Here is a 72,089-nt window from a genome sequence, read left to right on the forward strand (position 1 = left end):
AGGATTGTTACAATATTTCCCGTAGCTACAACAATCAAAAATATCCAATCTTGTTTTACCCATAACTTCTTTGTTTTAAATCCGTTTTGAGTGAATCAAATTGCTATGGTTTCATATTGAACTCTATTTTATGAATCTAAATAGAAAAAGTATAGGTTTATAGTCGGAAATATAAATTACAAGTCATTTTTGTAAGAGGTAGTCATTTCAGTCGAAAGAACGAAGTCTTGATGACCATTTTGAAAAACATACTTCCACTTTGAGTTTAACCATGATTTTTGGATATAGTTTCATGTTCATAAGAAAAATCATTTTCCCAGAAGAACAACTTTTAAATCAAATTTTATCATAGTTTTTAATTATCAAACCCAAAACAGCCCGCGGTGTTACTACGACGGCGTATGTCCGGTTTTACGGTGTTTTCCGTGTTTCCAGGTTTTAAATCATTAAGTTAGCATATCATATAGATATAGAGCATGTGTTTAGTTGATTTTAAAAGTCAAGTTAGAAGGATTAACTTTATTTGCGAACAAGTTTAGAATTAACTAAACTATGTTCTAGTGATTACAAGTCTAAATCTTCGAATAAGATAGTTTTATATGTATGAATCGAATGATGTTATGAACATCATTACTACCTCAAGTTTAGTTGGTAAACCTACTGGAAGTGACAAGAAATGATCTAGCTTCAAAGGATCTTGGATGGCTTGAAAGTTCTTGAAGTAGGATCATGACACAAAAACAAGTTCAAGTAAGATTTTTACTCGAATTAAGATAGTTTATAGTTATAGAAATTGAATCAAAGTTTGAATATGATTATTAACTTGAATAAGAAAGATAACCTACTATAAATAACAAAGGTTTCTTGATCTTAGATTATTACTTGGAATGGATTAGAAAGCTTGGATGTAAACTAGTAAACTTGAAAGGATTTTCGAAGTGTTCTTGAAGTGATCTTCTTAAGATGATTATAGCTTGATTCTTGAAGTAATTTTTGATGAAGATGATGATTAGCTACTAGAAAAATTCGTTCATAAGTGTGTGTGTGTGTGTGTGTGTGTGTGTGTGTGTGTGTTGAGAGAGAATTAGAAAGAGAATTGGAAGTGAAATGGAGTGAATGATGAGTGGTAAGTGGTGAGTGGTGAGTGGGGTTAAAAGGAGTTCTAGTTAGTTGACTAGTTCATGGTAGAAGTTATAATTGATTAGTCATACATGAAATAATCAATAGTGGAATCCCATGCTAGTTCATATTGGTATATACCCATAGTAAGTACGTCTAGAAGCTGTGTATAATACGGGTATGAATACGACTAGAATTCTTGATGAAAAAAGAATGGGAATGTAACTGTACCCATTTTCGTTAAGTATGAGTGTTTTGATATATGTCTTGAAGTCTTCCAAAAGTATATTAATACATCTAAATACACTACATGTATATACATTTTAACTGAGTCGTTAAGTCATCGTTAGTCGTCACATGTAAGTGTTGTTTTGAAACCTTTAAGTTAACGATCTCATTTAATGTTGTTAACCCATTGTTTATTATATCTAATGAGATGTTAAATTATTATCTTATCATGGTATTATGATATATTAATATATCTTAATATGATATATATACATTTAGATGTCGTTACAACGATAATCGTTACATATATGTCTCGTTTCGAAATCCTTAAGTTAGTAGTCTTGTTTTTACATATGTAGTTCATTGTTAACATACTTAATGATATATATAATTATAATTTTATCATGTTAAATATAGTGTAACAATATCTTAATATATGTATTTAGTAAGACGTTGTAATAACGATAATCGTTATATATATCGTTTCGAGTTTCTTAACTTAGTAGTCTCATTTTTATGTATATAACTCATTGTTAATATACTTATGGAGATACTTACTTATCATAATCTCATGTTAACTATATGTATATCCATATATATATCGTCATGTCGTTTTTACCAGTTTTAACGTTCGTGAATCGCCGGTCAACTTGGGTGGTCACTTGTCTACATGAAACTCATTTCAAATAATCAAGTCTTAACAAGTTTGATTGCTTAACATGTTGGAAACACTTAATCATGTAAAAATCAATTTCATTTAATATATATAAACATGGAAAAGTTCGGGTCACTACAAGGTGTTCCAGTTGTGGTGTCACTTGCATGAAGATACAAGGGATCACCAAAATCAAGTTTGTTAATCAATGTTTTAGATGCAGATGAATCAGCACTATCACCCATATTCCCAAAAAACAATAAATCACAAAAGACAAGAAGCAGATATAGAGAAACAAATAACAAGAAACAAATAACCAACAAAAAATAACACAGAAGAAGAAACAAATAGCAACAAATAACACAATCACAGCATCAATCGCTGGCTAGACACCTGTAAAGGAAAAGAATCACTTACAAAACTCCAGCAAGCAATTGGCTACTAGCCAAGCACCCTGCAGATCAGTGAATAAACAAATAACAGAACAATAATAGGTCAGAATCAACCAAGTACTTGATCAGGTATTCATGAGTTTCAAAGAACTCAGATCAAGAGTTGGGCACTGGGATTCAAAAAACAAGGGTTAACTATACTAAAAAACAATGAATAAATTCGAGACTCCCCTAGAAGGATAGAAATCTTTCAATCAACGAAGAAGTGCAGCGGAAAAGAAGAAGAAGAACAATGATTGTATTCAAGAACTTCAGATGAGCCCCAAATATAACACACCGTAACCCTAATTTTAAAATTAGGGTTTTCTTCTTCAATGAAACACACAAACAATAATACCAGTCCTCAATCGAACCCGAAAGAAAAGAAAAATCACAATCAACAGAACCACAGATCTTGCAGAAGATGAAACCCTAATATTGGATTTCAACAGAAGAACACCAGAAAACAACGAATCCGTAGCTCTGATACCATGAAATCAGATCTCAAACCACTTTATTATAAAAGATCTATACACTAAACAAATAGATCTAACAAATTACAACCAGAATCTCACAAATCTTTTACAGAAATAATGATCGAACAATCTCTGGAACTAAAAACACAGAAACTAACTTCTATAAACAATATGTTTATGAAGATTACATAACAAAGAATCAATCTCACTAAAACACCAAGTAGATGATCGAATGAAAGAAGATGAACAAAACCCTAGATGAGAGAAAAGGTGTGAGATCGTGATGAGATGATAGCTGAATGAATCTGATGATCTGGAATTGGATGTTTTATAACAAAATATCCAATAATTACATCTAGCCCCCTTAACTTCTTTCTTTTATACTTTGAGCTTTAAAACTTGTAGGAGCAGAAACACAAGAAGTGTTTTTTAAACTTTAGCCACAAAATAATCTTCACAGGAACAAACACTAGTTCAGCATCATTCAACCAGCAACTTTGCAACCATGATCTACATCTTTAACTTCCAATCTTTGACAAGCAATATTAAGGATTCAGCAATACCTGCACATGCTCATCATAGAGAATAAGAACAAAATATAACAATAAATAAAATATTAGAAATCAGATTGTAAAGTATTATATATTTTAACAGTTATGCAACTGCGAAAGATGAACGCGTGAGTGGTTTAGTCAAGATGAACGCGTGAGTGGTTTAGTCCTCCCTATCCCAAACTACTGTTCAAAAAAAATCTGGAAACTATAGGTGTATATATATGGCAGATATCGGATATATATATATATATATATATATATATATATATATGTGTGTGTGTGTGTGTGTGTGTGTGTGTGTGTGTGTGTGTGTGTGTGTGTGCGCGCGCGCGCGCGCTTGAGATAGATAAATATGCAGCATATCGAAAGATGAGAAGGTCTAACATGAAACAGAAGAGGGAATTAAGTAGTCAAAGATGGTCCACCTAATGAACTGAACCAAACAACTTAACGATTGAGTTATGTTTCAAACAGCGTGATCAGTTTTCATTAGGCAACTCATCCTTGGCTACATAATAACACCACTCTTCTCTTCATGTATGAATCTCTCGTCGTATATACTTGATATATAAGTTCATTTGATTCGCTGTTATACGTTTGTAGTATATTAGAAAACTATCTATTTATAGACAATGTTCATATCAGATTGATATCTAATATATTCCTCCTTCATTAGAATATATTCACGCTTGCTTGGTAGACTAGCAACGAAACTTGCAAAATTCCCGAAAGCACGTACATCCGTATCTTATTAACATAAAGAAAAAGAATATAAATAGAGAATATATTGATAAATATTTAATCGAACTAATCTCGTGTAGGTGTACGTTGACGTCGGCCTTATCCTAATGAATCTAACAAATTAGAACGAGTTGTAACAATATATCTTAAAACTTATACTGCCTATAAGTTGCATGTATTGTACATGTACAAAGATCTAAAGAAGATATGATTTGGTTCAACACCAACTTGACATATATTGATGTTTTTCATAATTCATTTGAGTCATTGAATTCTGTTTGAGATTCCATTTTACTTCAGTAATCATCAAGCATGGTCCAAAAGTGGAAGTAAAAGAGGATAGGAATAGAATATATTCTTCAGATAATCAACCAGATAGAGATGAAATATTGGGGTTGTATAGTGGATCATTACAAATTATTCAAATAAATTGTTACTTCTTGCATGCCTATAAATACATGTTTTCAAAATTCGGAACAAATCACAATGAATAATAATAAGTCCATTAAGTCGCCAAAAAGGGAAGAGAGGTTCTTACATGAAGAGAAAGAGTGTTTTGTTTAGTAGCCAAGGATGACTTGCCAGCTCCATTTCGACTGGTTTTTTATCGGTCTTGATTTTGGATCGTTTGGTTGGTTTCTGGCAATCAACTGGGCTATCTTGACAAACTCTTCTCTTTCATGTTAGGTCTTTTCTTCCTTAAAACATGTCACACAATATAGCTAGACTCCATCTTAGCTTCAGTTTGTTCTTTCATAAGTTGCATTCCAATATCGCTCGTCTTTTTTTACTTGGTAGCAAATTTGTGTATTCCTTCTGACTCCAATGTAATGGAAGATTGCTTTGCATTGGTGTACTCCCGCATTTGGCGCCACTTTTCTTTTCACATGGATATAGGCATGCAAGCATTAAATCAAACGCCTTAAGACCATATTTAATAATGAAAGCGTGATGATGTGGTGTTTTTGTGGGCTATAATGCTAATGTGGCAAATGTGATGGAGTTTGTAATGATATGGCGTCAGGACCGTCTCATAGTTTTTGAAGGCCTTGTTCGAAGCATAAAAATGAGCCCTCATAATTTGACTCGAGACGGAGCTTTTCAGCAAGAGGGGTTTAACTACTTTTACATATACTAAATTATAAATCATAATTATTATTAATTAATTATACTATAATATAACAAATATTTTTAGATTAATGTAAGACATAATCTTTTATAATATAATAATATTAGTCTTAAATATTATTGTTAACTATTATATTATTCTTAAATTATATGACGGTAAATGTGAAGAATCGAGTCCGAGGCACTCGACAATTCAACGATTGGTATATTATTGAATCAAATAAAATACATATAATCATTATTGATATTCAATAAATAATAAATATAAATATAATAAATATAAATAAATATGATAATAAAAATAAAACTTTAAATGAAAAGTAATACAGTACCTTTTAGTCTTGTAATGAATTAATAAGAGTGGTGGACGTCATTTTCGAGGCAAGACGGGTCAGATATCAGAGGAGTCAGCCGGACAGGAGATGGTTTTCTTTTGAATTTTTTATAACTTAAATAAATAATAGAAAAATGGATCATAGGTGCACGGTGTACTGGACTTATTTTTTAGGCCCCAAATGGATATGGGCCCTTTGCAGTGGCACAGGCTGCACAGCCCAATATCCGGGCCTGTATGGCGTGATGGTTGTGTGATAGAGAGTAGGTCTCACCCTTTATATTTTCTTTTTCATTTTTTCTTAAGTTATCTTATTATTTTGCTTAGTTAATTATATAAATTAATGTTGTATAATTTTAGTACACATATAATTATTTATAAAATCATATGTTTATGGTTAAAGTAGTGACTAAAAAATAGTTTAAGTTAGTTTAATACTTTAGGAAGAATAGTATAAACTAGTGAAATCACCCGTGAAACAATACTACATTTCGGCTCATTTAGACGTGTGGAAAAACTCATTTAGACGTGTTATTTAACACTTCTAGATGGCACAACTCTAATTGATAATGCTAATTAGTGCGGTTCCTTGAACTGGTCTAATAAATTCAATTAGACGTGTTTCTTTTTGTCAATTAGACGTGTTCAGTAGTAACTAGACGGGTCTGAATTAGACGTGTTCCGTTATTTCAATTAGACGTGGTCCGTTAGGTCATTTGAACGTGTTCTGTTACTTCAATTAGACGTGGTCTAAACCCATTTGAACGTGTTCTGTTAGTAAAATTAAGTAAAATTAGACGTGTTCCGTGTATCAATTAGACGTGTTCTCTGTAAATGCTTAGCATGGTTAAAATCTTAAATATTTCAAATAATACCCCCGCAAAATACCAAATATACCAAATTAATTTACTACAAAACCAAAAAGTATATATATATATATATATATATGTATATATATATATATATATATATATATATATATATATGTATGTATATATGTATATATATCTTCAAAGTATTTACAAAAAAATCATAAATGTAATTTACAATGGAAGAAACTCTAAACTAAAGGAGGTAGCTAGCTCATTCTTTGAGCACCCATCTAACATGTAATCCCTCTGCCAAAGCACATATGTATGAAACTTCTGCCTTCTTATTTGGCCTTGTCCCCATTAGTCCCCTCCTGCCGCCTTCCACCAACAACATTTTAATGCAAACTAACAACAACATATACAGATAAAATATCGATAAGCTTGAAAAAGGTAACTAAGATTACAAATCCAAACTTGAACATAAGAATCGAATATTAACATGAAACATCAATGTGGTTTATATTGAGCAACAAAGTAACCAGATTTTGTTTCGACAACAAAGCTACCAAAATTTTTAACCAAGACGAAATCGTAGTTACTCGTGTTAGTAATCGTTGCCTCCAAATCATCCCACGTTTCACCTCTTATTGCATCAATTGTATCTTTATAGCTAATCAACCTTCTTCGTTTTCTGAAATTGGAAACTAACTACGAATTAACAAAATACAAAATCATTGAGTGATCAAATAATGTTTTAATCATATTATCATCGCCTATAATACCTTATTATCGAGCCATTATTGTTCGTTGAACTCACCGGGTTTAGTACCATTGGGTACAATAGCTGCTACTTTGGAAATCACCTGATCAAAAGAATACAACTGACTATACTGATCAAATCCGCTCATTTTTAAGTGTTGGATAGATAAACCCGTATATGGTATGAAATCATAAATTGTGGGAAGAGCTATATGTAAATAACACTAAATGTTATGTAGCACATACAATAAAAACCTGATTCTATTTTACATTTACATACAATATAATACAGCAACTTAACCCTTAGTCCCTTACTATATTATTAACACGAAAACAAACTATCTCAGTCTTATAAGAGTTCGCAAAATTTAATATTAGCATTACTTTACTGTGTGTAAATTACATTTCTTCTCGTGAATTAGTCTGAAAATGTGAAATTTTACACAGCTTATTGGCTTAACAGATGCAATAAGACATATCCTTAAATTAAATTCAGTGTAATAATTTGGACTATAATTAATTTAACATAAACAAAAACACAATTCCATGATGAGCAGAGCAATCAACAGAAAAACCTTTTCATCTGTATTAGTGATATCATCCCAATATGATGACAATGAATATAATCCAGCGATCAGTCCACTTCATGTTGCCACCAAAACCCTTTTGTTCCTTATTTAAAGCATAAACTTATTAACGAATACAAATTTAAACAAACAACTGTGGTTAATAAGATATACCTTAAGCTATCGATGAAATAGTAGAAGCAGTTGATGGATGGAACAACCCAAACCAAATCCGTTGACCCAAACCCATTTTGAAACATCAAACAAACATTATCTACATGAGTGACGCCAAGATCAATCACTCAGAGTGGAGATCCATATGCTGTTGTTCCTGCTGGAATTTGTTGAATACCACCACCAAAAAAGTACTCGATGCCATATACCACCACACCATATCGTTAATTAACCATATAGAATTACCTAAATGAAGATATCAATCATTTAACAACGTACTTCGGTACCAAAGAAACATTTTTTGTAGAATATAAACGGTTCTTATATACTCCGTTCGAAAGCTTTTGTGACAACATTATCTACACATTCAAACTCAGTTTTAATACCGTATAAATAACTAACCAACAACGAATTTGTTACCCAAGGAATCATCAAAGAAAAATAGTCGTGGAGCCCAAACCTTTAAACGGCAAATAAACCACACACAATGAGTTTTTTGAACACCATAATTTTAATAATGATAAAAGATTAATAAAATAATGAAACAATTGAGTACACAAATGAAAAAATTAGACATCAATCGCCATCGCCATATACATTGTAATGTAAGAAGGAAAAAAAGTACCCGTGAAGAAGACGAAATTATGCGGACAGAAAGAAATCGCGATTCCACCTTTATGAAGCTAATCATAAAGTACGGTGTTTGTTTAAACAAAACAATATAATGATATATTTTAGGTATTAAGTGACTTTAAATGCTAACGTCTTTTGGTTTAATGACCGGTGGAATCACAGATTCCGACTAAAAAAATTTTCCTTTTTTTTACAAAAAATATCTCACAAACATATTGATATACCTAACTTGGTTAGAATAAATGAACTACATTTATTCTCTCACATACATCTTTCAATTTTCATCACAATTACTATTTTTCCTGTCATAAAAGCCCACATTACAACCTTTAATTGAGACATTTATTTCGCATAGATATGTAACCTAATTAATCTCATAAAGAGAACTCACTTAATAATAATAATATAATAATTCTAATAATAATAATAAAGTTTGTTTAAAAATTGTGTATTTATATTTTTGATAATAACTATTAGTAATAACAAATGCCTTTTGAAATTTTTTTAAAAATTAAAAATACAATTATTATACGAAGATTGTACAATATGCTTCAGTTTGTACATGTGTTAACGGGGTGTTTTGTAAAAGTTTGTACAAATTTGTTTTAAAGGTTATACATATGGTCATGGGGGTATTTTATCATAAAGTTCTACATAATGCTTCAAATATCGTACATATGATCATGAGGATGTTTTACCATAAAGTTGTACATAATGCTTCATATCTTATACAAGTAACATATTAATATTTTTATTAAATACAATTAATTATTTTAATGGTATCATCATGGGAGCTTAGAATTTTTCTCTTTATTTTTAAATTTTTTTAAGCTTGACTAATTATTATTTATGACATTATCATTTTAGAGATTTATTAGATACTACAGATAAAGTATTCTTTTTATAAACTTATATATAATTCATGTCTAAAGCTGAAAATAACCAATTCATGTTATCTTCATCATCATCGGCCAACAACGCATAAGAAAAAAAAATGGCAGGCAGTTAAAAATCATTGTAAGCTTCAAATTAAAAAACAATTTAGAAAAAAAAAAACAATAAGCGATGCATATATCTTCTCCAAGCTATCATCCGGTGATGTGTCAAACACTAATTCGCTGATCCATCTCTCACGCTTATCATCACTCCCATGAAGCAAACATCACGCCTACCATATTTTTCTTGGTTGGCGATGCATTATGGCGTGATTAAGGCGTGATGGTAGAGTTTTCGAGGCAATAAAGTTGCGTCACATATGGTCTAATGGTTTGGGCGGCGTGATCTTGGCGTAGACTAGTGGGACTCGCCAATGCTTAATTTATAAATTGTGGCAGTAACTCGTGCATTAATGTACCCTGCCGTGACATGCTAACAACGAGAGATTTGACAGATTTAGGATGTTTGGTTGTGACGTGACACTGTCATTATTTATGGTTGGTGTATTTCGAGTGTCAAATTTTGATGAAAGAGTTTAGATGATAACCTGAGCAGAACATAGTGTTATCTAAAAAGGGTATGCGTTCCACCTGGATTTGATGGAAAAAAAAATTATTACACTAAAATAAAAATTTTAGCAAAAAATAAGGTTTTTTTTTGTGTTTACCCCTGATAACAATGAAAAATTTATTAAATTTTTACACCCGCTTCATCTGTATCCGGGTTTTTGTGGAGGTAACCAAATATAATTGAGATTTAATGAAAATAAAATAAAATAGAAACATAGAGCTGATGTGTAAAAGTTTGATTGGATGTTAAAATTTCTCTTTGCCATCGTCAAAATCCACCACCTCAACGTCAATTTTTTTAACTCTCCGTAAGGGTCGTTTATATAAAAAGTTTTTTGCCACAAATGTAATATTGGGCTGCATTGTGAGCTTTTGGTTGGGTTGGATGTTGGAGATTTTGGGCTAGAATAATTGGATGTTAAGTTTTACAGTTAGTATATTGGTGGGCTTTTTACCTCATCATGGGATGACGCGGTGAGTGTATTTAAATATTTTTCTCGTTTTTTTCTTAGAAAGGCTATTTTCTTTAATGATACCCAAAAAATGTACAATTTTTTTTGCAAGTGTCTAACCTGTTGCAAATGATTATAAAAGATAAGATGAAGATAACGATCCAGCTATGCAAAACAAAGCACCTTAAATCCTTAATGTATTATAAACGCTGGGATATACATTAATAGGGTTAATTATTATTAATTAACCCTTACATACTAACACACATGTCTAATGATTGTAGTTTTAGTTGATTAGGATTGTAGTTTTCAGTTTACATTCACACTACAATCAGTCCCTCAAATTCGCCTCACCATACACAACAGCCCCTCAGGTTTACACTTTCTCAGGGGTAAAAAGTGTAAACATATAATTTTTCTAAAATAAAACAAACTAATTCACCCCAAATTTATAACGGGCCCTATCTTCTCGCTCGGTGCGAGTTAAATTTTTTCGAGACCACCGTTCAACTCGAAAAAGTCTCACGAACCCAACGTGACTAACTATATGCGAAACGGACACTTTTTAAAAAACGCTTAACACAACGACAGCCCGTATCTTTCTGTTCGCCGCAAGTTAAATTTTTCCGATAGCACCGTTACACTCGAAAAAATTTTATGAACAAAACGAAACTAACTACGTTCGAAACGGACACTTTTAAAAAATGCTTAAGATAACGACATCTAAACGGCGTTTAAGACATGCGCCGTTTTCCTATTTGTAAATACACAACGCTACGTTAAATGTGAATACATAGGCCGAAAGCCCCCGCCGCATCGCGCGGGCCGGATCCGGACTAGTTTTGTAACGACCCGAATTTTTCGACTTGCTTTTGTGCTTTGTATTTTAGCGAAACTGCGTATTTGTGCGTACTGTATTACTTTATTACTCCAGAATCTTGGCACACATGTTTTATATTCATATATACTTTAAAACATGCCTTGGTGTATGTGGATTGCTTAACTTGTCCATTGGATGCTTTATAACCGTTAGTGTTACTTGCCGTTACGAATAAATCGCGGACTGCGCGCGCGTTTGACTTTTGTCGGAACCGGAACTTTTTGACTGCGAAATATTAATTATTATTTTATAATAATAATTACCTGGGCTTTTGGATGCTTAATTTTATTTATTTAATTTCTAAAGCCCAATAGTTAGCCTTGTTCGACTTTTTACCTTGTTGGGCTCAAGCCCACCCTACTCTAGCTAGTGACTCAATTAATTAGCCCAAGTATTATTACTAGTGGCCCATAATAATAAATAAATAATAAATAAATTAATTAGTGAGTCATACTAGCATAACGGATAAGGTTTATCTAATTGTCACATGGGATTCTAGCATAAGGACACACTTTAGACAACCACTAACCAAAAAGCAAAGTGGTGTCCCCCTCCCCCCCCCCCCCCCCCCCCTTCAAAAATTTCGGCCATATCGCCTTCCATGTCACCAATCCAAGTCAAATTATGCCTATAAATACTAGCCTAATCCCATTCATTTAACACTTACTCTCATTTGAATTTCACACACACTTATTCTTTCTTTCTTTCTAGCTTGTAAGTTTTCTTTTTCTTCCTCTTTTCTTCATCATTTTCGTGTATATCATCATCATTCTTATGGAGATTAAGTTCCTTGTAGCTTTGATCTTACTTATATCTTGTTGATTCAAGCATGAATCTTTCAAGAACATGGAAGATTCAAGCTTTCTAGCTTGAATCTTCATATCTTTTGTAGATCTACTTCTTTTATACTTTAATCTTTCTATTTTATGATAAAGATTCAAACTTTTGTTTGTAATCTTCATGCATCTTCAAGATCCAAGCTTTATGCTTCAAGATCTTCAAGAACAATTAAGATGCAAGCTTTCTAGCTTGAATCTTCATATCTTTTTGTTAGATCTAAGTTCTTTTTACTTTGATCATGTTGTGTTGTGAAAAAGATTCAAACTTTTGTTTGTAATCTTCATGTATCTTCAAGATCTAAGCTTTATGCTTCAAGATCTTCAAGAACACTTAAAGGTTCAAGCTTTCTAGCTTTGCAACCTTATAACTTGTGTGAAATGGATCCAAGCTCTCTAGTTTAGGGTTCCATCACCACATTTGACTTGGATTGTGCTTATACTTGTTGAATTGATGTAAAGTTTGTAGCTTTAGTTCTTATTATGAATTGAAATTGTGTTAAGACTAAGGATATGATGTAACATTGGTTCATCATCCATCTAAGACTCATGAATGAGTTGTGTTCTTACTTGGTCTTAACATATTGTGTATTGATGGTGAATCTTTGTCAAAAGTGATGCTAAACCATCAACGAGTTGTACACTTGAAGCTACAAGCATCAAGGATGAGAACCGTGATGAGCATAACCCCACCGGAGCACTTACCTACTGTTTTTCGTATCTGATCAGATCACATGGGCTACTATAAAGTTTATTTTCAGTTATTTCGGTTCGATTAGATGATTTTCCGTTTAGGCCTTGTCTTAATCCAAGTTACGGTTTAGGATTTATGGCCCTCCGATAGTCACTACACCCTATTAACGTTGTGCTTAAATTTTTGACCTACTCGCACTTAAACCGTCGCCACGGTCAAACGAAGACGAGTTAGGTTCTGAAAATTGGTCAGCTGTTAGGGGACTCATATACGGAGCCATGTCCACTGACTATGCATCTTTTCGATTTACGTAGAGGTCGTAGCAGCTGAACGAAGTCAGCCTATTGTTTCGATCTCTATTCTTGTCGAACTTACTTAGCTTTTATGATGATGAATGATGATGATGAAGACACTTAAACTTATTTTATGCACTATTAGAATTTATAAAGACAACCTACTGACCTAGTAACCTTTGATTTAGGTTGACGACCTTTCGGACCGACTTACTACTTGCGTACTTTCATTACCGACTTTACCGCTTTTATCACTGTGAGTTATAGCATCCCTTTTTACCACTTCTACTATTTTTGGGACTGAGAATACATGCGCTTTTTACGTTTTACATGTTAGGCACGAGTACTTAAACTTTATATGTGTGTGGGTTATATAACGGCATAAACATTCCCTTTAGCACGGTAACGTTTAGTCATTGGTCTTTGAACCAGTGAACGCGAATCTTAGATATGGATCCATAGGGTTTGACATCCCCACTCGGGCTAGTCGCGCTAGCATTTAATGGGTGTTTAATACTTCGTGAACATACGCACTCGCCAAGTGTACTTTCAGGGGGTTATAAACGTTAAGTATAGTTACCGGGTGCCCACGGTTATACATATACTTTTCATACTGTTTTGATACGCTGTTGCAGCACTGAAATCTCGTGGCCTATCTTACGTTACTATTACAACTTAAACTATAGCTCACCAGCATTCGTGTTGACTTTTTTAAGCGTGTATTTCTCAGGTGCCTAGAGGTTTATTGCTTCCGCTGTTAGACTTGATGTCATGCTATTATTGAATTGCTGTTAAGGACCTGCTGTATTAGTTATCCGCTGCATTACTAGAGATGTCTCATTCATGGAACTTTTCTGTTGCATTCGTAGTTTATGTTATTTGAATAATGGCTTTGTAACGACCTTTGTGTCACATTATCTTTTGTAAACGCTATCTTTTATGAATGCAAACTGATTTTCAAATAGCATGTAGTATTTAACCGTGTACAGATCCTGTTGTTGACGAATCGTACACGATGGTTTTGTACGGGGCGTCACAGTTGGTATCAGAGCATTGGTTGTAGGGAATTAGGTTGCATTAGTGAGTCTAGACCGACCCGAGTAGGATTCACTAATAGGACTAATCTACAACTTGCTAGTTTACTTGTTTCTGCGAGACTTACTGCATGCTACTGCTTACTTTTACTGCTATGTGATCTTACTGCATACTATTGCTTATCTTCACTGCCATGCGAACTTTTTGTATGCTTACTTCCGCTATTGCATGATTACTATCTGCTTTCACATGTTATTTCTGTTTAGCACTATTGTTATTGCCATGCTAGGTTGCTATAGTGCCTAATACATGCTTGCTTATGACTTACTGATATGGAAAAGTTATTTTCCTTGTTCAGATGTCGGATATTCCACATGTCATCATTTTGGGCAGCGACTCAGACTCCTCAGACACTTCACCTGCCACTGTTGCCGACCCTCCGATTCCGTCGACGACACCCTCTAGTGACCTTGGCGCTTCATCCTCCGGAACCAGCAGCCATACACCTGTACCAGTGGTTACCACAGTCGGAGCCCAGGACCCTCCAGAGATTTCAGCTCCAGTTGCCCCGGTACCTCAGGAGCCACAGCCCCGCCCCGGTGGTGTTGTGATTCCCAGGGAATACGGGGACGTTCCGTTCCGTAATAAGCATAACCATTGGTGCCGACGCCTTCCTGATGGACGTGTCATACCAATCCCACCTTTCAGATACCGGATCATGACTACCGGTCGCCGATCGCCGCCACCTCCAGTTGATTCATCATCCGACGACTCATCCACAGACGACACTAGTGACGATGACTCCGACGAGGAGAACCCTGATGATGCACCTGTGCAGCCACCCTCCACCCCGCCGAAGAAGCGGTATCGTTTCGATGGCACCGTTATTTCGGGGATCAACGGAGGTCGAGCGTTCACTAACGCACATGGTCAGCGTCGTAGGGTTACCGCCCGTAAGCGGGTCGTGCCTTACCCGGCTGATCCGTTCGTGCGTAAGCCTTACCGCCGTGCAGCATCTACCTCTGGAGCCGGACCATCAGCACCACCTGCACCAGCGGCTCTGCCAGCCCCTCCCTCTGTCGAGGAACTGGCAAGGGAGGTGGAGATCCTCCGTGCTCGGGTGACTGAGCTCGAGGAGCAGATGTCCCATGTGCTGGACATCCTTTACCCACCATCACCATAGAGCTTTGTAGTAGGTTTCATTTTGTAATCTCGTTTGTAGTTCCATGTTTTCCTTATGTAATGTGCGAACTTATGCGAATGTATGCAACTCTTTATTAATCAATGGAACTTTGCGTTGTTTAATCCTTGCATAGTGTTCTATTTATGTTACTGTATGTTGGTTTTGCGGTATTTATACCTGGTTGCGTTACTATATTGGCATGCGTTGTGTTGTTTCCCTGTTTACTATATACTATATTATTGTATGTTGTATACTGGATTTTGACTTAAGTCAAAACTTTTGTTTCGAAGGGCAATGGCAAACACACGAACAACACCCACAGCAGCTCAAATCGAAGAGATGATTAATGAACGAGTCACCGCAGCCTTGGCGGAAATGAACCCTCAAGCTGAACCACCGCCGATTATCCAACCCGTTCGAAACGGGTGCACCTACAAGGAATTTCAGAGCTGTAAACCACATAACTTCAGCGGAACTGAGGGGCCTGTTGGTCTCACAAGATGGTTTGAAAAGCTTGAATCAGTATTCCGAGTCAGCAACTGTTCTGAGTCTAACAAAACCAAATTTGCTTCCTGCACGCTATCTGATGGCGCCCTCACGTGGTGGAACACCATGGCTCAGGCACAAGGTATTGATGAGGCGTATGCTACGCCATGGGAGGAGTTCAAAGCGGCTATGATTGATGAGTATTGTCCGAGAACCGAGATACGAAAGATGGAAATGGAGTTTATGCAATTGAAAGCTGTTGGCAATGATCTCGATGGTTACAATCGGAGGTTTCTTGAGTTAGCTCTTATGTGTCCTACCATGGTCACCCCGGAATTCAAGCGTATGGAGAGATACTTTTGGGGACTCCCTAAGTCCATCAAGGGTAATGTCACCTCGTCCAAGCCACCGAATGTTCCTGAAGCAATGCGCATGGCGCATACACTCATGAATCAGATTCTCATCGAGGAACCGGAGAAGTCCAAGTCTGAAGCAGGTAGTAGTGACAAGCGCAAGTGGGATAATAACAAGGGAAGAACCTACGATCAAACCCCTTCCAAGAGGCACAACAACGGTGGAAACCCCAACCCCGACACAAGTTCAAACCCGAACTATAAGGGCACTCTACCGCAGTACAAGAGGTGTTACAAACACCACACTGGGTACTGTAATGCGGTCTGTGAAAAGTGCAATAGGATCGGACATGTTGGTAAGAACTGCAAGATTCCCGTCCCAGCTGCAAGGACAAACCCAAATGGGCCAAGGAAATGCTATGAGTGTGGACAGCAGGGCCACTTTAGGAATGATTTCCCCAATAAGAAGAAGGACGGCGGACCACCGCGAGGTAGAGCTTTTAATGTTAATGCAAGGGATACACGTGAGGACCCCGACTTGGTTACAGGTATATTCACAATCAACAATCTTTTAGCTTCTGTCCTATTTGATACTGGTGCCGATAGAAGCTATGTATGTAGACACTTTTGTGATAAGATAAATTGGTCATTAGTTCATTTAAAAGAAAGTATGCTAGTTGAGGTAGCCAATGGGAAACTTGAGAAAGTTGACCAAATTGGCCGAGGAGCTATTATTAACATAGCTGGCGTGGATTTCGAAATTGACTTGATACCCATCAAATTGGGAAGCTTTGACGTGATTGTCGGCATGGACTGGTTGACTAAAGTAAGGGCCGATGTTATCTGTGGAGATAAAGCTCTTCGTATACCACAAGGAGATGGTGAGCCACTGGTTATATACGGAGAGAGATGTAGTTCGAAACTGAACCTCATTAGTTGTATGAAAGCGTAGAAGATCATGAAGAAAGGACGTCTTGCTGTTTTAGCACACGTGAAGGTTTTAGAAACAGAAGAGAAGAGTGTGAATGATGTGCGAATCGTGAATGAATTCCCCGACGTCTTTCCGGAAGAACTGCCTGGATTACCGCCACCGAGAGCCGTGGAGTTCCAGATCGATCTAGTGCCGGGAGCTGCACCCGTAGCTCGTGCGCCTTATCATCTGGCACCTTCAGAACTTCAAGAATTGCAGAGTCAACTACAGGAATTGATCGACCGAGGGTTTATCCAACCGAGCTCGTCGCCTTGGGCCGCACCTGTTTTATTCGTGAAGAAGAAGGACAGATCTTTCCGCATGTGTATCGACTAACGCGAACTCAATAAATTGACGATCAAGAATCGATATCCTCTTCCCCGAATTGACGATCTTTTTGATCAGCTACAAGGATCAAGCGTTTATTCTAAGATCGATTTGGAATCAGGTTATCACTAATTGAGGGTGAAGGAGAGTGATGTGATGAAGACTGCGTTTAGAATCCACTATGGTCATTATGAGTTTCTCGTGATGCCATTCGGTTTAACCAATGCACCCGCTGTATTCATGGACCTCATGAATCGTGTCTGCAAGCCTTATCTGGATAAATTCGTTATCGTCTTCATAGATGATATCTTCATCTACTCCAAGAGCGAAGAAGAACATGAGCAACATCTTCGGTTAGTCCTCGAACTCTTGAGACAAGAGCAGCTTTATGCCAAATTCTCCAAGTGTGAATTTTGGCTGAAGGAAGTCCAATTTCTGGGTCATATTGTGAGTGATCAAGGTATCAAAGTTGATCCCTCCAAGATCAAGGCTATCAGCATGTGGGAAACCCCCACTACTCTGACTCACATCCGCCAATTTCTAGGTCTTGCCGGTTACTACATAAGGTTTATTGAAGGTTTTTCGTTGATTTCGCGTCCTTTGACCGCACTGACTCACAAAGGAAAGAAGTTCGTTTGGGAAACCGAACAAGAAGCAGCATTTCAAACCCTGAAGCAGAAGTTAACCACCGCACCCATCTTATCTCTTCCCGAAGGCAGTGACGACTTTGTTGTGTACTGCGATGCTTCGAAGAATGGTTTTGGTTGTGTATTGATGCAAAGAACGAAGGTCATTGCTTATGCATCTAGTCAGCTGAAGATTCATGAGCGAAACTACACTACTCAATCTCGAACTTAGAGCTGTTGTCTTCGCATTGAAGCTGTGGAGACACTATCTCTATGGAACAAAGAGTACCATATTCACCGATCACAAAAGCCTCTAGCACATCTTTGATCAGAAGCAGCTGAACATGAGACAGCGACGATGGATTGAGACGTTGAACGACTATAATTGTGAACTTCGTTACCATCCTGGTAAGGCCAATGTTGTAGCCGACGCTCTGAGTCGAAAGGAGAGAACGGTACCTCTTCGTGTTCGGGCTCTGAACATCACCATCCATTCGAACCTCCATAGCCAGATCCGAGTAGCCTAAGAAGAGGATATAATGGAGAAGAACTTACGTTATGAATACTTGAACATTCTCGTCTCTAAATTCGAGGTTAGGGAATCTGGACACCGATGCTATGCCGGAAGAATTTGGGTACCTCGTTATGGAGATCTATGGAACCTTATACTTGATGAAGCCCACAAGTCGAGATATTCGATTCATCCAGGAGCCGGAAAAATGTACCACGATCTTAAGGAACAGTATTGGTGGCCAAATCTTAAGAAGGATGTTGCAACTTATGTTGGAAGGTGTTTGACTTGTTCGAAGGTTAAGGCTGAACATCAGAGGCCATTTGGATTACTTCAGCAACCAGAAATCCCACAATGGAAATGGGAAGCAATTACAATGGATTTCGTCACGAAGCTACCAAAAACGGTGGGCGGATACCATACAATCTGGGTTATCGTTGACCGTCTTACCAAATCTGCTCATTTTCTAGCAATGAAAGAAACAGATACAATGGAGAGACTTGCTCAACTGTACATCAAAGAGGTTGTATCTCGTCATGGTGTGCCTCTATCAATTATCTCAGATCGCGATCCCCGTTTTGCTTCCAGATTCTGGCGTTCTTTGCAAGAAGCCTTGGGAACTCGTCTCGACATGAGCACTGCGTATCACCCCCAGACCGACGGTCAGAGCGAACGAACAATTCAGACTTTAGAGGACATGTTACGTGCCTGTGTTATTGACTTCGGAAAGTCTTGGGAAGGGCATCTGCCGCTAGTCGAATTCTCTTACAACAACAGTTATCATTCGAGTATTAAAGCCGCGCCTTTTGAAGCGTTGTATGGTCGCAAGTGCCGTTCTTCTATTTGTTGGGCCGAGTTAGGCGAAGTTCAAATCACCGGACCCGAGATAGTCCACGAAACGACGGAGAAGATTTCTCAGATTCAGGCAAGACTTAAGACGACCCGTGATCGCCAAAAGAGTTATGCCGATCTTAAACGTAAAGACTTCGAATTCAACGTGGATGACCGAGTAATGTTGAAGGTCGCACCTTGGAAAGGTGTAATTCGTTTTGGAAAGCGCGGAAAGTTAAACCCGCGATACATTGGTCCTTTTGAGATTTTGGAATGTGTTGGACCCGTTGCTTATCGGCTGGATCTTCCAACTCAATTGAGTGCTGTTCATCCTACCTTCCATGTATCGAATTTGAAGAAGTGCCTTGCTCCACCGGAACTTATCATACCATTGGAAGAACTTACGATTGATGACAAACTCCCCTTCGTGGAAGAACCTGTCGAAATCATGGACCGTGAGGTCAAAACCTTGAAACGCAATAAGATTTCAATTGTCCGAGTTCGATGGAATGCCAAGCGTGGACCTGAGTTTACCTGGGAACGAGAGGATCAAATGATGCAGAAGTACCCTCACCTTTTCCCGACTCCAACACCTGCCTCAGCTTAAATTTCGGGACGAAATTTCCAATAACAGGTGGGTAATGTAACGACCCGAATTTTTTGACTTGCTTTTGTGCTTTGTATTTTAGCGAAACTGCGTATTTGTGCGTACTGTGTTACTTTATTACTCCAGAATCTTGGCATACATGTTTTATATTCATATATACTTTAAAACATGCCTTGGTGTATGTGGATTGCTTAACTTGTCCATTGGATGCTTTATAACCGTTAGTGTTACTTGCCGTTACGAATAAACCGCGGACTGCGCGCGCGTTTGACTTTTGTCGGAACCGGAACTTTTGAACTGCGAAATATTAATTATTATTTTATAATAAAAATTACCTGGACTTTTGGATGCTTAATTTTATTTATTTAATTGCTAAAGCCCAATAGTTAGCCTTGTTGGACTTTTTACCTTGTTGGGCTCAAGCCCACCCTACTCTAGCTAGTGACTCAATTAATTAGCCCAAGTATTATTACTAGTGGCCCATAATAATAAATAAATAATAAATTAATTAATTAGTGAGTCATACTAGCATAATGGATAAGGTTTATCTAATTGTCACATGGAATTCTAGCATAAGGACACACTTTAGACAACCACTAACCAAAAAGCAAAGTGGTGTCCCCCTCCCCCTCCCTCAAAAATTTCGGCCATATGGCCTTCCATGTCACCAATCCAAGTCAAATTATGCCTATAAATACTAGCCTAATCCCATTCATTTAACACTTACTCTCATTTAAATTTCACACACACTTATTCTTTCTTTCTTTCTAGCTTGTAAGTTTTCTTTTTCTTCCTCTTTTCTTCATCATTTTCGTGTATATCATCATCATTCTTATGGAGATCAAGTTCCTTGTAGCTTTGATCTTACTTATATCTTGTTGATTCAAGCATGAATCTTTCAAGAACATGGAAGATTCAAGCTTTCTAGCTTGAATCTTCATATCTTTTGTAGATCTACTTCTTTTATACTTTAATCTTTCTATTTTATGATAAAGATTCAAACTTTTTTTTGTAATCTTCATGCATCTTCAAGATCCAAGCTTTATGCTTCAAGATCTTCAAGAACAATTAAGATGCAAGCTTTTTAGCTTGAATCTTCATATCTTTTTGTTAGATCTAAGTTCTTTTTGCTTTATCATGTTGTGTTGTGAAAAAGATTCAAACTTTTGTTTGTAATCTTCATGTATCTTCAAGATCCAAGCTTTATGCTTCAAGATCTTCAAGAACACTTAAAGGTTCAAGCTTTCTAGCTTTGCAACCTTGTAACTTGTGTGAAATGGATCCAAGCTCTCTAGCTTAGGGTTCCATCACCACATTTGACTTGGATTGTGCTTATACTTGTTGAATTGATGTAAAGTTTGTAGCTTTAGTTGTTATTGTGAATTGAAATTGTGTTAAGACTAAGGATATGATGTAACATTGGTTCATCATCCATCTAAGAATCATGAATGAGTTGTGTTCTTACTTGGTCTTAACATATTATGTATTGATGGTGAATCTTGGTCAAAAGTGATGCTAAACCATCAACGAGTTGTACACTTGAAGCTACAAGCATCAAGGATGAGAACCGTGATGAGCATCAAGCACCAAGAACCCCACAAGAGCACTTACCTACTGTTTTTCGTATCTGATCGGACCACCTGGGCTACTGGAAAGTTGATTTTCTGTTAGTTCGGTTCGAGTAGATGATTTTCCGTTTAGGCCTCGTCTTAATCCGAGTTACGGTTTAGGATTTATGGCCCTCCGATAGTCACTACACCCTATTAACGTTGTGCTGAAATTTCTGACCTACTCGCACTTAAACCATCGCCACGGTCAAACGAAGACGAGTTAGGTTCTGAAAATTGGTCAGCTGTTAGGGGACTCATATACGGAGCCATGACCACTGATTATGCGTCTTTTCGATTTACGTAGAGGTCGTAGCATCTGAACGAAGTCAGCCTATTGTTTCGATCTCTATTCTTGTCGAACTTACTTAGCTTTTATGATGATGAATGATGATGATGATGACACTTAAAGTTATTTTATGCACTATTAGAATTTATAAAGACAACCTACTGACCTAGTAACCTTTGATTTAGGTTGACGACCTTTCGGACCGACTTACTACTTGCGTACTTTCATTACCGACTTTACCGCTTTTATCACTGTGAGTTATAGCATCCCTTTTTACCACTTCTACTATTTTTGGGACTGAGAATACATGCACTTTTTACGTTTTACATGTTAGGCACGAGTACTTAAACTTTATATGTGTGTGGGTTATATAACGGCATAAACATTCCCTTTAGCACGGTAACGTTTAGTCATTGGTCTTTGAACCAGTGAACGCGAATCTTAGATATGGATCCATAGGGTTTGACATCCCCACTCGGGCTAGTCGCGCTAGCATTTAAAGGGTGTTTAATACTTCGTGAACATACGCACGCGCCAAGTGTACTTTCAGGGGGTTATAAACGTTAAGTCTAGTTACCGGGTGCCCACGGTTATACATATACTTTTCATACTGTTTTGATACGCTGTTGCAGCACTGAAATCTCGTGGCCTATCTTACGTTACTATTACAACTTAAACTATAGCTCACCAACATTCGTGTTGACTTTTTTAAGCGTGTATTTCTCAGGTGCCTAGAGGTTTATTGCTTCCGCTGTTAGACTTGATGTCATGCTGTTATTGAATTGCTGTTAAGGACCTGCTGTATTAGTTATCCGCTGCATTACTAGAGATGTCTCATTCATGGAACTTTTCTGTTGCATTCGTAGTTTATGTTATTTGAATAATGGCTTTGTAACGACCTTTGTGTCACGTTATCTTTTGTAAACGCTATCTTTTATGAATGCAAACTGGTTTTCAAACAACATGTAATATTCAACTGTGTAAAGATCCTGTTGTTGACGAATCGTACACGATGGTTTTGTACGGGGCGTCACAAGTTTAGTAATTAAGTATAACATCATTAACATAATCAGTTGGATATGATGACATGTACTAAAATATGTGGAAAATTTGTGATGTGTAAGGCCCAAATGAAATTGCACCAAACAAGATATTAATGGGGCACACATAATTTCTTAGCTGGGTTCTTAACAGGACACGACACCATTTTCATTTTACTATCTACAACTCATCATTTTATATAAACTCTTATGACACGTAATATAAGTACCACAGAATTTATCCATTTCAAAAAAACGTTGCAACAAATCATAGATATAATATAATGTATGTATATTTAACGGTTTAGAACTTTAGATAATTACTAGATTATATATATCAGTATTATTAGTTTATTTAACACAAAATTATATTGCGAAAAAATGTATATTGTTTATAACATATATTCCTATATAGGATCATAATCAAGAGGGAAACACTTTTTTGGGGGAAGTGGGGGGAATTAAATTTTTTTCATTTTTTCCGAATTTTTTTTTTCCAGACATCAAGTTTAGGTGAAAATATGAACATTTAAAAAAGGCACTTTTTGATTAATGTTATTATTTTATCTGTAAAACGCTCGAAGAAAAAAATGAAAACATTCAATGATTGAATGTTTTGATTCTGAGTTTATTTGCATCATATATATATATATATATATATATATATATATATATATATATATATATATATATATATATATATATATATATATATATATTGAATGTTTTGATTCTGAGTTTATTTACATCGTTTTGTTTTCATCTTGTATGAAGTGTTTTTTTTTAAATTTAGTCCGATTTAGAATTTAGGGTTTAGGGTTAAGTGTTTTGGGTTTAGTCCCTAAACCCAAAACTCTAAATCGTTCGTGTTAAAATATTCAATCTAAACCCTAATTTCTAAACCCTAAACCCTAATTTCTAAACTGAAAACCCTAATTTGTAAACCCTAATAGCTAAACCCTAATTTTTAACCCCCTAATTTCTAAACCCTAATTTCTAACCGCTTAAAAAAAAACTCAGAATCAAAACATTGAATGTTTTCATTTTTTTTCTTCGAGTGTTTTACCGCTAAAATAATAACTTTCATCACAAAGTGTCTTTTTTAAATGTTCATATTTTCATGTGATCGTGATGCCAGGAAAAAAAATTCGAAAAAAACGGAAAAAAATTACTTCCCCCACTTTATTATAGTTATTACGGAGTATAAATTAAAAATCAAGTACTCGGTAATATTTTAAAGTCATACTGTTCGGATATGATGTACGCCAAATGTTTAGCAAGATTTTACTTATAGCTATAAGGAAAGAATAAAAGGTTTGTTGAAAAGTATAATGATTTAATATTAATTTGTTGCCTTTCGGGAAAAAAAATACTCGGTATTAAATTTGTTTTGACAATTTAACCTTTTTTTTCCTGGTAGGTCTTTTATTTTTTTTTATTTTTTTAACAGCGATTGGGGTCACTCAAGGGGACTAAACCACCAGTTGTGATCATCTTCCGTTTCGACTATGCCGATGCAATGATAATAACACCGCCCCATCCTGGTAGGTCCTTGAAGTCACTGGATGAGATATGAAATTGAAAGATTTTAGGAGTTATGTTTAGATATGTTTATGGAAACTACAGTTATATTTTGGAATTAATTAAAATATCTTTATTTTGCAAGTAAAATACGATACGTTTGATGTCACAACCAAACTGGCTGCATTATTGTTCTTGTCTTACGTCTTAAGATTCATGTTTCGAAAAACAACAAACACGGTTGCTAATTGACCTATGGTCATCAGAAAAAACGTGTTATTTTTGGGATTCAATAAAGTACGTATTTTTACATTCATGATACTACTAGGGGTGTTAATCATTTTGGCTAAAACCATTTAAACCGAAATCCAAATCGAAACCAAGCTGAAAAAATTCAAACCGAATTTGTAAAATGGTTTTCGGATCGAGCGAAACTGAGAACCAAATATAATTCGGTTTTCAGTCCGGTTTTTGGTTTTGAAATTTATAAATTTGGTTAACCGAAAACCGAATATAAAACCGAATTCGATTTAGACATAATTTAAAGACAAAATTGCTTATTTCATCACAGTGTTTTCCCATTTTATTCATTTTCATCCATGTGTTTTATTTCCTGCAATTTTCATCCTTGAAAGCATTTTTAGGTCCCAATTTCATCCCTCACCCTAACGGACAATTAACTTTCGTTAGGGTGAGAGATGAAATTGGGACCTGATAATGATTTTAAGGATGAAAATTGCAGGAAATAAAACACAGGAATGAAAATGAATAAAATGGGAAAACACAGGGACGAAATGAGCAATTTTTGTGTTATTTAAATAAATGTATTAAGTTATTAATATTATCGTATACATGTGTTAGATATGTGATTCGAGTAGATAATTTACCTTTTCAAGTCAACCTATGTTTACTTGTATTTGAATTTGTATATACATTATTAATTCATATTTTTTTATAATTTCTTTCTCTCCACATTCTTATACATGTAGCAAATTCAAATCGACTTTCTCTTAGTTATTGATTTTGTTTATTTTCTTGATGTAATATCTATCGTTTTACGATATTTTATAAGCTTATTGTATTTTGTAAATTTGTATATATACTTTCGATTATATATATTAGTTTAGTATGATATATTACAAAGTTAATACGATAATATTTGTTCATCTAGTAGGAAAAAAGTAAAAATTGATTTTCAAAGTTAAATTCGGTTTTAACCGAAACCAAACCGAATTCAAATTCAGTTTGGTTTTGGTTTCGGTTTTGATATTCGAATTCGGTTTCGGTTTGGTTTTCGATTTTTATTATAAAAGTTTCAAAACCGATAAAACCGAAATCCAAACCGATGAACACCCCTACATGATACATATAACTAGTTTTCAATATAATAGAAACTAGTACCAGACCGAGCCGCGCGTTGCGGCGGGGTTTTTCGGCTTGAGTATTCATATCTAACGTAGTGTTAGGTGTTTACTGACGAAAAATGGGTCATGTTGTAAGTCCCGTTTTGTATGTTGTGTTTAGAGTTTTTTAAAAAGTGTCTGTTTTCAACGCAGCTAGTTTCATTTTGTTCGTAAAATTATTTTGAGTTTAATGGTGGTCTCGGTGAAGAATAACGCCCGGCGAACAGAAAAATACAGTCGGTTAAAAATCGTGGTGGATTTTGTGGGATATTTATGAATTTGATATTAAAGTTACACTTTATACCCCTAGAATTTACGATTTTAATGTAACGACCCAAACTCGTTTAACCAAAAACACGCCATAAAAAAAAATCTGGTACAGTGTATCTGGACGGCGTTCAGTTATCTGGACGGCGTCCAGTATTGAAGGCCAGGACGGCGTCCAAGAACCTTGGACGGCGTCCAAATGAACTGTAAGTTTCTGACCCCGTGGTCCAACTTACTCGAGCGGAAAACCCGCTTCCCGACATTTTTAAACGAAACGACTTTCACAACAATTCATATTAAGTAAAACTAAGATATTTTCACAATAAAAATAAGTTTTACAACACCGGGCCCACAATGACCTATCTTACGAATTTCGTTCAAAAATACAAGTTTCGACCATTCAAGTTTAATTTTCAAACGACACTAGAGCATGGTGTTTGGGGTTAAACTACCCAAATTCTTGGCCGAACTTCCAAAAGCTAAACCCCCGAGAGCCACAACTAATCCAAGCGAATACCTTTGCCCTTATCCGTGCCGGAGCCTAAAAATGTAAACAACGAGAGGGTAAGCTAACGCTTAGTGAGTGCAACAATTATACATATACATATATAATATACCTACTTGTAATCACATACACAATACCTCATACACGCTAGCAATTTAAATAGCATACCATCGTAAGGTATAACGCTAAATCTTCAAGACCACAAGCTAGCTCGAACAATAGCATATACAATACGAACACTACAATATGCTACCCTACAACACATCACCAATTGTACAAGGGGAATGGTACTCGAATTTCCCATCGGTGTTCGTAACATCCGTTAGTGTACAACGAGGTATAACACTAACCCCCGAGTGGTATCGTACACGTGAACTTTAAACCCACCCGTCACGTGAAATGTGGTATCGTACACGCGAACCTTAAAGCCACACTTCACGCCCACACACACATAATGATATGGTATCGAACATGCGAACTTTAAACCCATACCACATGCCTATACAATGTGGTATCGTACACGCGAACTTTAAACCCACATCGCATTTCACTCAAATAAATACATTATATACATACACGCATAATTATTCCACTCACCTTATAGTCTTGGTGAGATTTTCCAACAATACTTGAAACCTTCAATGCGAGTCACCTAATACAATTTAATGCCCAATTAATTCACATAATAAGTTGGATCAAACACCAACTAACCTCACTAGTGCATTTATGACCCAAAAGGGTATTTATGACTCATTTGCACCAGAATCACTCAATCAAGGTCCAAGCCTTCAACTAACCACTAAAAGCTAGTGATTAAGGTTCTAAGACTCCCATCAATACATATCTAGGGGGTTTTCATACCCAATTTATCCCGCTAGGTCAAACTTACCCATTTGACCCATTCCAAGTCAACCATGAACCCTAATAACACTTTTCACTAACCATACAAGTGAGTTAGTGATTAACTACCCATTTAAGGCTCAATAACACCATTTATTACTTTGAAACCCTAGGTTAGTCATTCTTGAGTCCTCACGACTCAAGACTAGAACTTACCACTACAATCAAAACGTAGCTAGTGATGAGATGAACAACTTTATAACTCGAGCTAAGACCCGAAACTAGCTTCTTCTTCCTTTGCTTGAGCTTTCTCACACTAGGAATCACTCTCTTTCTCTCTCTCTAAAATTGAAGTAGAAGGGATGAGGTGGTTAGAAGTGGAGTAAATGACACCCCAAGATCTGATCTAGTGGCCTTAAACTTGACCCACATGTGAAAAATACTAAAATGCCCTTTTAAAATATCAAAAACCATACAGCTGGCCCGCCAGTTCATCTGGACGGTGTCCTGAATTCTGGACGGCGTCCCGTCCTTAACAAATGGACGGCGTCCCACTATTTTGGACGGCGTCCCACCTAACTGAAAACAGGATCTTACAACTCTCCCCCACTTGAACCGGATTGCGTCCTCGCAATCCACGCCGCATGACACGCAGGAAGATACACCAAAACAAATTCTTCGGGTTCCCATGTGAACTCAGAACCTTTACTACGATGCCATTGGACCTTAAAAGTCCTCATCTCTTTGTTACGCAACACTTTGACTTTTTCATCCAGTATAGCAATCGACTCTTCCACGTATTCTAACTTGTTGTTTAGCTCAATCTCGTCTAACGGCACCCAAGATGAATCATCCGCAAGACACTTACGGAGATGGGAAACATGAAATGTATTATGGATCCCCACAAGCTCTTCGGGTAATTCCAAACGATACGCGACTTCACCAACACGAGCTAAAATCTTAAATGGCCCAATAAACCGAGGAGCTAACTTCCCCCGTTTTCGGAATCGAATAATACCCTTCCATGAAGAAACCTTAAGCATCACCATGTCACCTTCTTGGAACTCAATCATTCGCCTTCGTTTATCGGCATACGACTTTTGTCTATCTTGAGCCGCTTTCAAATGAGTCCGAATCATCTCAATCTTATTATTTGTCTCTAAAACCAAATCGGTACTCCTGATTTCCCTTTGTCCCACTTCACCTCAACAAATCAGAGTTCGACACCTACGCCCATAAAGCATCTCATAAGGTGGCATTCCAATACTAGCATGATAACTATTGTTGTACGAGAATTCCACCAAAGGCAAGTGTTCATCCCAACTACCACCGAAATCGATAATACACACCCGTAACATATCCTCCAGTGTTTGATTCGTACGTTCGGTTTGACTGTCCGTTTGAGGATGGTACGCCGTACTCATATTCACCCTCGTACCCATATCTTCATGAAACTTTTTCCAAAATTGAGAAGTAAAACGCGTGTCCCGATCCGAAACGATAGACGCGGGAACGCCATGTCTCGATATCACCTCTTTAATGAACATTTTCGCAAGTGCCTCCGATGTAATTTCTTTTTTAATAGGAAGAAACAAAGCACTTTTCGTCAATCTATCAACGATAACCCAAATAGTATCAAATTGGGTTCTTGCCATTTTCGGCAACTTTGTAATAAAATCCATGGTTATATGCTCCCACTTCCACGTCGGGATTTCTAGTGGTTGCAACTTACCATACGGCTTTTGATGTTCGGCTTTTACTTGCAAACACGTAACACATTGTTCAACATATTTAACCACATCACGTTTCATTCCGGGCCACCAATATTCTTTCTTCAAATCGAGGTACATTTTCGTTGCACCCGGATGAATGGAATACTTTGACTTGTGCGCTTCATCAAGAAGAACCTTTCGGTAATCCCCCATCTTTGGTACCTATACCCTATTTTGAAAGGATAACAACCCGTGGGGGCCTAATTGAATAGACTCTGTTTGCCCCACGATTCGTTCTTCATGTTTGTTATTAACAAAAGCTTCAATTTGGATATCGCCGAGCTTAACAAGAAAATCGTTAGTAATTATCATATGTAACAATCCTAATCGTATAGCCGGATGTTGACTCTTTCGATTTAGCGCATCCGCGACCACATTCGCTTTGCCCGGATGATAAAGTATCTCACAATCATAGTCTTTTACCACATCCATCCATCTACGTTGACGATAATTCAAATCTCGTTGATCAAAAAGATGTTTCAAACTCTTGTGATCCGAATAAATCGTACAGTTGACACCATACAAGTAATGGCGCCAAATTTTTAACGCATGTACCACCGCCGCCAACTCAAGATCATGAGTCGGGTATCTCTTTTTGTGTTCCTTCAATTGTCAAGAGGCATAAGCGATGACTTTACCCCGTTGCATTAGAACACACCCGAGCCCATTTAATGAGGCATCACAATAAACCGTCATATCTTCTACACCTTCTGGCAACACTAAAACCGGAGCTTGACACAATTTCTCTTTTAACAATTGAAAGGCAATTTCTTGCTCGTTCTCCCAATTGAATCTCGTATTCTTCCTTGTTAACTTTGTCAATGGAGAGGCAATTTTAGAAAAGTCTTAGATAAACCGACGATAATAACCGGCTAATCTGAGAAAACTTCAGATTTCTGTAGGTGTAGTAGGTTGTTCCCAACTCTTTACCGTCTCTATCTTCCCTGGGTCTACTTGAATCCCTTCCTTGTTCACAATATGGCCAAGCAATTGCACTTCCCTTAGCCAAGATTCACATTTTGAGAATTTAACATACAATTTCTCGTTTCGTAACGTCTTCAACACTTCGCGCAAATGGTGTTCATGTTCCTTCATGCTCTTAGAATAGACAAGAATATCGTCAATGAACACAATTACCGACTTGTCCAACATAGGTTGGCACACTCGGTTCATAAGATCCATGAATGCCGCTGGTGCATTCGTAAGACTAAAAGGCATAACTACAAATTCAAAATGCCAGTAACGAGTTCGAAAGGCCGTCTTCTCAATATCTTCCTCACGGACCAGCATTTGGTGATAACCGGACCGTAAGTCAATTTTAGAAAAGTAAGTTGCACCTTGAAGTTGGTCAAACAAATCGTTGATCCTAGGCAATGGATAACGATTCTTTATTGTCACTTTGTTCAACTCCTGATAATCGATGCACATCCGCATACTACCATCCTTCTTCTTCACGAATAAAATCGGAGCTCCCCAAGGCGAAGCACTCGGTCGGATAAAACCCTTTTCAAGTAACTCTTGGGTTTGATTCAACAACTCTTGCATTTCCGTTGGTGCTAAACGATAAGGATTTTTAGCAATGGGGGTAGCTCCCGGAACCAACTCAATGCGAAATTCAACTTGTCTTTCCGCCGGAACACCCGACAACTCATCCGGAAAAACGTCTTCAAATTCATTAACCACCGGAATTTTACGAATGGGTGGTAGCTCTTCACGAGTATCAACCACATGGGCAAAAAAAGCCATGCCACCACTACTAAGGAAACGATGTGCCCGTGCATAAGTGCATAATGGCACAAGTCTTCTCCGTTTCTTGCCATGAATAATTAACTCTTCCCCACTCGGGGTCTTCACACGAATAAACTTTTCATGGCATGCAATATCGACTCTCTATCGATCGAGCCAATCCATACCGATGACAATATCAAACTCACCCAAAGTCATCGGAATGAGATCGATTTTAAAGGTTTTGGCACCAAACACAACATTACAATCTTTACAAACATCAACCTGTAGCACCGTCTTACCATGCGCTATTTCGACTTCTACCGGATGACTTAACTTAGCTAGTGATTTATCAAGCTTAGACACAAATCGTGGAGTCACAAATGATAAATTAGCACCACTATCAAATAGTATCCTTGCCGGATTGGAATTAACCATGAAAGTACTTGAGACAACTTCGTTGGATTGTTTAGCTTCATCGTTGGTCATCAAATAGTTTCTTCCCCTAGCCGTACCCGCCACCTTCTCTAGCCACTTAACTTGATCATTTCGGAGATCGGGGCACTCCGACTTTCGGTGCCCTTCCTTTTGACAATTATAACACGTGATTATCTTAGTAAGAGGTTGTGGGCAATCACGAGAGATGTGACCTCTTTGCCCACAATTGAAGCATGTGATCGAGTGACCACCAGAAGTACCTTTCTTCACACTACTGACACTCTCGGATGCACCTTTACTCTTCTTGTTTGAATGACTAGTAGCTTCAAACTTTCTTTTACTCGACACAAAACCAATCGGACTCGGAGCTTGCGCTTCAAACCCTTTCGCAACTGGCAAAAGCTTAGCAAAAGTCTCAACATAACCAATACTAATTTTACCCTTCAAATCATCTCTAAGGGTCGCATGAAAATCTTCCATCAACAATTGGTCATTCCCCACATACTCGGGGCAAATACGCGCTTTGGTGAGAAAGTTGGTTTTAAGAGTGTTTAGGTCCAAAGACCCTTGACGCATGTTTCTTAACTTGTTGCGCAACTTAGAAAGATCTGCTTGTGTACAATACTTGAGGAAAAACTCTTTTTTGAACTCTTCCCAAGACAACCCTACAAAAGCCGTTTCACCAAACATGTCAATTTTACCGTCAAGCCAATCTTTAGCATTGCCCCTCATCAAACTAGTGGCAAGTCTTGTCTTCTTTTCGGGTGGGCATTCGCTAGTACGAAAACAACCATCAACATCAGAGATCCAAGCCATACTTTTCATGGGGTCGGGATCCCCGTGAAAGTGAGGAGGCTTAGTCGCCATGAAATTCTTGTAGCTAAACACCATCTCTCCCCCATGTTGAGGTCTAGGAAACCTCCTTTCAACTTCTTCTTTCACGACGTCAGCCATTTGTTCTCGGATCAAATCGACTATATGCTCCGAAACCGACTCTTCGAGTATTTTCTTAACCTTTAGAGAGAAAATCGAGACGTAGTTTTCTAGAGCGGCCTCTATCTTCGTAGTCATTTCATCTTCTTCCACATGTGAAGGACCACCGTTATTTGTGTCCGTTCCATTTCTCGTCTTGTTTCTAAAGATCGAAACGGATTAGATAACATATCAAAACAATATGGATATACATACATATACACATTACCACACGCACACCACACCAAGCTCAATGCTTGTCGCACGTCCTTGCTTGACTTGACTTGCAACCGTAATAGTGGTCGCGACTCATTATTACGCTCGCATGCCGTGCCATGCTCAAACGTATCACAACCATTTTGCTCGCTGTTCCAAAACAAATACGTAAGGTTAGTAACATCATAACATAGCATAGTTAGTCCATCTATTCACTAATGCACTAACCAAAACCCGTACCAACCCGTAGTCCTACAAGTTCCGCATATTAAATAATAACACAAAAGTCTAAGTCTAGGCGCCTATCTCAAGTCACCTAAATCCCTTATACCATGCTCTGATACCACTGTAACGACCCAAACTCGTTTAACCAAAAACACGCCATAAAAAAAATGTCTGGTTCAGTGTATCTGGACGGCGTCCAGTTATCTGGACGGTATCCAGTATTGAAGGCCAGGATGGCATCCAAGAACCTTGGACGATGTCCAAATGAACTGTAAGTTTCTGACCCCGTAGTCCAACTTACTCGAGCGAAAAACCCGCTTCCCGACATTTTTAAACGAAACGACTTTCACAACAATTCATATTAAGTAAAACTAAGATATTTTCACAATAAAAATAAATTTTACAACACCGGGCTCACAATGACCCGTCTTAAGAATTTCGTTCATGTAACACCCGTTTCTCAGTTACGCGTTATTTCGAACCTCATTCGAAATACAAGGCATGTAAGCGTATATTTGGATCCCAAATAAATTTGGAGATGATGTTCTAAAACCTTACCATTGAATAGTAAATCTCATTACGTTTTCAACGATATTTGATTCGTCAAAAACGGAGTTATGGTTAGAAAGTTATGACCAAAACAAGTTTCAGTTTCAGACTCAGTTCATTGGGACGCCGTCCAAGAGGCCTGACGGGCCAGCAGCTCTATTTTACTCAAATTAAAAGGGGTACTTTGGTCTTTTCACTTATAGACGGATTTGGGGCTTTAATATCAGTTTTAGATCCTATTTTGGATCATTTTGACATCCACACATCTCTCTCATCTTATCTTAGAGAGAGAGGGAGATTCTAGAGAGAGATTTGGAGCTTTGATGAAGAAGAAGATTGAATAAATCAAAGGTCCGAGTGATGAAGTTGTTCCTTTCGTTCTCGACTACGTTTTGATTGTTATGATAAATTCTAAATCCGAATTTCATTGTTTAAGATTCATGGTTGAGTTAGAGTTTGTGCTAGTTAGAGTTATAACCCACTTATTGTGAAATTTGGGGGTTTTGGGGTAAGATGAAATGTTCCGTTCTTATTAATTAAAAACGTTCCATATTAATTGATTTTGTTGCGAGGTTTTGACCTCTATATGAGACGTTTTTCAAAGACTGCATTCATTTTAAAACAAACCATAACCTTTATTTCATCAATAAAAGTTTAAAAAGCTTTACGTAGATTATTAAATAATGATAATCTAAAATATACTGTTTACACACGACCATTACATAATGGTTTACAATAGAAATATATTACATCGACATATGTTTCTTGAATGCAGTTTTTACATAATATCATACAAACATGGACTCCAAATCTTGTCCTTATTGTAGTATGCAACAGCGGAAGCTCTTAATATTCACCTGAGAATAAACATGCTTTAAACGTCAAAAAAAATGTTGGTGAGTTATAGGTTTAACCTATATATTATCAAATCATAATAATAGACCATAAGATTTCATATTTCAATACACATCCCATACATAGAGATAAAAATCATTCATATGGTGAACACCTGGTAACCGACATTAACAAAATGCATATATAAGAATATCCCCATCATTCCGGGACACCCTTCGGATATGATATAAATTTCAAAGTACTAAAGCATCCGGTACTTTGGATGGGGTTTGTTAGGCCCAATAGATCTATCTTTAGGATTCGTGTCAATTAGGGTGTCTGTTCCCTAATTCTTAGATTACCAGACTTAATAAAAAGGGGCATATTCGATTTCGATAATTCAACCATAGAATGTAGTTCCACGTACTTGTGCCTATTTTGTAAATCATTTATAAAACCTGCATGTATTCTCATCCCAAAAATATTAGATTTTAAAAGTGGGACTATAACTCACTTTCACAGATTTTTACTTCGTCGGGAAGTAAGACTTGGCCACTGGTTGATTCACGAACCTATAACAATATATACATATATATCAAAGTATGTTCAAAATATATTTACAACACTTTTAATATATTTTGATGTTTTAAGTTTATTAAGTCAGCTGTCCTCGTTAGTAACCTACAACTAGTTGTCCACAGTTCGATGTACAAAAATAAATCGATAAATATTATCTTGAATCAATCCACGACCCAGTGTATACGTATCTCAGTATTAATCACAACTCCAACTATATATATTTTGGAATCAACCTCAACCCTGTATAGCTAACTCCAACATTCACATATAGAGTGTCTATGGTTGTTCCGAAATATATATAGATGTGTCGACATGATAGGTCGAAACATTGTATATGTGTCTATGGTATCTCAAGATTACACAATATACAATACAAGTTGATTAAGTTATGGTTGGAATAGATTTGTTACCAATTTTCACGTAGCTAAAATGAGAAAAATTATCCAATCTTGTTTTACCCATAACTTCTTCATTTTAAATCCGTTTTGAGTGAATCAAATTGCTATAGTTTCATATTGAACTATATTTTATGAATCTAAACAGAAAAAGTATAGGTTTATAGTCGGAAAAATAAGTTACAAGTCGTTTTTGTAAAGGTAGTCATTTCAGTCGAAAGAACGACGTCTAGATGACCATTTTAGAAAACATACTTCCACTTTGAGTTTAACCATAATTTTTGGATATAGTTTCATGTTCATAATAAAAATCATTTTCCCAGAATAACAACTTTTAAATCAAAGTTTATCATAGTTTTTAATTAACTAACCCAAAACAGCCCGCGGTGTTACTACGACGGCGTAAATCCGGTTTTACGGTGTTTTTCGTGTTTCCAGGTTTTAAATCATTAAGTTAGCATATAATATAGATATAGAACATGTGTTTAGTTGATTTTAAAAGTCAAGTTAGAAGGATTAACTTTTATTTGCGAACAAGTTTAGAATTAACTAAACTATGTTCTAGTGATTACAAGTTTAAACCTTCGAATAAGATAGCTTTATATGTATGAATCGAATGATGTTATGAACATCATTACTACCTCAAGTTCCTTGGATAAACCTACTGGAAATGAGAAAAATAGATCTAGCTTCAAAGGATCCTTGGATGGCTCGAAGTTCTTGAAGCAGAATCATGACACGAAAACAAGTTCAAGTAAGATCATCACTTGAAATAAGATTGTTATAGTTATAGAAATTGAACCAAAGTTTGAATATGATTATTACCTTGTATTAGAATGATAATCTACTGTAAGAAGCAAAGATTTCTTGAGGTTTAATGATCACCTTACAAGATTGGAAGTGAGCTAGCAAACTTGAAAGTATTCTTGATTTTATGTAACTAGAACTTGTAGAATTTATGAAGAACACTTAGAACTTGAAGATAGAACTTGAGAGAGATCAATTAGATGAATAAAATTGAAGAATGAAAGTGTTTGTAGGTGTTTTTGGTCGTTGGTATATGGATTAGATATAAAGGATATGTAATTTTGTTTTCATGTAAATAAGTCATGAATGATTACTCATATTTTTGTAATTTTATGAGATATTTCATGCTAGTTGCCAAATGATAGTTCCCACATGTGTTAGGTGACTCACATGGACTACTAAGAGCTGATCATTGGAGTGTATATACCAATAGTACATACATTTAAAAGCTGTGTATTGTACGAGTACGAATACGGGTGCATACGAGTAGAATTGTTGATGAAACTGAACGGGGATGTAATTGTAAGCATTTTTGTTAAGTAGAAGTATTTTGATAAGTGTCATGAAGTCTTTCAAAAGTGTATGAATACATATTAAAACACTACATGTATATACATTTTAACTGAGTCGTTAAGTCATCGTTAGTCGTTACATGTAAGTGTTGTTTTGAAACCTTTAGGTTAACGATCTTGTTAAATGTTGTTAACCCAATGTTTATAATATCAAATGAGATTTTAAATTATTATATTATCATGATATTATGATATATTAATATATCTTAATATGATATATACATTTAAATGTCGTTACAACGATAATCGTTACATATATGTCTCGTTTCGAAATCCTTAAGTTAGTAGTCTTGTTTTTACTTATGTAGTTCATTGTTAATACACTTAATGATATATTTAATTATCATATTATCATGTTATATATAATATAACAATGTATTAATATGCTTCATATATATTTAGTAAGACGTGGTTATAACGATAATCGTTATATGTATCGTTTCGAGTTTCATACGTCAATAGTCTCCTTTTTAAGTATATAACTTATTGTTACTATTTTTAATGAGATACTTGATGATCATTATATCATGTTAAACATATATATTTATTCATTTATGTATCATCATGTCATATACAACTTATAGCGTTCGTGAATCATTGGTCAAACTAGGTAATCAGACGTTTACAAAAATTTCGTTTCAATTAACCAAGTCTTAACAAGTTTGATTTCTTAACATGTTGGAAACATTTAATCATGTAAATATAGTTTTCATTAAACATATAATCATAGAAAGGTTCGGAAAAGTTCGGGTCACTACAGTACCTACCCGTTAAATAAATTTCGTCCTGAAATTTTAAGCGATTGGAGGTGTTGGCTCATCTTCTGGAAATAAGTGCGGGTACTTCTTCTTCATCTGATCTTCTCGTTCCCAGGTGAACTCGGGTCCTCTACGAGCATTCCATCGAACCTTAACAATTGGTATCTTATTTTGTTTAAGTCTTTTTACCTCACGATCCATTATTTCGACGGGTTCTTCGATGAATTGAAGTTTTTCGTTGATTTGGATTTCGTCTAACGGAATAGTGAGATCTTCTTTAGCAAAACATTTCTTCAAATTCGAGACGTGGAAAGTGTTATGTACAGCCGCGAGTTATTGAGGTAACTCAAGTCGGTAAGCTACTGGTCCGACACGATCAATAATCTTGAATGGTCCAATATACCTTGGATTTAATTTACCTCGTTTACCAAATCGAACAACGCCTTTCCAAGGTGCAACCTTAAGCATGACCATCTCTCCAATTTCAAATTCTATATCTTTTCTTTTAATGTCGGCGTAGCTCTTTTGTCGACTCTGGGCGGTTTTCAATCTTTATTGAATTTGGATGATTTTCTCGGTAGTTTCTTGTATTATCTCCTGACCCGTAATCTGTCTATCCCCCACTTCACTCCAACAAATCGGAGACCTGCACTTAATACCATAAAGTGCTTCAAACGGCGCCATCTCAATGCTTGAATGGTAGCTGTTGTTGTAGGAAAATTTTGCTAACGGTAGATGTCGATCCCAACTGTTTCCGAAATAAATAACACAAGCTCGTAGCATGTCTTCAAGCGTTTGTATCGTCCTTTCGCTCTGCCCATCAGTTTGTGGATGATAGGCAGTACTCATGTCTAGACGAGTTCCCAATGCTTGCTGTAATGTCTGCCAGAATCTTGAAATAAATCTGCCATCCCTATCAGAGATAATAGAGATTGGTATTCCATGTCTGGAGACGACTTCCTTCAAATACAGTCGTGTTAACTTCTCCATCTTGTCATCTTTTCTTATTGGCAGGAAGTGTGCTGACTTGGTGAGATGATCAACTATTACCCAAATAGTATCATAACCACTTGCAGTCCTTGGCAATTTAGTAATGAAATCCATGGTAATGTTTTCCCATTTCCATTAAGGGATTTCAGGTTGTTGTAGTAGACCTGATGGTTTTTGATGTTCAGCTTTGACCTTAGAACACGTCAAACATTCTCCTACATATTTAGCAATATCGGCTTTCATACCTGGCCACCAAAAATGTTTCTTAAGATCCTTGTACATCTTCCCCGTTCCAGGATGTATTGAGTATTTGGTTTTATGAGCTTCTCTAAGTACCATTTCTCTCATATCTCCAAATTTTGGTACCCAAATTCTTTCAGCCCTATACCGGGTTCCGTCTTCCCGAATATTAAGATGCTTCTCCGATCCTTTGGGTATTTCATTCTTTAAATTTCCCTCTTTTAAAACTCCTTGTTGCGCCTCCTTTATTTGAGTAGTGAGGTTATTGTGAATCATTATATTCATAGATTTTACTCGAATGGGTTCTCTGTCCTTCCTGCTCAAGGCGTCGGCTACCACATTTGCCTTCCTCGGGTGGTAACGAATCTCAAAGTCGTAATCATTCAATAATTCAATCCACTTACGCTACCTCATATTCAGTTGTTTCTGATTAAATATGTGTTGAAGACTTTTGTGGTCGGTATATATAATACTTTTGACCCCATATAAGTAGTGCCTCCAAGTCTTTAATGCAAAAACAACCGCGCCTAATTCCAAATCATGCGTCGTATAATTTTGTTCGTGAATCTTCAATTGTCTAGACGCATAAGAAATCACCTTCGTTCGTTGCATTAATACACAACCGAGACCTTGCTTTGATGCGTCACAATAAATCACAAAATCATCATTCCCTTCAGGCAATGACAATATAGGTGCCGTAGTTAGCTTTTTCTTCAATAACTGGAACGCTTTCTCTTGTTCATCCTTCCATTCAAATTTCTTCCCTTTATGCGTTAATGCAGTCAAGGGTTTTGCTATTCTGGAAAAGTCTTGGATGAACCTTCTGTAGTAACCAGCTAGTCCTTAAAACTGGCGTATGTGTTTCGGAGTTTTCGGGGTTTCCCACTTTTCAACAGTTTCTATCTTTACCGGATCCACCTTAATACCTTCTTTGTTCACTATGTGACCGAGGAATTGAACTTCTTCCAACCAAAATGCACACTTTGAAAACTTAGCGTACAATTCTTCCTTCCTCAATACTTCTAACACCTTTCTCAAATGTTCACCGTGTTCTTGGTCATTCTTTGAGTAAATAAGTATGTCATCAATGAAAACAATGACAAACTTGTCAAGGTATGGTCCACACACTCGGTTCATAAGGTCCATGAACACAGCTGGTGCATTAGTTAAACCAAACGGCATGACCATAAACTCGTAATGACCGTAACGTGTTCTGAAAGCAGTCTTTGGAATATCATCTTCTTTCACCCGCATTTGATGATACCCGGAATGTAAGTCAATCTTTGAATAAACAGACGAGCCTTGTAGTTGATCAAATAAGTCGTCAATTCTCGGCAGTGGATAACGGTTTTTGATGGTAAGTTTGTTCAACTCTCTGTAGTCAATACATAACCTAAATGTACCATCTTTCTTCTTGACAAACAAAACAGGAGCTCCCCACGGTGATGTGCTTGGTCGAATGAAACCACGCTCTAAAAGTTCTTGTAATTGGCTTTACAGTTCTTTCATCTCGCTGGGTGTGAGTCTGTAAGGAGCACGAGCTATTGGTGCAGCTCCTGGTACAAGATCTATTTGAAATTCAACGGATCGATGTGGGGGTAATCCCGGTAATTCTTTCGGAAATACATCGGGAAATTCTTTTGCAACGGGAACATCATTGATGCTCTTTTCTTCAGTTTGTACTTTCTCGACGTGTGCTAGAACAGCATAGCAACCTTTTCTTATTAGTTTTTGTGCCTTCAAATTACTAATAAGATGTAGCTTCGTGTTGCCCTTTTCTCCGTACACCATTAAGGGTTTTCCTTTTTCTCGTATAATGCGAATTGCATTTTTGTAACAAACGATCTCTGCTTTCACTTCTTTCAACCAGTCCATACCGATTATCACATCAAAACTCCCTAACTCTACTGGTATCAAGTCAATCTTAAATGTTTCGCTAACCAGTTTAATTTCTCGATTTCGACATATATTATCTGCTGAAATTAATTTACCATTTGCTAATTCGAGTAAAAATTTACTATCCAAAGGCGTCAATGGACAACTTAATTTAGCACAAAAATCTCTACTCATATAGCTTCTATCCGCGCCCGAATCAAATAAAACATAAGCAGATTTATTGTCAATAAGAAACGTACCCGTAACAAGCTCCGGGTCTTCCTGTGCCTCTGCCGCATTAATATTGAAAACTCTTCCACGGCCTTGTCCATTCGTGTTCTCCTGGTTCGGGCAATTTCTAATAATGTGGCTCGGTTTTCCACATTTATAACAAACTACATTGGCATAACTTGCTCCGACACTACTTGATCCGCCATTACTCGTTCCGACACCATTTGTTCCTTTCGTTCTGTTAACCCCTGGTCCGTAGACCTCACACTTCGCCGCGCTATGACCATTTCTTTTACACTTGTTGTAAAATTTGGTGCGGAACCCCGAGTGATACTTTTCACACCTTTGGCATAGCTGCTTCTGATTGTTGTTGTTGCGGTTATTATTGTTATTGGGATGATTGTTGTAGTTGATGCTGCTGCTGTTGTTGTTGTTATTGTTGTTGTTGGGCCGTTTGCTGTAGTTGCGATTGATGTTGCGATTGTTGGGATAGTTGTTGCGATTATTGTTGTAATTGCTGTTGTTGTTGTATTGGTGATTCTTATCACTGTTTTCCTCCCACTTTCTTTTGACTTGCTTCACATTTGCCTCTTCAGCCGTCTGTTCTTTAATTCTTTCCTCAATCTGGTTCACTAGTTTGTGAGCCATTCTACATGCCTGTTGTATGGAGGCGGGCTCGTGTGAACTTATATCTTCTTGGATTCTTTTCGGTAATCCTTTCACAAACGCGTCGATCTTCTCTTCCTCATCTTCGAACGCTCCCGGACACAATAGGCACAATTCTGTGAATCGTCTTTCGTACGTAGTAATATCAAATCCTTAGGTTCGTAACCCTCTAAGTTCTGTCTTGAGCTTATTGACCTCGGTTCTGGGACGGTACTTCTCGTTCATCAAGTGCTTGAATGCTGACCACGGTAGTGCGTACGCATCATCTTGTCCCACTTGCTCTAGATAGGTATTCCACCATGTTAACGCAGAACCTGTGAAGGTATGCATAGCGTACTTCACTTTGTCCTCTTCAATACACTTACTTATGGCAAACACCGATTCGACCTTCTCGGTCCACCGTTTCAATCCGATCGGTCCTTCGGTTCCATCAAATTCCAAAGGTTTGCAGACAGTGAATTCTTTGTAGGTGCATCCTACACGATTTCCTGTACTGCTAGATCCAAGGTTATTGTTGGTATGTAGCGCAGCCTGTACTGCGGCTATGTTTGAAGCTAGAAAAGTACGGAATTCCTCTTCATTCATATTCACAGTGTGTCGAGTAGTCGGTGCCATTTCCTTCAAAATAGTCAAATGGAACAAGTTAATCATACAGAATATTAAGAGTAGTTAATAGTATTTCGTAGCATAATATGAACTCATTTATAAAAGCTTTTTCTTCATATTAGCGTTTTATAAGTTTAAATTCGGGTAGTACCTACCCGTTAAGTTCATACTTAGTAGCTAATATACAATTCAACTACTACAATTCTATATGAAAAACTGATTATAATAATATTTCGCGTTCAAACTTTTATACAATATTTTACAAACTTACAATACCGCTTATTTTACATAAAGTATGAAATATAGCACACAATAACCTTGATACAAGATAGTTGTGAAGATAATTCTAGCTAGTACACAAGTCGTTCAGCAAAGGCAATAAAGACACGTAATTCATACGTCCAGAAACAAGTCATGCATTCTGGTTTTACTAGGACTACTTCCCATCCTTGGTCTTGTGGAACATAACCATTATGGACATTGATAAGACAGCGTGTTGTAACGTCGTCAAAGGGACGAGGGTTACGTAATATCCAACAGTCCCTTAACAATCTAAAAACCTCATTTGTTACTCCAATTACTGACTCCGTCACTTGTGGGAACATTTTATTTAATAGTTGTAGCCCGATGTTCTTGTTCTCACTTTGGTGAGAAGCGAACATTACTAAGCCGTAAGCATAACATGCTTCTTTATGTTGCATGTTAGCCACTTTTTCTAAATCACGAAGTCCTATATTCGGATATATTGAGTCAAAATAATTTCTTAACCCATTGCGTAAAATAGCATTTGGGTTCCCCGCAATATATGCGTCAAAGTAAACACATCGTAACTTATGGATTTTCCAATGTGATATCCCCCATCTTTCGAACGAAAGCCTTTTATAAACCAAGGAATTCTTGGAACGTTCTTCGAATGTCTTACAAACTGATCTCGCCTTAAATAGTTGTGCCGAGGAATTCTGACCGACTCTAGACAAGATTTCATCAATCATGTCTCCGGGTAGGTCTCTTAAAATATTGGGTTGTCTATCCATTTTGTGTTTTTATACTGTAAAATAGACAAGAGTTAGATTCATAAAAAAAAATACTTATTAATACAAGCAATTTTTACATATATCATAAAGCATAAGCACACTATATTACATATATTACACCATACGAATACAACTATCTTATTCCGACTCGCTCGTTTCTTCGTCTTTGGTTTTGGTTCGTTTTGCCAAGTTTCTAGGGATATATGATGTTCCCCTAATACGAGCCGTCATTTTCCACATTGGTTTAGAAAAACCTGGTGGTTTAGAGGTTCCCGGGTTATTGTCACAACTTAAGAAATACGGGTGTTGATGATACATATAAAGTTCATCGGGTTTGGAATCAAATTTCTCTATTTTTATGCCCTTTCCCTTATTGTTCTCTTTTGCCTTATTAAATTGTGTTGGGGTAATTTCTATAACATCATCGGAATCCTTGTCGGGATCCGATTCATCAGAGAATTGGTAATCCTCCTAATACTTTGCTTCCTTGGCGGAAACACCATTGACCATAATTAACTTTGGTCGGTTGGTTGAGGATTTTCTTAACCGTTTTATTATTTCCCCCGCTGGTTCTATTTCTTCTTCCGGTTCCGATTCTTCTTCCGGTTCCGATTCTTCTTCTGGTTCCGACTCTTCTTCCGGTTCTTCTTCGGGAACTTGTGAATCAGTCCACGAATCATTCCAATTTACATTTGACTCTTCATTATTATTAGGTGAGTCAATGGGATTTGTGCTAGAGGTAGACATCTATCACACAATATCAAACATGTTAAGAGATTAATATATCACATACCATATACATGTTAATAATATATAGTTTCCAACAAAAATGTTAAGCAATCATTTTTAAAGAAAACACGATCAAAGTCCAGACTCACTAATGCATCCTAACAAACTCGATAAGACACACTAATGCAAATTTCTGGTTCTCTAAGACCAACGCTCGGATACCAACTGAAATGTCCCGTTCTTATTGATTAAAAACGTTCCATATTAATTGATTTCGTTGCGAGGTTTTGACCTCTATATGAGATATTTTTCAAAGACTGCATTCATTTTAAAACAAACCATAACCTTTATTTCATCAATAAAGGTTTAAAAAGCTTTACGTAGATTATTAAATAATGATAATCTAAAATATACTGTTTACACACGACCATTACATAATGGTTTACAATAGAAATATATTACATCGACATATGTTTCTTGGATGCAGTTTTTACATAATATCATACAAACATGGACTCCAAATCTTGTCCTTATTTTAGTATGCAACAGCGGAAGCTCTTAATATTCACCTGAGAATAAACATGCTTTAAACGTTAACAAAAATGTTGGTGAGTTATAGGTTTAACCTATATATTATCAAATCATAATAATAGACCACAAGATTTCATATTTCAATACACATCCCATACATAGAGATAAAAATCATTCATATGGTGAACACCTGGTAACCGACATTAACAAAATGCATATATAAGAATATCCCCATCATTCCGGGACACCCTTCGGATATGATATAAATTTCGAAGTACTAAAGCATCCGGTACTTTGGATGGGGTTTGTTAGGCCCAATAGATCTATCTTTAGGATTCGCGTCAATTAGGGTGTCTGTTTCCTAATTCTTAGATTACCAGACTTAATAAAAAGGGGCATATTCGATTTTGATAATTCAACCATAGAATGTAGTTTCACGTACTTGTGTCTATTTTGTAAATCATTTATAAAACCTGCATTTATTCTCATCCCAAAAATATTAGATTTTAAAAGTGGGACTATAACTCACTTTCACAGATTTTTACTTCGTCGGGAAGTAAGACTTGGCCACTGGTTGATTCACGAACCTATAACAATATATACATATATATCAAAGTATGTTCAAAATATATTTACAACACTTTTAATATATTTTGATGTTTTAAGTTTATTAAGTCAGCTGTCCTCGTTAGTAACCTACAACTAGTTGTCCACAGTTAGATGTACAGAAATAAATCGATAAATATTATCTTGAATCAATCCACGACCCAGTGTATACGTATCTCAGTATTGATCACAACTCAAACTATATATATTTTGGAATCAACCTCAACCCTGTATAGCTAACTCCAACATTCACATATAGAGTGTCTATGGTTGTTCCGAAATATATATAGATGTGTCGACATGATAGGTCGAAAAATTGTATATGTGTCTATGGTATCTCAAGATTACATAATATACAATACAAGTTGATTAAGTTATGGTTGGAATAGATTTGTTACCAATTTTCACGTAGCTAAAATGAGAAAAATTATCCAATCTTGTTTTACCCATAACTTCTTCATTTTAAATCCGTTTTGAGTGAATCAAATTGCTATAGTTTCATATTGAACTCTATTTTATGAATCTAAACAGAAAAAGTATAGGTTTATAGTCAGAAAAATAAGTTACAAGTCGTTTTTGTAAAGGTAGTCATTTCAGTCGAAAGAACGACGTCTAGATGACCATTTTAGAAAACATACTTCCACTTTGAGTTTAACCATAATTTTTGGATATAGTTTCATGTTCATAATAAAAATCATTTTTCCAGAATAACAACTTTTAAATCAAAGTTTATCATAGTTTTTAATTAACTAACCCCAAACAGCCCGCGGTGTTACTACGACGGCGTAAATCCGGTTTTACGGTGTTTTTCGTGTTTCCAGGTTTTAAATCATTAAGTTAGCATATAATATAGATATAGAACATGTGTTTAGTTGATTTTAAAAGTCAAGTTAGAAGAATTAACTTTTATTTGCGAACAAGTTTAGAATTAACTAAACTATGTTCTAGTGATTACAAGTTTAAACCTTCGAATAAGATAGCTTTATATGTATGAATCGAATGATGTTATGAACATCATTAATACCTCAAGTTCCTTGGATAAACCTACTGGAAATGAGAAAAATAGATCTAGCTTCAAAGGATCCTTGGATGGCTCGAAGTTCTTGAAGCAGAATCATGACACGAAAACAAGTTCAAGTAAGATCATCACTTGAAATAAGATTGTTATAGTTATAGAAATTGAACCAAAGTTTGAATATGATTATTACCTTGTATTAGAATGATAATCTACTGTAAGAAGCAAAGATTTCTTGAGGTTTAATGATCACCTTACAAGATTGGAAGTGAGCTAGCAAACTTGAAAGTATTCTTGATTTTATGTAACTAGAACTTGTAGAATTTATGAAGAACACTTAGAACTTGAAGATAGAACTTGAGAGAGATCAATTAGATGAATAAAATTGAAGAATGAAAGTGTTTGTAGGTGTTTTTGGTCGTTGGTGTATGGATTAGATATAAAGGATATGTAATTTTGTTTTCATGTAAATAAGTCATGAATGATTACTCATATTTTTGTAATTTTATGAGATATTTCATGCTAGTTGCCAAATGATGGTTCCCACATGTGTTAGGTGACTCACATGGGCTGCTAAGAGCTGATCATTGGAGTGTATATACCAATAGTACATACATTTAAAAGCTGTGTATTTTACGAGTACGAATACGGGTGCATACGAGTAGAATTGTTGATGAAACTGAACGAGGATGTAATTGTAAGCATTTTTGTTAAGTAGAAGTATTTTGATAAGTGTCTTGAAGTCTTTCAAAAGTGTATGAATACATATTAAAACACTACATGTATATACATTTTAACTGAGTCGTTAAGTCATCGTTAGTCGTTACATGTAAGTGTTGTTTTGAAACCTTTAGGTTAACGATCTTGTTAAATGTTGTTAACCCAATGTTTATAATATCAAATGAGATTTTAAATTATTATATTATCATGATATTATGATATATTAATATATCTTAATATGATATATACATTTAAATGTCGTTACAACGATAATCGTTACATATATGTCTCGTTTCGAAATCCTTAAGTTAGTAGTCTTGTTTTTACTTATGTAGTTCATTGTTAATACACTTAATGATATATTTAATTATCATATTATCATGTTATATATAATATAACAATGTATTAATATGCTTCATATATATTTAGTAAGACGTGGTTATAAAGATAATCGTTATATGTATCGTTTCGAGTTTCATACGTCGATAGTCTCCTTTTTAAGTATATAACTTATTTTTACTATTTTTAATGAGATACTTGATGATCATTATATCATGTTAAACATATATATTTATTCATTTATGTATCATCATGTCATATACAACTTATAGCGTTCGTGAATCATTGGTCAAACTAGGTAATCAGACGTTTACAAAATTTTCGTTTCAATTAACCAAGTCTTAACAAGTTTGATTGCTTAACATGTTGGAAACATTTAATCATGTAAATATAGTTTTCATTAAACATATAATCATAGAAAGGTTCGGAAAAGTTCTGGTCACTACATAAGATTCATGTAAGTAAACCCGAATTGGTGACTTAGGATTTTGATTGATGAAATTGTGAGTTTAGATCTTGCATGTGTTGGTTAAACTTAGAACACTTGTGTACTAGTGATTTTGGTGTGTGTTGACTTGATTTTGGGTGTAAACCCTAATTTGGGTCAAATGGGGATTTTGGGTCAAGAAAGCTTGATTCGGTGTCAAATTAAGTTTTGAGTCATGTTTTGGTAAATCAAGTATGTAAATACTTGATTTAGGTATTAGTTAGTGATTAAAGATGTTTTTGGGACTTGTGTCAAAATGGGTTGACTTTGATTGGGTCAAAATTGATGATGACACTAATTTGGATTAAATGGGTGTTAAAATACTTTTGTTAAGTGTTAAACGACGTTTGATATGATTACTACCTAAGTAGTAATTTAGTGTTAATACCTAGGGTGGTTTAAATGGTGACAAGTATAAACGAGGTTAAATTGTACTTGTTTGAATGGGTCGGAATTACCACCCGTAGTGGTAATTGGTGAAGTCCATTTTAGGTGACTAAATGGGCTGGTCGTTGTGTTAGATAGAAACACTCGGTTAAGGGTGTTGGCGTCGAATTCTCTTGTAGAGAATGTATGTTGATTGTGTGTATATCTATATGCGTATTATAGGTAAAGCTTGCTCGGTTGCGTTTGGATGTGAATTACATACATGACTTGTGCGGGCAATCCAAGGTGAGTGGAATAATTATATGCATATGTATATAATGTATTTATTTGTATGCTATGATATGAACCAAAGAGCCGGTAGTGCCATAGTATGTGCGAGCGTGCTATGATGTGAACCAAAGAGCCGGTAGCGTCATAGTACGTGTGTTGTAGTGTGAACCAAAGAGCCGGTAGCACTACGGCACGAGTTGTTAGAGTGTGAACCAAAGAGCCGGTAGCACTTTAGCGCGAGTATGACTCGGGTTGTGATGTGAACCAAAGAGCCGGTAGCATCATAACCGATGCGTATGGTGTGAACCAAAGAGCCGGTAGCACCATGACGCGAGTATGGTTAACCATATTGTGTGTGTTGTTTATTTAGCATTTAATATTGTGATGGATATATGCTATTGGTTATGCTAGCATGTGGTATGGGAGATTATTAGCTTTATACTTGCGATGGTATGCTAATTAGATTGCTAGCATGTATGCGGTATTTGTGTAAGTGTTTGCAAGTAAGTAGATTATATATGTATATGTATAATTATTGCATTCACTAAGCGTTAGCTTACCCCTCTCGTTGTTTACCTTTTTTACAGGTATTATGGTTTGAAGCTAGCTAGTTTGTTAAACTAGATGCATAGTAGCGTTTGGGCTCGATGGGGTAGCTTTTGGATATTGAACGTTGATTGGGGATTTGGTAGTCCCCGGGATTGTGCTCTTGGTATCGGGTTGGGTTGTAGAGTCCTAATCCGTCTAAAGAGATAAATGGGTCGAAGTCGCTACATTATTTGTAAAATGGGTCATTGTGGGCCCGGTGTTGTAAAACTTATTTTCATTGTGGAAATCTCTTAGTTTTACTTAATATGATGTATTGTGAAAGTTGTTTCGTCTAAAAGTGTCGGGAAGCGAGTTTTCCGCTCGTGTGAATTTGAAAAACTGATCAGGAACTTTTAGTTCATTTGGACACCGTCCCAAGGACTTGGATGCCGTCCAGTCCTTCAGAGCTGGACGCCGTCCAAATAACTGGATGCCGTCTAGATGTATTGTCCAAGAATATTTTTTTTAGGGCGTGTTTTTGGTAAAACGGAGTCGGGTCGTTTACAAGTGATATCAGAGCATAGTCTAAGGGAATTAGGTCACCTTGGAATAGGTGTCTAGTCTTAGACTTATTGATAGTTATGTATTATTTTCGGGACTTGTAGTAATACGGGTCGGATTGAGATTTGTTAGTGCCTTAGAGTAGGTGACTAACTAGGACTTGTTTTTGTCCAAAGTGTAATTATGTGGGGCCATATTTCGTGTGTAAATTAGTGCCTTAGATAGCTAGTGCCTAATGTAAGTAGGCGAACTTGGACATTGTTTTAGTGATAGTCACCTAGGATGTAGGTTGACTTTTGGTTGCGGTGTACTTGTGTACATTTATTATTATATTGTATATAGGTGTATATATATACAGGTATCTTTGGTGCGGTGTCCTAGGGACGAATCTATTGGAGAGATTCGCATGTTTGTCGGTTTGAGTGATCAACTTCGCGGTAAGGACTTTTGTCATTCCGGGTACTAGGAGTTATCACATGTTATTTTGTGTGAATGTTGCGTCAGTCCGGGTAAAGTACTTTGCGTGACCATGTGAAAATGGTAAGGTACGCATTTGTAATAGTGACCGATCACCATTATTACGAAAGTGTATCTTGACATCGAGCATGACATGATGAGTACCGAACGGAGGAAACGTGGCATGGTTGGGGTAGATTCGGGATAAATAAGGAATCTTTTATTGGTTCCTAGGTTATAGTGGTCTAGGGTGATGTGCTTGTTGTCACATTGGATTCGTTGTGAGTCGGAAATTGTTACGGTGAATTCGGTTAGTTAAGTGAGTGAGCCAACTCACGAATTCGACGCATATTTAGTCACCCTACGTAATGGGTGCATTTTGAGATCGTCATTGGTTGTAGTTACCCATCGTAACTAGGATGACCGATTAGTGTGTATGTGTGTGCGACAAGGACTTGAATCCCGTAATGGGATGTAGCAAGTCTAATGATTGTAGAACGGGGTTACCCTCGGTAGAGTGTGTGGTTAGAGAATCGTGTTAGGATTCTAATTGTGAGTCGCCTTGGAATTGGCGAATCGAGTAGTCTTAGGGTCATTAAACTCATGGGAGTGGGACCCGTACGACAGTAATTGTGTTAGTGTGTTAGCATGTTGTGGATTATAGAGTAACATTCCTAACGGAACATCCCTTGTAGTGGTGGATGTGTCGATGTGCGAAAGGGTGTAAGACTTGGTGTTTTCAAGCATCTCTTTAGTGTTAGATGAAAGGTTTCGCGAGGCTATATCATTTGGTCTTGTGGAAAATTGCGGGTAGCGTGTGATCGGTAGAAACTTTTGATAAGATAATAAATCGTAATGTTGTCGGGTAAGTATGACTTCGGGTCATTATTATAGAGAGATGGGTGTATGGAACCTAAAGATCGATTTTCTAAATTCGATTGATTGTGGTGGGAGTCTGCATGACACTGCGTCAGGTGCCTTTTTATACCTGCTAATGTAATGTTCAACTCCGGTAGTGGTGTGATCACTTTGTGCTTAGGGTGCCCGTGAAATACCCTTGGAAGCATCGGAGATTATAATAGTGATCGACGGGAGATAGTAATTCGACGGTTGCGAAAGTCGAAGTTTAAGAGCATTGTGATGAATACTTCTTATGAAGTGACGGATGAGCGAATCTTGTTGCTCTTAAGTGATGGATGGGTAAAGATGACCGGTGAGCCGGTGATGTACTTAATCTTCAGTTAGGCCGAAGATTATGATGAATTGTTGATATTGCGGCCGACGCAATTATCATGTCGGATTGGTCACTCTTCACCATGAGAGTGAGCCATTGTTGATAAAGGTTCGTTGAGTGGAAGGTCGGGTGATCTCGACTGAGATGCACGACTGTGACGACACGGAAATTTCTGACCAAAATTTAAACTTAATCTTTATATGATAACATTATTCCGACATGATAAGCGATAAATTTTGATAAGTCTTGAACCTCCGGAAAGAGTTTTACACAAGCTTTTGGTCACCCTTTTATTTCGACGATTCACGAACGTCATAACTTGATTTAATTGTTTAATTGTTTAATTATTGTGTATATATATGGATTTATATATATTTAACTTGAAAATATGATAATTAAATATCTCATTAAGTATATTAACAAAGTAGTATATATATATATATATATATATATATATATATATATATATATATATATATATATATATATATATATATATATATATATATATATATATATATATATATATTTTCATACTACTAATTTAAAGAGTTTTTGAACAATATATATGTTACTATTTAAATGACGTAATTAACTTATGTTAAAATGTATTTACATATAATGTATTACGAGTGTAAATACATCCTTACAAGTATTGAATACACTTTATAATATACCAATACATATAAAGGATAGCTATACTCGTATTTCCGTTCAATTTCCTCCAGAATTCTACTCGCATTCATACGGTATTTTTACCTGTATTATACGCAGCTTTTAGAAGTACTTACAATTGGTATATACCAATAGAAATTTTCAATAATGGAATAATATGTCATGCATGACCTAATGGTTTTTAACTTATACTAGATATTTTCACTAAAAGCCAAATTTTCAAGCCTATAAATAAGCACCATTTCTAACTCATTTTTACACATTCATTTTTCAAATTTTACTTCCAATTTTCACACACACTTGCAAGAACTCTCTCAAGTTTTTTTCTACTACTTCTTTCCAGAAACTTTACATTCTAAACTTGAGGTAAAAACTCTACTTCAACTCTTGTTCAATTCATATGTTTATAGCTATCTATATAAGAGTTTAAAAACTAGAACATAGTTTAGTTGATTCTAAACTTGTTTGAAGAACTAATCTAATCTTTCTAACTTAACTCTAATAATACTTATTTATATGCATTATGATGTTATATTAAGTTAATATAAGAACTTATAACTTGTACATATGAAGAACACCTTGAAACTTAACATATATCGTTTAATCTCCATTCGGTAAAAAGCGGGTTGTTTTGGGTTGAGAATTAAAAACCTATCTTAGACTTTGAGTTCGAGGCTAAGACTTTGGAAATATGTTAATATATATAAATAAGACTTCCAGTATTTTTTTCATGATTTTAGACAAAGTGAAAGTATTTTATCAAAAATCATATATTGGGTGGGTGCCGGGATTCTTCCAAATCTGTCCACCGGCACAAAAAGAGGGTAAAACTCTGAATATTAATACATGGGCTGAATTTTTCGAATTGTTTTTGAAAACTTAACTTCTTAAGGAATCCATAGCAATTTGATTCACTTTAAACGGAGTTGTAATGAATATTTGGCGAGCAAAACAAAATCTGCTAAAATTAACGTTGTATGGACGAAATTTATATTGTAAAAACTATATTAACCATATCCTTGCTAACTTTTCCTATATCCTATATGTATTTGGACATCTTATCATTAGTACAACAAAATATTATAATCTTAGTTAATTCCGAGATTGTATATATATATATATATATATATATATATATATATATATATATATATATATATATATATATATATATATATATATATATATATATATATATATATATATATATAATAATCTTGGTACATTCCATGACAATAAGTATACAATACGTTTTGATAAATCCTAAGACAATAAGTATACAATACGTTTTGATAAATTCTAAGACAATACGTATACAATACGTCTCTGGATTGATGCAAAGACAATACGTATACAATACGTCGTGGGGGTAATTCTAAGATTATATATATACCGATTATTGGACTGTTGGACATTTCGGACTATTTTGGACTACTAACAAAAAAATGTTAAAAATTAATATATAAGTATTCTATGAGCTTGTTTTATTTTATTCACATGTCGTATTATTATCTGAATCATTATTATTGTTATAGGTTCGTGAATCCAAGGACGACGACCATATTTTTAATAAGCTGAAAACTTATTATTAATATATTTTTACTACCGTGAGTATATAGTCCCATTTTTAAACTCTAAAAATATTTTGGAATGAGAATACATGCATTTTATGTTTTACGCCATGGACACAAGTACTTAAAATATATTCTACGTTGAGTTGTACCACATTGCATATCTTCCCTAATAGCTTGGTAACTAATATTTACATGTTGTAAGAACATGTAAGTGCGAATCCTATTGATAGATCTATCGAGTTTGACAACCCCAACCGGGCTAGTCGCTCTAGTATCGTAAACGGTTGCATAGTACTTCGTTTTTACTACACTTGGTACAGTGTAGAGAGATTTCATAATAAAGGGAATATGCCACATTAATGGTTAAGTATGGTTACCGAAGCGCTCAACAACTTATAGAATACTTTTATACACTTGCGAGTGTACGGATATTTATGGAAACTAAAATCTTGTGGTCTATATTTATATCGATGCTAAACCTATATATCTCACCAACCTTTGTGTTGACTGTTTAAGCATGTTTATTCTCAGGTCCTTAAGAAAGTCTTCCGCTGTTGCATTATCTGAGCAAGCTGTGCATGGAGTCTCATGCTTTTGTTTAAATGAAATGTTGCATTCAATAAAACCTTTGTCATGTATTATATTTGACTATTATGTCAAGTATTTGCAAACCGATGTATTATGGGGATTATTCCTTAAATAATCGCCCAATTGTTTAAAACATGCATTATGTATAATAATGATATGCTTTTTATGAAATGAGTGCAATATGTTTCTAAAACGTATCATATAGAGGTCAAATACCTCGCTATGGGACCAATGAATAACGTACTGCATTTATAGTAATATGGACGGGTCGTTTCAGTTGGTATCAGGGCGGTGGTCTTAGCGAACCAGGTCTTGCATTAGTGTGTCTAACTGATAATTGTTAGGATGCATTAGTAAGTCTGGACTTCGGCCATGTCTACATGTTAAAAGTTTTGCTTATCATTTCTTGTTGGAAATTACCTGTTTATCATCTTAAGTCCTGACGTGTCTTACTGCAATTATTGCATAGACAGTGTATAGACAAAATTCATATCTTAGTATATCTGCTAAATCATATCTTAGCGTATCTGTTACTGTAAACTTTGCCTGACATATTCCGTAAATCTCTCCGTAATCTACGAAATCTTTTGCTCGACATATTCCGTAAATCCCTCCGTAATCTATGAAATCTTTTGCTCTATATATATATAGATATTCTATGTAATTAGAACACCATCCGATAGCCGAAAATCATTTCATATCGAAAAATCCTTTATTCAATTGAACGAAATGGAATTCGTCATTTCAAGTCCGTCGGATTCTGAAATGGAATCCCACTCAAGCTCCGAAAGCAGTGTGACCGGAATGGATCAACCAATCAGTCATCATCTATTCTGGATGAATTGGGGATAGGTTCGTAGCCTCCTCAATCATTGGAGACAAGAAGAAGGTGATCCCTTCCATCCACCACATTGCCCTCTTGGCGAAGAACCGGAAGCACTTACCGACGAACCTGTCCGAAACACTATTTTCTCTCTCATTTCCAGAGTATCTCATCACGATTATATACTATATCAAATTCTAGATTTTATTTATCCTCTTGTCCGAACCGACAATCATCCCGGCGTAATGGAGGAAGTCAACGAGCTTCGCGCTCGGGTAGTGGCTTTGGAGAATATGGTGCAAAGGTTACAAACACCAGGAGCAGCACCAGCAGCATAACCAGTACCACCATCAATAACACTAACAGTACCATCACCACCTCCAACCGCAACCGCATCATAAACCTCAACTTTACAATCTGTCCTACGAGTAATGTGGATTAATGTGGAGTAATTTGGAGTAATGTGGAGTATGTGACCAACGATGAGAATGGTCATGTGTTCCGTGGAACGACAATTTCGCAGGATGTTATCATCTTAGCGGTGAGAATGTGGAGCTGAATCCTTAGTGGGGGAGTTTTTACTGCCGCCCGTGGAAGCTTCGGTGGTGTTTGTATAGTGAAATGGCGGGGTGTACCGTGCTAGGCCTCAGCAGGAATTCGGATTTCATAACGAGGAAGAGCGTCGGGTTGCTAATGTTGACTCGAGATCGTGCTTTACGATGGTGAGTTACATTTCTGGAATGTTATGTGTGAAGATTATGATGATGGGAGCGAAGGAAGTGTAAGTCTTCTTGTGTAGGGTGATCGTGTAGTACCAGAGTGCGGCATGAGACCAAATGTGAAGTTTGAGATCTTGGAGTGAGAGAATGTAACTGTTGTTTCGGGTGCTCTCGTAGTGAAAAATCTGGGTTCTTGTGAAACTTGGATATTATAATTCAATGGGAATGAGTTTGATATCACGGTGAATACTGTATTTTCCCTGTCGAGAAACGTGGTCGTAGGAATTGTCAGTGGATTATTCCACTTTATGGACGATTGTGAGGCGGAGAGTGTCAGTTCTGACTGTCTCCCGTAGAGACACGCGGATGTTGTTTGTTTGCGAGAGTGTTTACCCTAGTGATGTGACCCGTAGATTGCATTAAAATGTCGAGGCCATCCTTAACGGACGGTCTGGGTAGGAAGGTTCACCCGGCGTGGGTAAATATTCTGTGAGTTGTGTGGCGAATTGCGGAAATTTTGTGATGATAATTCGCCCTTGACGGGATTCTAGTATACGATTAGTCTCCATGCTAGTACTAGGAAGCCGTCTTGTGTGGTTGTGTCGTAGGGTTTAGAGGAGGAACCCTGCGTCGAGTGTTGATGTTTTGCTCAGCACATGGTGTATTATTGTTGTCCTGGAATAATCCAGTGACGGATGGTCACGTGCGGATCAATTGATTGAGTGATATGGTTATGGATGTAGCTTGTGGCGAGTTGTAGCCGAGAGAACTTGAAGGGATATGTAGTGTTTTTCGTATTTTCCTAAATGGAAATTCTGGACGTGAGTGTATGAGATATCGTTTGTTGCGGTAGTGCACGCTAGTGATTATTAGTGTGTGGTGAGATCTTAGAATTCACGGAAGATGTTATGGATGTCGGGCTTGGTTGTGTTTCGCAGGATTGAAAGGAACGACGACGAAGGTTGTTGGTGAATTGCTCTACTTATTAAGACGATTGTGAAGTGTATGGTACGAGTTTAGATACTCGGCGTAGGAGCAAACGGTTGCAGTTGTTTTGACTCGAGGGTTGATTGCCCGATATCGTTGTAATATGATGCATTGGAGCACGAAGTGAGAATTCGGAGGCGTGATTAATACGTGTGTGACTCCGCGTTGGAAGCAGAAATGTTCGAGGGAGAAGTGCTTAACTACTAGTGTTGGTGCGAATCACGAGGACGTGATCCAATGTAAGTGGGGGAGAGTTGTAACACCCGTTTCTCAATTACGCGTTATTTCGAACGTCATTCAAAATACGAGGCATGTAAGCATATATTTGGATCCCAAATAAATTTGGAGATTATGTTCCAAAATCTTACCATTGGATAGTAAATCTCATTACGTTTCCAACGATATTTGATTCGTCAAAAATGGAGTTACGGTTTGAAAGTTATGACCAAAATAAGTTTCAGTTTCAGACTCAGTTCATTGGGACGCCGTCCAACATTTTTGGACGCCGTCCAAGAGGCCTGACGGGCCAGCAGCTCTATTTTACTCAAATTAAAAAGGGTACTTTGGTCTTTTCACTTGTGGACGGATTTGGGGCTTTAATATCAGTTTTAGATCCTATTTTGGATCATTTTGACATCCACACATCTCTCTCATCTTATCTTAGAGAGAGAGGGAGATTCTAGAGAGAGATTTGGAGCTTTGATGAAGAAGAAGCTTGAATCAATCAAATGTACGAGTGATGAAGTTGTTCCTTTCGTTCTCGGCTACGTTTTGATTGTTATGGTAAATTCTAAATCCGAATTTCATTGTTTAAGATTCATGTTTGAGTTAGAGTTTGTGCTAGTTAGAGTTAAAACCTACTTATTGTGAAATTTGGGGGGTTTTGGGTAAGATTCATGTAAGTAAACTCGAATTGGTGACTTAGGGTTTTGATTGATGAAATTGTGAGTTTGGATCTTGCATGTGTTGGTTAAACTTAGAACACTTGTGTACTAGTGATTTTGGTGTGTGTTGACTTGATTTTGGGTGTAAACCCTAATTTGGGTCAAATGGGTATTTTGGGTCAAGAAAGCTTGATTCGGTGTCAAATTAAGTTTTGAGTCAAGTTTTAGTAAATCAAGTATGTAAATACTTGATTTAGGTGTTAGTTAGTGATTAAAGATGTTTTTGGGACTTGTGTCAAAATGGGTTGACTTTGATTGGGTCAAAATTGATGATGACACTAACTTGGATTAAATGGTGTTAAAACACTTTTGTTAAGTGTTAAACGATGTTTGATATGATTACTACCTAAGTAGTAATTTAGTGTTAAGACCTAGGGTGGTTTAAATGGTGACAAGTATAAACGAGGTTAAATTGTACTTGTTTGAATGGGTCGGAATTACCGCCCGTAGTGGTAAGTGGTGAAGTCCATTTTAGGTGACTAAATGGGCGGGTCGTTGTGTTAGATAGAAACACTCGGTTAAGGGTGTTGGCGTCGAATTCTCTTGTAGAGAATGTATGTTGATTGTGTGTATATCTATATGCGTATTATAGGTAAAGCTTGGTCGGTTGCGTTTGGATGTGAATTACATACATGACTTGTGCGGGCAATCCAAGGTAAGTGGAATAATTATATGCATATGTATATAATGTATTTATTTGTATGCTATGGTATGAACTAAAGAGCCAGTAGTGCCATAGTATGTGCGAGCGTGCTATGATGTGAACCAAAGAGCCGGTAGCATCATAGTACATGTGTTGTAGTGTGAACCAAAGAGCCGGTAGCACTACGGCACGAGTTGTTAGAGTGTGAACCAAAGAGCCGGTAGCACTTTAGCGCGAGTATGACTCGGGTTGTGATGTGAACCAAAGAGCCGGTAGCATCATAACCGATGCGTATGGTGTGAACCAAAGAGCCGGTAGCATCATGACGCGAGTATGGTTAACCATATTGTGTGTGTGTGTGTGTGTGTGTTGTTTATTTAGCATTTAATATTGTGATGGATATATGCTATTGGTTATGCTAGCTTGGGGTATGGGAGATTATTAGCTTTATACTTGCAATGATATGCTAATTAGATTGCTATCATGTATGCGGTATTTGTGTAAGTGTTTGCAAGTAAGTAGATTATATATGTATATGTATAAGTATTGCATTCACTAAGCGTTAGCTTACCCCTCTCGTTGTTTACCTTTTTTACAGGTATTATGGTTTGAAGCTAGCTAGTTTGTTAAACTAGATGCATAGTAGCGTTTGGGCTCGATGAGGTAGCTTTTGGATATTGAACGTGGATTGGGGATTTGGTAGTCCCCGGGATTGTGCTCTTGGTATCGGGTTGAGTTGTAGAGTCCTAATCCGTCTAAAGAGATAAATAGGTCGAAGTCGCTACATTATTTGTAAAACGGGTCATTGTAGGCCCGGTGTTGTAAAACTTATTTTCATTTTGGAAATCTCTTAGTTTTACTTAATATGATGTGTTGTGAAAGTTGTTTCGTCTAAAAGTGTCGGGAAGCGAGTTTTTCGCTCGTGTGAATTTGAAAAACTGATCAGGAACTTTTAGTTCATTTGGACGCCGTCCCAAGGACTGGATTGGACGCCGTCCAGTCCTTCAGAGCTGGATGCCGTCCAGATGTACTGTCCTAGAAATTATTTTTTTAGGGCGTGTTTTTGGTAAAACGGAGTCGGGTCGTTACAGTTCAAAAATACAAGTTTCGACCATTCAAGTTTAATTTTCAAACGACACTAGAGCATGGTGTTTGGGGTTAAACTACCCAAATTCTTGGCTGAACTTCCAAAAGCTAAACCCCCGAGAGCCACTACTAATCTAAGCGAACGCTTAGTGAGTAAACAACGAGAGGGTAAGCTAACGCTTAGTGAGTGCAACAATTATACATATACATATATAATATACCTACTTGCAATCACATACACAATACCTCATACACGCTATCAATTTAAATAGCATACCATCGTAAGGTATAAAGCTAAATCTTCAAGACCACAAGCTAGCTCGAACAATAGCATAGATAATTCGAACACTACAATATGCTACCCTACAACACATCACCAATTGTACAAGGGGAATGGTACTCGAATTTCCCATCGGTGTTCGTAACATCCGTTAGTGTACAACGAGGTATAACACTAACCCCCGAGTGGTATCATACACGTGAACTTTAAACCCACCCGTCACGTGAAATGTGGTATCGTACACGCGGACCTCAAACCCACACTTCACGCCTACGCACACATAATGATATGGTATCGAATACGCGAACTTTAAACCCACACGCGAACTTTAAACCCACATCGCATTCCACACAAATAAATACATTATATACATACACGCATAATTATTCCACTCACCTTATAGTCTTGGTGAGATTTTCCAATAATACTTGAAACCTTCAACGCGAGTCACCTAATACAATTTAATGCCCAATTAATTCACATAATAAGTTGGATCAAACACCAACTAACCTCACTAGTGCATTTATGACCCAAAAGGGTATTTATGACTCATTTGCACTAGAATCACTCAATCAAGGTCCAAGCCTTCAACTAGCCACTAAAAGCTAATGATTAAGATTCTAAGACTCCCGTCAATACATATCTAGGGTGTTTTCATACCCAATTTATCCCGCTAGGTCAAACTTACCCACTTGACCCATTCCAAGTCAACCATGAACCCTAATAATACTTTTCACTAACCATACAAGTGAGCTAGTGATTAACTACCCATTAAAGGCTCAATAACACCATTTATTACTTTGAAACCCTAGGTTAGTCATTCTTGAGTCCTCACGACTCAGTCTTACCCAAAAATCTCCCAAAATCGCCAACAATGGGTTTTATGTCCATCTCTAACCCAAAACCCTAACCCTTAAACAAATGAAGCTAAGGAAATCAAGACTAGAACTTACCACCACAATCAAAACGTAGCTAGTGATGAGATGAACAACTTTATAACTCGAGCTAAGACCCGAAACTAGCTTCTTCTTCCTTTGCTTGAGCTTTCTCACACTAGGAATCACACACACACACACACACTCTCTCTCTCTCTAAAATTGAAGTGGAAGGGATGCGGTGGTTGGAAGTGGAGTAAATTACACCCCAAGATCTGATCTAGTGGCCTTAAACTCGACCCACATGTGAAAATACTAAAATGCCCTTTTAAAATATCAAAAACCATACAGCTGGCCCGCCAGTTCATCTGGACGGCGTCCTGAATTCTGGACGGCGTCCCGTCCTTAACAACTGGACAGCGTCCCAATATTTTGGACGACGTCCCACCTAACTGGAAACAGGATCTTACATTTAATTCCTCCAGAATTGTACGGTTGAACATAATTCAGGGGTGGTAAGTGGAAATTTGTAGTGTGAACATGACGGGTTGAACGGCAATTTTTTAAAAGGGGACGACACAAAGTCTCACCTCCCTTTTAGTATGAGAGGTGATTCTCAAACACCACTTTTTGATCCATCTACACTTTTGTTACATAAATTCATAATTATACCCGTATATTTGTTGAACTTATAATATTATTCTAAGTATAATTAATGGCAAAATAGTCAATTAAGTGTAGATAGATTAAAAAGTGGTGTGTGAGGATCACCTCCTTTTTAATATATAGGGTAAATAATAATAATAATAATAATAATAATAATAATAATAATAATAATAATAATAATACGAGTAATAATTAAATGTAATTTATTAATAAGACGATGTCAAAAGTTGGTGCGAAGATATGACAAGCGGTCGAATTGATATGCGGATACCTACTATGGAAGAATCGGAATTTGAAATTTTTTAAAAATAAGTATTGGACTCCCGCGGTAGCACTTAGTGAAATTCAAATTGTAAGTTACGATTGGGTAGCGAAGCGTTGCAAGTCGAAGAACATTGATTGGCACAATTGGTTCAACAACCCTCACATTTTTCTTTAGTGCAAGGGTAGCTTAAGTTACTATCTTAGCAACTTGTATGTATTCTTGCCTTGTGTTTTCTTTGTGGTTTTGTAGCTCTTTGTGCTAGTTGTGAGTTTTGGTTAAATGTACTCAAGGACTCTTGTAGTCGTTGTAAATTTCATGATGATTCAATAAAATTTGCCTTTCAAAAAAATAAAATAAAATGATATAATACGAAAGAATCAAAAGTTATTCGTTTCGTAAAACCTAACGTATATAATGCTATTCAGTTATTGTACTCCGTATTACATTATTATTAACCTTATATACTTAAAGTGGTTAGAAATGTTGTAGCTTTAGTTATATTTGAGTATAGTTTTGACTTTGCGTTAACATTACAACCGGCCCCTCAACTTCGCCTCAATTTCAAAAACAGCTCCTCAAGTTTACACTTTTTAGGGGTAAAAAGTGTAAATATATAATTCAAATAAAATATAAGAAACTAATGCCACCCGAATTTATAACGGGCCCTATCTTCTCGCTCTGTGCGAGTTAAATTTTTCAGAGACCACCGTTCAACTCGAAAAAATCTTCTGAACCCAACGGGACTAATTATACGCGAAACGGACACTTCTAAAAAAACGCTAAACACAACGACAACCCGTATCTTCCCGTTTTCGACGGCAGCGTCAGACTCGAAATAATTTTATGAACAAAACGAAACTAACTACGTTCAAAACGGGCACTCTTTAAAAAACGCTAAACACAACGACAGCCCGTATCTTCCTCCTCGACGCGAGTTAAATTTTTCCGACAGCACCATTAGACTCGAAATAATTTTATCAACAAAACGAAACTAACTACGTTCGAAACGGATACTTTTTAAAAAATACTGAAGACGACGACACCTACAACGGCGCTTAACACACGGCCCGTTTTCCCATCTGTAAATACACAACGCTACATTAGATATGAATACGTAGGCCGAAAGCCCCAACGCAACGCGCGGGCCGGTCCGGACTAGTTAGAAAGAAAGTGAACAGAGAATGGGATATAATAAGCCAAAATAAGATCCGGCCCGCCTAGGAATTGAAATATTATTCCTTGAAGGTGGCCCAAAGGGAAGGTTTTACCGACCCGCTCCGGGACTAAGATCGGCCCGCCTGTCCCTCGGGATGGTTAAAGGGTCGGATCCTCAGAGTGTGGTTCGGGTTTCCTGCCCGAAAGCGCGTGTGTGTGCAAATGATGACTAGGCTTCGGTCCGGACTGATGCAAGCTTGCCTTTAAAAAAAATAATAATAAAATAAGCCAAAATAAATATAAATATGAATATAAGCTGGTAGGAAAATGAGATGATTGTTAACTGTTTGATTCATTGAAGCACGTATTGACTACAATGAGCACGTGACCAACTTGCAACGATTTTTTACACCGCCCGACAGAGTTGGTTTCCGCACATCTATCTATTAATACAAAATTTCATCTCAGTTACTCAGCTATGTTACTTTGAACAAAATAAAAACGTTGTGACCATTTAACATAGGGATTTATTTCAACTTGTTTTCAGAGATTTATAACAAAAAATATATAAAATTTCCCATTTTTCTTTCCATAAAACAAAAACTTTATTACGAACAAAAAAAAAAAAAAAAACATAACAATACAACTAACGAGCCAAGCTAACGTGAAAACCCAAACAAGAACCAAGAAAGCTAACTCGACACCAAATACAGCAACACTTAACACTACAAAATCGAAATCGACAACGAAAGAAGAAAATGGACAATAGGTTCAGTCCCTTAAAGTTTTTAATTATGTCGATAGTCCTTTTATTAGAAACTTGTAACCTAGATAATTCTTTAATTCAACGCAATGTTAATTAATTTAGTGTTAATAATTCAGATTAAAGGACTGTCTAGGTAATAAGTTTTTTAATAGAGGACTAATGGGTCAAATGAATCTAAACGGGTCATAAACTTTTACATTGATTTTTTACATTACTATAATATTTAGTTATTTTAATTTAGTTATTTATTATATATTAGCAAAAAAGTTTTTTAATGACAACTCTTAAGTTTATCATTAATAAATTTGTGCATAAAAAATGGTACAGTTTGATGGTTGGTGATATAATTCTTGATAAAAGTTATATCAATGAATACGCTGTTAAAAAGCAATTCATATTTTTATATTTTTATCAAATAATATATAATACAAACAAATAAATTTAAAGTCAAAGTTAAAAAAAATTTCATAATTAAATCTAGAACTATTAATTTTGGGAGGATGGAGTAATATTACATAATAAATGATATAACCGGCCATAAATGTTCTCATAAATGTTTCGCAGATAAAAGTTATTAGTTTGTTCTGCTCGACCCATTTGACTCATTCACAAAATCCATTAGACTTATCTTTATTTATTGAGATTTAAGAATTGATACTCATTAAACGTTTTTTTAGTTTGATTTACATCGTTATGCCTAATTTTTCTCAAGACCTAATTGATCAGTTTGTTTGATGCAATTGACTCAAATTTGAGAGTATGAGTCTCAATTTTCAGGTATAATAATTCTTTTTAACTTTCGATGTAAGACTTTGGTGTACACCCAACAAAATGTAACAATGGCCTCTTATAACTGTGTGCACGAAAATAATATATGAAAACACTTTACGGATGATTATGATAGGTCGGTGACAGGATCAGACATGGCTGGAACGATTTATATTTTCATAAAGTGAGTTGGTTCTTTTAACTGGATTGAAACGAACCATTGTTGAACCGAACTATACCAAACCAATAATATATGCTCCGGTTCAATCAAAATTTGTATTACAATTTAGAACTCGGGATGCGACTGACCCGGACTTGTTTTCCTGTTTGGTATGATTCTATAGCATGCACACCCTAACCAAACAAAACCCGTGATTAAAAGTATCCTACAAATGCGGTTTTTCGTTGTGAAAAAATAAAAAGAATGCATGATGTCTCACCTCTCATTAAGAATAATTGAATATAAGGACGTTGATAGAGCTTGAAAAAAGAGAGTGAAACGCAAGCAATATGGCTATATATGGTCACCAAAATAAGTACAAAAATATGATACGAGAAGTGACTTCCATGTGATGGAAATAATATGAAAACAAAGAAAGTTGAGTGGCCCTGAATCGCAAATCTATGAAAGTTAAGGACATTCTGGTCCCATATTGATACAGCGGATGACGTGGCATAAATTACATCACACCCCCTACCAATACTGAACCTTTCGGGGTAAGTTTGAGTACGGTACACAGTCTAGTGCGCGTGGATGCCACTTTCTCTTTACCTGACCAAAAAGTGTTGCCCTCACAATTTTGAAAGGTGCTAATTACATCCCTTGAGTATATAAACATGCTATATATAACTCTAAAATACTCCCTCGGCTTTAACACACACACACACACACTCTAGAAGGAACCTATGAAACTATGTATAGACTGACCTCAGTTTGTGTACAGTACCGTAAATTATCTAGATTCTATCACTTTTTATTTCTTAGACCACTTGTATTGGTTGAAGGCGTTTCTTGTGGTGTCATTTACCTTTTTGCACTTTTTGGATGAGTAGGACGTGTTTCTTTTTTGAGTGGAGTAGTGGTGTTTCTTTTTAGTATTAGTTAATAGTATTGTGATAATGTGTTAAAATATAATTAGGTTAAGTATTAAAAGAGGGTAAAAATATTATTTTTAAAATAATAAAAAATAATAAAAAAACAAGAAACTGGTGTTTCTCACCCCGTTTCATTCTAACACAACAATGGGAAACGCCTAAATGTGATGGCCCGATACTGATGTTTGCGGCGTCTCTTTGTGTCTAGCAAGGCAAGTGACACCGTCACTTTGTGTAACATCCTCAGATCGGGCTTAGAAGTAAGATGACCTTTTTGCCCTTAAGCATAATTGTGTGGTTAATTATGCTTTTATTTTTAGTTGAATAGTTTATATTATTTTATTATTTGGTTAAGACCAGTTTGTGACAAGACTGACAGAACAGGTTCGTTTATTTAATTTGGACTCCGTTAGGGTAGTCAAATTAAGTACGAAAGTTATCAGATAACTGGTAAATACCCGTGTGTGATGGGGTATGGTATTTAACCCACATATATAAGCATGAGACCAACTCTTTCTCTCATTTTCTTGAAACTTCTAAACATTTGAAACTTCTAAACATCCCGTACTTTCACCACTTCATTTCTTCAAACCCTAAATTCTTAATTGGTGTTCTAGAACTCAAATCTGTTGTATCATCTCGTTCTTTACAATTTACAGAGTCTATTGAGTTAAGAATTAAAGTGTGTCAAGCTTTAATCCTTAAGAAAATGAAATTTTTGTGTTAGGTTTTGTTAAAGTGGATTTTAGTGTCAAATTGATTGATTTTGATGTTGTTTGTGTCAAAATCTTGTGGGTTTATGCTTAGTCATGTTTACTCTACTTGATTTGGTCAGTTTTGAGGTAAGAAACGAGCTCTAGAGCAAGAAATGGTGAAATTTGGGTTAAACCCGTAGCTGTGTTCATCTTCCTCATCAGATGAACACACTCGGCCGAGTGTCTCCTGATACTCGACCGACTGTGTAGACGATCGACCGGTTGAGTGACACACTTGACCGAGTGTGTCTGAGTTCTGACTAAATGACTTATTATACTCAGTCGATCGTGTGAGAGGACACTCGACCGAGTGTGTAGACACAGTCGACCGACTGTGTGAGTCAGTCGACCGTGTGTCTTTATGGGCAGAATATTTTACTAAGTGTTGATGTCTAGCCGTTATGCTGCCCGCATGACTTATGATAATCAGGATGTAAATTCTGAAAATGCATAAGTGTTAGGCGAACTTTTAGTGACACTTTTTGTGACTGATTTCTGTACTGTGTTGTTTTGTGTTAACGGACAGAAACTAACTTGAATTGCCTTATGTTCAGGTGATAAGGATAAGGAAGCCGCTCAGTGATAGATTATCTGAGCTAGTTGCTGGTATTTGGTGAGTGGGTCTATCTCCGGATAAAGTATTAAGTAGCTGACACGCTACTTGTTCAGACTCTTTACTTTTATGTTTATGCCCTGTATGAATACCATGTGTAGTTAGATATTGCCATGCTAGTTAGGACGATTGCATGACAGATTAACTGTGATCTTATGTGGGCAGTGTTAGTTGGACACCAACCGAGGCGGCAAGGTTGGGAACCCACCGAGGCGGCAATGTAGGGTTGATGTGAGGTCGACCGTGGTAGCCTGGTCGGGTCATGATGTTACTGATTGTTCAGTATAGCATAGAAGTACGCATGTGTTGTGTCTGGACAGTTATGTAGTTGATTCAGTAAAGCGGACTATCGGTAGACTGTAGCCTGATCAGCTAAGTCGTGTGCTCGTACAAGCTACCGGTCCTCATATTGTCAGCTATTGTTGTATGCTAGTTTAGGACGTTAGCATATCTGTGACCTTTGCATGTTCAGTTGCTTATTGTTAGTCTGTTAGATAATATCCATTCACTTAGCAGTTGTGCTAATTCCCCCACATTTCCACCCATTGCAGGTTTAGGTACTGCTGGTTAGAAGGGTGTTACGGACGAGATGAAGACATGTTTGACTATACGTGGGACTCTGATGTTTGCCCTTTTGTATTATTATTATGTAACACCGTCATTTTGGAATACTGTAATAACGTTAACTAAGTTGATTTAATAACTTTGGTTTGTAAGCGTTAAACAGAGTATTTTTGTTAATTATCTGTACTTCCGCTATGTTTAAAAAAAAATCAGGGTGTTACACTTTGCCCCGATACAAGTCGCTTTATATATATATATATATATATATATATATATATAATTCGTTAAGTTACAAATGTGACATATTGCACGATGTGTTTTGAACCCACATCACATTCAATTCAAACTCGATCAATTGAGCACAAATGTACAAGCTCTACAAACAAATAAAAACGTTAAACTAAACTGCAACTAACAATCATCATCATTTTGTTTATTTATTTATTTTTGAACATAACTCACACACACCACTACACAAATTAACCACGATATATATACAAATTGTCTTAAGCAAGACTCAAACCATCAACCTTCTGTTTGTAAGGACTTCCTCGATACCTCTAAACCGATAACACTTATTTTTTTTCAAGGCAAACTATGTATATTCATTGATAACCAAACAATGTACAAGAGTTGTACTGGAAATATGGAGCCAATAGCCGAAATATATAAAAAACCACGACATAAATTAGTAAAACAAATTATATAATGCTATTGTACAATTATCAAATAAGCATACTGTAACGACCCAACTTCGTTTTACCAAAAACACGCCTTAAAAAAAAAAATTTATGATTCAGTACATCTAGACGGCGTCCAGTTATCTGGACGTCCAGTAGTGATGACCAAGACGGCGTCCAATCAATTTGGACGACGTCCAAATGAACTGTAAAATTCTGTCCCCGAGGTCCAACTTACGCGAACGAAAAACCCGCTTCCCGACACTTTTAAACGAAATGACTTTCACAACACATCATATTAAGTAAAACTAAGATATTTTCACAATAAAAATAAATTTTACTACACCGGGCCCACAACGACCCGTCTTACAATAATATAGCGATTTCGACCCATTTATAACTTTTGACGGATTAGGACTCTACAGCCCAACCCGATACCAAGAACATAATCCCGGGGACTACCAAATCCCCAATCCGCATTAACATATCTAAAAGCTACCCCATCGAGCCCAAGCGCTCCTAAGCATCTAGTCTAACAACTAGTTAGCTTCAACACACGACACCTGTAAAAGGTAAACAACGAGAGAGGTAAGAATAAAGCTTAGTGAATGCAATAATTATACATATACATATATAATGTACCTACTTGCATTACACTTACTCACATACCGCATACATGCTAGCAATATAATTAGCAAACCATCACAAGTATAAAGCTAATAACCTCCAATATCGCAAGCTAGCATAACCAATAGCATAATACTCAAATAATATAATATGTTACACTACAACACATACACAAACTATATGGTTAACCATAACGCTATGGTGCTACCGGCTCGTGGTTCACACCATACGTAATGCTATGACGCTACCGGCTCTTTGGTTCACGCCACTACGCATTTGAGTCATACTCCTTTATAGTGCTATCAGCTCGTGGTTCACACTTTGGCACTACCGGCTCGTGGTTCACGCCTCATTTTATAGTGCTACCGGCTCGTGGTTCACAATTCATTTTATAGTGTTACCGGCTCGTGGTTCACACTTCATTTTTTAGTGCTACCGGCTCGTGGTTCACACTTGATGCTACCAGCTCGTGGTTCACATCATGACACTCATCACATACATGTTATGGTAATACCGGCTCGTTGGTTCATACCATAACATTCACAAATAAATACACTATATACATACATGCATAATTATTCTACTCACCTTGGAATGCCCGCACTAGTCATGTATAACATGATCTCCGTCCTCAAATCCGAGCAAGTAACCACCTATATCACACATAGGCACAATATACACATAAATAGTCATTCTCTAAAAGAGAACCTGACACAAACATTCCTTAACCGAGGGATTACACCTTGCTCGCCAAAACCCGCCCATTCAACACCTAATGGACACAAACCAACTACCACTTCGGGTAGTAATTTAAACCCACTCAACAAAGTACAATTTAACTCAAAATTATACTTGACACCAATTAGACCAACCTAGGTCTTAACACTAAATTACTACTTAGGTAGTAATAATTTCAAACGTCATTTACACCAAAACCCCAACACGTGCAACATTGACCCATATTGCTTTTGACCACGTTTGACTTATGTTAAAATATCATTTTAACCCAAAATTACTTCTCGCGAGTAATTACACTCAAAAACATCATTTAACACTTAACAAAATTGTTTAATATCCATTTAATCTAAATTAGAGTCATCATCAATTTTGACCCATATTAGGGTTTACACCCCAAAATCAAGTCAACACCACTCAAAATCACTAGTACACAAGTGTTCTAAGGTTTAACTAACACATGCAAGATCCAAACTTACAATTTCATCAATCGAAACCCTAAGTCACCCATTTAGGCTTACTTACATGAATCTTACCCAAAACCCCCAAATTTCACAATAAATGGGTTTATAACTCTAACTAACACAAACCCTAACTCAAACAAGAATCAAACATTACAATTCAGATTAGGGTTTACCTCAAGCACCAAAACAAGCTCTAGTAGCTAGAAACACCAACAAGCACCAAGAACCACTCCAATTTGGGCAAAAATCACCACCTTCATCACCATTTGAAGCTTCCTCTCTCTAGAACTCTCCTCTCTCTCTAAGATGTGATGAGAGAGCTGTGAATATGAAAATGATCCAAAAGTGGATCTAAAACTGATATTAAAGTCACCAATCAGCCCACAAGTGAAAAGACCAAACTACCCCTTTTAATTTAAGTAAAATACAGCTGCTGGCCCGTCAGGCCTTTGGGACGGCGTCCAAAAAGGTTGGACGGCGTCCAAATCAAGTGGATCAGTTTTGTGAACTTGTTTTGGTCGTAACTTTCAAACCGTAACTCCGTTTTCGATGAATCAAATATCGTTGGAAACGTAATAAGATTTACTTTCCAATGGTAAGGTTTTAGAACACTAACTCAAACTTTATTTGAGGTCCAAATATACGCTTACATGCCTCGTAATTTGAATGACGTCCAAAATAATGCATAACAGAAAAACGGGGTGTTACAACTCTCCCCCACTTAAATTGGATCACGTTCTCGTAATCCGCACCCACACTAGAAGTTAAGCACTTCTCCCTCGAACATTTCTGCTTCCAACGCGGAGTCACACAAGTAGTAATCACGCATTTGAAATCTCATTTCATACACTAACGCATCGTATTACAACAATCGTGCTTCACAATCGTCCTAAAAGTAGAACAATTCGCCGACAATCATCGTCGTCACGCCTCACGAGCCTACGAAGCACAACCAAGCCCGACATCCATAACATTTTCTGCAAATCCGAAGATCTCATCACACGCTAATAATCACTAGCGTGCACTACCGCAACAAGCGATATCTCATACACCCAACATCCCAATGCCCACTTAGGAAAAATACGGAATACACCATTATATTCCATCAAATTCTACCGGTCACAACTCGCAACAAGCTACATTCACAACTATAACACTCGACGCGGTCTACTAAGTCCACTACGCCGTGAACCAAGTCTTGCATTAATCTAAATCGAGAAGGATTTATGCCGCGTTAAACTCCGTACTCCATCGGTTCATAAACGCACCACTCAACCGGTCATTCATGATTATTCTCTAGACCAAGAACCAACTTCCTCCAGTTCCATACCCGGGTCATTCTCCAACGAAGAAATTTTTTGGTAACCCCAAAATAAGCACTTTAGAAGTACCACTTTCCCACCGATCGATCCGCACACGAATATTCGTCACTGGATTAATCCAGGACGACAACAATACAACACGATTTAGACGAAACATCAACGCTCGGCACAGGGTTTCTCCCCTAAACCCTACAACCCGTTCATACAATACGGCTTCCTAATGCTAGTATAAAACTATTCGTATACTAGAATCCTGTCAACGACGAATTATCATCACAAAATTTTCGCAATTCGCCACACGATTCACAAAATAGTCACCAAAACCGGGTGAACCTTCCTACCTAGACCGTCCGTTAAGAGTGGTCTTGACATTCCGATGCAATCCTACGGGTCACATCACTAGGGTACACACTCTCGCAACCAACAACATCCGCGTGTCTCGATGTGAGACAATCAGAATCGACACTCCCCGCTTCACAATCATCCGTAAAGTGGAATAATCCACTTGACAATTTTCACGATCACGTTTCCCGACAGGGAAAATACGGTATCCACCCCAATATCGGACTTGCATCCATTCAATAATACTATCTGAGTTTCATAACAACTAAGATTTTGCATCATGAGAGCACCTGCAGTAACAACTTCATTCTCTCACCTCCGTGATCTCCAACTTCGCACTTAGTCTCATACCGCACTTTGGTGCTACACGGCCACCTTACCTAAGAAGTATTACCCTTCATTTGATCCCGTCATCATAACTCCATACATAACATTTCGGAATCGTAATTCACAATCGTAACGCACAATCTCGAGTCATCATCAACAACCAATCACTCTTCCTCGTTAGGAACTCCGAATACCTATCGAGGCTTAGCACGGTACCCTCTGACACTTCACTATACATAATACCACCGGAGCTTCCTCGGGTGGCAGTAAAACTCCCCCACTTAGGATTCAGCTCCACATTCTTACCACCAAGATGATAACACCCTGCGGAATTGTCATTCCATGACACACATGACCATTCTCATCGTTAGTCATACACACCAAATCACCTCAAATTCACTTTAGGCTCTCAGAGCCGTCACACATAATTACTTGAGATGTTGTACACGCGACAACCTCGCATCTTCATACCACAATTCAAAACTAACAGCCCCTTGTCGTTCTCAAAGCGAACTCCACCAAATCCTACGTACGCCTCTAAGCATAGGCATATGCCACTCCACTTAATCAGTCGTGCATCTCAGTCGAGATCACCCGACCTTCCATGCCACGAACCTTTATCAACAATTGCACACTCTCATGGAGAAGAGTGACCAATCCAGCACAATAATTGCATCGACTGCAATATCAACACTTCATCATGACCTTCGGCCCAACCGACCATTAAGTACAT

Source organism: Rutidosis leptorrhynchoides, chromosome 1, assembly GCF_046630445.1.
Source record: "Rutidosis leptorrhynchoides isolate AG116_Rl617_1_P2 chromosome 1, CSIRO_AGI_Rlap_v1, whole genome shotgun sequence".
In the NCBI taxonomy this organism is placed as follows: Eukaryota; Viridiplantae; Streptophyta; class Magnoliopsida; order Asterales; family Asteraceae; genus Rutidosis; species Rutidosis leptorrhynchoides.